Consider the following 72,089-nt stretch of genomic DNA (forward strand, 5'->3'; position numbering starts at 1 on the left):
GGCCTATCCTTAGGGAGATTCAAGCTTTAATTAGGGGTGTCAGTAATTTGCACCTTGGTTCATCTCCCCTCACATCAGCAATAAGTGCTAATTAGAAAATATTTCTGTCAGAAATTCATATAAATGTGTACAAAAACAAAAGCTTGACATTTTCTGCATTATAAACGCTAATAACGGTAATTTACCATGGTAAATAATCTGTACAGCTGCAGCCAAAGTGTCCTGACGGCATCAGAAGACAGGTTGTAATTGAAAGAGCTTTTAAGGCAAGAGCTCATCGTCACAGATTCCCAAGATGACAGGAAGGAATCGTGAGCGTCTGCAGTGATTTAATCAGCGTGTTGAGAACAGGTTATTTAGTCGCTCCTGAGAGCGTGAATTATGATTGTATTAGCATAATCTGCTGTGTAAATGAGAACGAGTCAGTCATTAAGAGTTAGTTTCTTACTTATCAGATGTGCTAATTCTTCATGCGGTGAGGGAGCTTCGATCTTAATGAGAAATGGGGACGCTCTCACACACTCAGACAGGTGCACAAAGACACACTTGCATCACGGCTTACAGAAAGTGATTACCCTGTAATGAATTTTAAAGAACACACACAAACAAACATTGTGCTGCTCGGTATTATGAAATTAAGGTTCTGTCACTATAAACACACACTTTAACTGCGGGATTTTTACAACACATAGAAGTGGGACACAGTGAAGATTAAATAGAGAAAATAATATAAATAAAGTGAATGTATGAGATGGCAGAACTGAGTGGATAAATGGGTGGTGTCGAGGGGAAGAGTGGGAGCAGCTTTGTGGTTTTAATGAGTGTGTGATTGAGTAGGTGGGAATGACAGTAGGTGTGTTGGACATCGGCTGCGGCTGGATGTAACCGATCTGTGAGAGTTGCCGCGTGCAGGCGGGGAGGAGCTGGAAACGGAGACGTAAAGTCAGACACTTTCTACTTCCCGTAGTGACCGCTCACGTGGTGTTTGCATACTTTATCATAGCTGAAGTGAAATAAATTAAATATTTGTCAAATACATAGACATTTCAGATACTTTTCTATTTAATACTTTATGTACTGCTTAATATAGCGTCTGTTTGTACAAGAATAAAGTTCAACATAACCCTAAACTATTTAAATACGTTTTTTATGAATTTTATTTTGATAAACATGACACAATATGATATCGCAACAACATGAAAGAAAGTTTTACTGTTATTAAAATACAGATTTGTGAGCATTAGTGGAACTGAATGTGTTCGAATAAACACGAAACACACGTGATAGTTGTCATGCGGTGAATCTGGCCAATCGTGTAACAGTTGTGTCGTCATCAGAGCTTGTGCAGCCGCTCTGGAGAAGCTATGCAGAATGAATCAGCTGGCTGCTCTCGAATCACTCTCGCGATACTTTGATGCCATACGTCGCAGTCACGCGGCGTCGGCGCTGTCTCAAGTTGGACAAAATTTCTAACCGGCATGCACTGCTTCAAGTCAGCCTCCGATCGGTCTGCGCAGCACTGCATTAAGTCGAACAAGCCTTGTGTGTTAGTGGGTGTTGTCAATGTAAAAGTTGGCGGAACAGTTTGGTTAAAGGCACACTATGCAAGAATTGTACCTTAATATAACAGCTTCAAAGTAATTTCGGTGGTAAACAAACTCATAGTAGGGCGAATCATCTTGGTTGTAAAGCTTAGGAGGGACGCCGCTGGAAAAACCAACAATGCAAGTTTGAGAGGAGCGCCCCCGACAAATCTCGCGAGAATCATGACATGCTTTACGGCAACGACGTCACACACATCAACCACAACATGAAGCACGAAGACACTTGCGCGCATTTCAGACGTGATACTCGACGATGGAAAAAGCAAAGAAAACGCGGTCGGAAGAGACTAGGAAAAGGAAAAGAGAATGAGCCTCTCTGCTCAATCCGTAAATAAATGCATCGATCCGCAAGTTTTGTTTGAGTTCTTTAATGGTCTAGTGGTAAATCTTTTGCCAAGCGTGTCAGAGGTTACAGGTTCTAAGTTTTTTCTCTCTCATCAAAACTGAATATGTTCATCAGTGGTTACAGTCTATATCAAGCAGGGACACGTTTTTGTGCATTTTATTTTGTGATTTCACCGGAATGAATAGAGAGTCTCCGCAACTGCGATAGATTGAAGAGCGCATCCTGAGTGAAGTCCGAGCGCGCGCCGCCGCAAGAGACACTATGTATCCATGACACTGATAGCAGCGGTCACGAGCGCTCAGCTTGAGTTCAAAAACACATTTTAGCGCTAGATCTCTTATTTAATGCAAAAAATGCACACTATGCAAGTTTTGTACCTTAATATAACAGCTTCAAAGGGGTATCAGGCTGTGAGTGCAGAGAACAGTCTTTGGCAGAGACGCTCTGCGTGAGTGGTATTTACGACAGTAACATTAAATACAAGTACTCCACAGCGACTCTAGGGGTCGCTGTTTGACAAAAACAGAATTCCTGCATAGTATGCCTTTAATAGTGGACGGAGCTGTGATTGAGTAAGTAAGTGGAAATGACTGAATGGATAAGTGAGTGGGTGGGGTCAAAGGAAAAGTGGGTGGAGCTGTATAACTGAGTAAGGTGGAAATGACTGAGTGGGTGGAGTCAAGCAAAAAATAGGTGGAACCGTGTAATTTAATGAGTGGGTGGAGCTGTGTGATTGAGGAAGTAGATGGAAATGACTGAGTGAGCGAGTGGGAGGAGGGGAGTGAATGGATGAGGTTTAATAATTTCTGAATAATTGACATTCGGTCAGCTGTTTCGTGAATGAGCCACTGTCAGTTAGAGTCTGACATATTGTGAGAGAGCTGTAAATCAGAGTGTGATTGACATGCCGACGCTCCTGCAAAGGTCATTCCCACAACACACTGTTGAAGAGAAATGACAGATGAAGCTGTTGCAAATATGGAATTTGAATATAATATTTAGAGGAAGTTCTTACAGACCGCTAAATACATAAAAGGGCTTAATGGAGACCTATTATGCCCCTTTTCACAAGAATGTATTGCAAGTCTTAGGTGTCCCAGAATGTGTCTGTGAACAGCTCAAAATACCCCACAGATCATTTATTATGCCCAAACCTTTTTTGGTGGAATCAAAAACACGCTGTTTTCGTGTGTGTATCTTTAAATGTAAATGAGCTGCTGCTCCCCGTCCTCCTTTCCAGAAGAGGGTGTGCCTTTACAGATCGTGCCTCAAATGCTCCGGAACATAAAAACATGATGAACAGTATGAAGCTGTTTCCACAGAATGCTTTTTGCATTCCACTGCACTGCTTTTCCATTATTTTTTATGTAAACGCGCAAGACGTTTTTTTTTCTTTCTCCCATTCACACGCAATGCATCTATAACATGAACTAAGACTGAACAATACTTTTGACAGTATTTATTAATCTATGATAATTTCAACATTTACATTATTAAAATAAAAAGTTGTATTCGTTAACATCAGTTAATGCACTGTGAACTAACATGAACAAACCATGAACAAATGTATTTTTATTAACTAACATTAACAGAGATTAATGAACACTGTAACAAGGGTATATTGCTCATTGTTAATTCATGTTAGTTAATACATTAACTAATGTTAACAAATGAGATGTAAAAAAAAAAAAAAAGAAAGAAAGAAATTAGATTATAAATAAATAAATTAATTAATTAAAATAGTTTTTTAATCTATTATTTTAAATTAGATTAAAACAAATAAATAAATGAAATATGTATTAATATAAATACAAATTTAATTAAATAAACAAACAATCAGATTTATAAATACACTTAAATGTATAAAACATATATAATAATGTAACAATAGAAACTAGTTTTAGATTTATAACAAATTTGTCAGATATAAACGGTGTTTGTAAAAAAAAAAAATAGATGCCTTTTAAATTTGATCATATTTGAGGGTCTAAAAGATTGAAAAGCCCTGATCTACAGGGATGAGTGCACTACTCATTTATGATTCACTTTCTGCTCTTGATCGTATGAGTAACATGACATGGCACATAAATGATGGAAGAGAAACAAGAACAATGCTTTTTGAGATAGTAAAAGAAAGCGAATGGAAATTCGCAGTGATCATAACAATAAGAATGATTAGATGATGGATGTTTTGAGTCTTGTGACATACAGCATGCTTTACAGAAGTGGGAGGAAGGCTTGATGGCTTTAATTTGATATTTATAAATGTGTGTGCTGCTGCTGTCTGTTCTATAGCAGGTAATACATTGTCTTTCTAAACAAGACGACAGTCTGTTGGGGGACATTTTAATTGCACAGAGAATGATGAATGGATGTAAATTAGAGAGAGCTTCACGCTGTGTCACAGTGAGCAGTTACTAAGTTCAGGATCTGGATGTGATGCACGTAAGAGTCAAATACGCACACGCTAGAGAAAATCACATGACTGTGGCTACACTGTAATGATCCTGTAGCGCAGACATGATGTGTCACCTCCTGTGTACATTCTTACTGACAGATTTTGCAGAGATAAGTTGTGAATCACGCGATTTCTCTTACACAGCAGGAGGAACATTCCTCTGACCACATACTACAAACAAGCACAACAAACTGTGTTTGTACATTTCACAGCAGGATTTTGCTTTCTGTTAGGTTAAGCCACAGTAAATGTTTCTAAAGCACTCTAGAAAGAACAGAAAAAAGTAACCAAACCATGATGTGCATATTTTTGACATATTTGACTAAAAAGTACCAGCGTGCATCATTGGAAAAATTTTACATTTTAGTATTTGCAAAAATGTCTTAATTTTATACTATAAACAAACTGCAGAATCTGAAGGACATTTACTCACTTACATGCTCACTCACTAACTAAATAAATTAATACTTAAATACATTTTTGATAACTGACTTAGAGGAGGCAAAAGCACTATATCTTATTATATCTCATAACATTATATAATGGTGTAAGTTTAGAAATGGCAGAATTTAAAAGAAGATTAAATATAATTAGTAAATATTATAGAGCTTCTGGCATTTTGAAGTGGTGTCCGAAACCATAGTAAACGTTATCGAGAGCACTCATTCAATCCCACAATGCACCGCAATAACGAGTGTCCAGCTGATGTACATTCAAAGGCTGTCCTAATTCACTCACTTGTTTTCATTCACTCCTTCAAGTGAACTGTATTAGTGGACTAACATAGGGAAAAGTGATTGAGGGTTTAGGGGGCAATTTCAGCCCTACATACGCTCCCAATCACCAGATAACTGATCAGCACCTCCTGAACCCAATAATCATCACAGTCACATACGCCAGCACACCTCATTTCATCTTTGTCTGGTCTCGTCGTTCTACATTGAACACTACCCACCTGTGGAACCTTACCTGTGTGATCCTTTCTCGAACTGTCCAGTCTTCTTCAGTCTTCAGTGGTCATCCTGTCTTCCTGTCATCCGGTCCTCCATTCACCTCTCCTCATCGTCTGCAACAGATAAGAACTGTCACTTATCTGCCAGTATCACCATAGTGATCTGCTATCCAGTTATTCACCTTCTATCGCCCCTTGTGTCTCTCAAACTCTGTTTGGATTTTACCTGTGTTTGCATTCTTCTTTTCCGTGACACATATAGCCTATATTTGATTTTAGAACAGTGAACTATGAAGAAATGAGTAATACGTCTCACACTTATTAATGTCTTGCTTTCCCTCACTAATACAATTTTATGTTATAACCTAACTGTGAAAGATGTACACAGCAAAAATGTTTTGATGGTCACATATTATATAGCAGGTTGGATTTGGATCCTAAAACAGTGCAACAGGATTTGTTAAAGCTGCGTTCACACTACCAACAACAAAGCGACACAATCCCATTCATTTAAATTGAGATCTGGCGATTTCTGGTGACACGAGCAACAGTGACCGTTGGCTACAGGATGCACAAAGTTGAGATGTTATGCAACTTTATGCAAATGAAGAGTGACTTTCTGGAATGACAACCAGTTGGAGTGAAGTCAGTGATCAGTCACTTCATCCTGTAGTAGAGTGTTGAGGCAAGATGGCAGAGAAGTTAATTCTAGCGGTCAGCAACTTTCCTATAATTTATGATATGTCTCGAGCCTGAAAGGTTTCGTTAACCTAGAATCTAGGTCCTAGATAGACCAAACCTGCTACATCCAGATATATTTGGAAGTGAGCGAATGTGGAAATCACACGGAACTGGTGCGGTTTGCATTTATCTACTAGCAGGTTTCTGAAGGGATTCATGTCTGCTTTTGTGCAACATTTGTGACAGTGCTGCATGAGATCAATAAAGACGTGCACCTGGAGAAGAGATTGGCTGCAACAGCAACTTTGTACTTCAGAACAACTAATTCATTAGTGAAAATGAGTAATACTAGCACTGTAGCACAGAACTTTTGAGAAACAGAGTTATAAGAAACGGAGGAATCAGCATATTCCATTTTCTTGAATTCATCCACTGAAAACTTCATTGTTCGCTGTCAGTTAGTGATGGTAAGGGACAGAGCTTGACGTCAACTCGCTATTGGAGAGATGGGAGAGCGACAAAGTACAGATGGTATCTTGTATCTATTCTGCGGAAAATTAGTATTGGAAAGAGTTTCAGAAATGTCAGTATCGGTATCAAAAAATCTAATTCATTGCACGTCAGTATTATTTCAGATGCCTTTTTTTTAAAGAATGAATTTAAAAATGTATATGTTATATATAAAATTCAACCCGCCAAAGTGGCTAGTAGGAGTGACTGCGTTATTCGCCACTGCTGAATCTACCCGTATTTGGCGGGTTGGCGGATGTTAATGTCAAGCCCTGTTTAGGGAGAGAAAAAACTACAAAATCAACCAGAAATTATTAAAATAAAAATGACGAGTGAACCAGAATGGTTAAGGGAAATGCAACGATACATAAGAGTCCAACTCTGAACTTCATAATCGATCAATCTGGATCTCTCAACATGATCATCAACTTTTAATGAAAAAAAAAAAGGAATTGGTAACTGTTAGCATATAAAAGAAACAAATGGTGCCAATTGTTTCATATGCTAACAGTTACCAACAAGAACAAATTCTTAAAAATAACTTATTTACCAAGTAAAATTATTGGTATTCCTACCCCCAATTAATTGGATAGTGTCTCTACATTCATGTTACTAAAGGCACAAGAAATCTTAAACGACCCAGACCACCCAGTCTATAAATATTTTACCCCCCTGCCTTCTGTCCATAGGTATCGATTACCAATGTGTAGAGAGGCCAGGTATAGTAAGAGTTCTAAACGAGCTCTTAACACAGTGGTCACCAACCTTTTCAAGCCTAAGATCACATCCCAAGTCCAAATGTAAACCAAGATCTACCACTTGCAGAAAATTATAAAAAAAAACAAGGCCACAATGTAGTTCTACTTTGACATTCTTTGTTGCCTGTTAGTCACTAGCAAAATATTTATTTAACTATACAAATAGTATATATAACTATACAAACTGTCAACTATAATTCAACATTTTCAACAGTAATATAACATTGTTAAGTATATATCCACAGGCTTATTACTCATATATAAACACAATAATCAGTCAATTACAGGCCTAAGCCAATAATGTACGGTTTCATTTTCCCTTTTAAAACATAGGCTATTTCAAATCAAAATGGTAAGTGCAACTAGCATACAAAATATTATAACAACAGTCATCCTTCAATTCTTCAAAAATATTTTCACACAAATTACAGACCTACTACTATTCATTACCTCAATAATCAATCAATTACAGGCCTAAAACAGTCATCTACAGCACTGATTCTCTTTCCCGTTTCCAACAACATAAAACACAGATCTCCTTTTAACAATAGCCAATAAAGGGTTTTTCCTGTCTCAAAATGAGGCGGAGTTGGTAAAATGGTAACACTAGGGGGGTCCGGGGGCATGCCCCCCCGTGAGAAAAATTTGTACATTTTAAAGATAAATTCATTAATCTGGTGCACTTTGAGTCACTCGAATCTGTTGTTAAAAATAAAAAATAATCCACCTGCCAACCACCCATATTCTTTGATTTAGATATCTGCATCTGATCATCACATTACAATTATTCAATTAAGCATGATAATATGGTAACATATCACACTGAAGTAGGCTGATTTAAAATTAACATTTATTTAAATTAAAAGTTCTTCTTTTGGCAAAATTACATTTCCTTTATAGCCTAAACAGAGGCTTTAGCCTATCCCTTTAAACTTAAATTGTCAATGTTTCATTTTTGAAAACACTCTTATCGGAATAATTTTTTGTACCTTTATAAAGGGCATTTTCCCCCTAATTTTATTTAATGTACTGGTATGCTCTAAATTTCATTTCAAATTCTTACATTTTATCAATACATTCAATTAAAATAATAAGACAAGGCTGTTACCAATCAAATTAAATAATTTACATTGAAAAATTATAACTGTATTAAATGAGATTATGAGATTGTTTTGAATATTTTTTGAATATACAAATAAGGAATGCTGAAAAGAATGATACTTTGAAACTAAACCGCCAGTAGAAGTGGCAGGCGGCCGTCTTAATGAGCGAGTCATTGAGTCATTCATTCAAACGATTCGTTCAAGCGGCTGATTGATTCAGAATGAGGCGGTTTAATAATGGGTAACGTTAATTGAATCTTTGACTCGAGCGATTAGGTCAAAACGCTGAATCATTCAGTGATGATTGATGAATAATGGATGAGTGTTGCTGTGAGATGCGCTGGTTCTGTTGTTTGGAACTATTTTCGCTGCTGAAACAGAACAAAAACAGTAATTGCGTCTAAAAATGTAAGTAACTTAATTTTAACTAGGCTATTTGTTTATTGAACTGTTATGAAATCAATATCTTGGTTTCAATCGTCAGGGCTCCAGACTAACTTTTTGCCTTGGTTGCACTGGTGCGCCTAACTTTTTTATTTAGGTGCACCAGCACAAAATTTAGGTGCACTAAAAATTTTCCTCGTCTCGCGTCGCCTTTAACGCCACAATTTCAAGGTCACCTTTTTATCACGCTCCATATACATTCATATATATTATGTAAATGCTTTTAAACAAGAATAATAATAATACATTTTTTTTGAAGCACAATTATACTGTATATAAAAATGTTAATCTTTAAAAAAAATAAAACATTTAAAGTGCTGTTTTTACATTGTTCAAGTTAGGGCAGGGTATTGACACAAATTTCACAATTCGATTCAATATTGATTATTTTGGATATCAGGTACAATACATGGCAAATTTTCTCAAGGAAAACAAATCTCTTAACTAATGCTGTAAACTGGGAGTCAGTTGTAGCCCACTATGCTTCATTAGCCTACTATAATATTGAAGGTAAAAATGACCTGATTTGTACACAAACACTTGAATTACACTTTTATTTATTTTTATAATAATAAAGTTATATGAAATATAAACATTTAAATGGTGGCTGCATAAAAACTTGCCAGATTTTTTCAAACAACATGCATTAAATATTGAAAAACATTAAAAAATTATAATGAATATGGAATATGGTGCATATATTTGGCAAAATGCTCCTCCCTAGAGTTAATTTTTCTAGCTAGCTAACGAGTTTATGGTCACTGGATATGTTTTTTCTGAGGTAAATGTGACGTTACATGACATTGTTTACAAGCGTTTTACTGACATCTATCCACGGTTGAAACACTGATTGAGCGATTCCATGTGAAAGATACGGATTTCGATAAGTTGTACCCTATCTTTTAACACACTTTCAGATGCTCGTTCATGTTTATTTCGCGCTGTAACTGGTATTATTAAGGCGGAAGAGGAGATCATGTGCGCTCGCGCTGCTGCTTCTCTGGGGCTGAGCCAGAGCGATCTCACGCCACAGCGTCAAAACACTATTTATGTTTTTGAATTTCATAAGAAAATGGACCTAATTTGAAATCTGAGACTTTGTTTCATATCAATAGTAACAAAGCACAAAGATTATTGCGATTTATTGGATGGGATGCTCGCTACATGTTCCATTCATTCATCAACTGAAAACAGCATAGCCCAACGGTTCGTAAAATGAGAATCGATTAAAATCGAGAAAACAATATTTTTTACCTAGTTCAAGTAGCCTACATTTTTAAAAGTTTCTTCGTCGTCTGTTTTCTTGCGTTTATTTAGCTGATGCTGCTGATTGCCGTAACTGATTCTCTGGTGCTCACGTCGCAATTTAGTTCTATCACACAGACAGCACGGAGCATTTTAGTCCTACAGGAATATCTGAACCACAGCCAATCAGAGGCAAAGACCAGCCCAATCTCTATCTCTGATTGGTTTAGACCACGATATGATCCAACCATGCGTGCAAGGAGAACAAAAGACTCGTTTGTTGAGAGGCAACGGATGCGATCATGCGAGAAGGTTAGGTGCACTGGTGCGACCTAGGAAAAAATTTAGTCGCACCCTTACAAATTTTGGTTGCATATGCGACCAAATTGGTCGCACTCTAGAGCCCTGATCGTGCTTGCATTCAGGAAAACAGCACTCTGGTCGTGTGTAGTCTATAACGTTATATTGTTTCTTAACTATAAATTTGACGGAGGCGGCCGCCTCATAATTGTTTATGCAGGAAAACCCCTGCAGATTTCAAACTAGCAATAGCCTACTCCCTCACCGTTGTGCCATCGTTTCGTTAGCTTGCGTATCGTTAGCTTGAAGAGCTTGATGTGAGCGTAGTGTGAAGTGGCTGAGCTGGTTAAAGCGTGAAGCCTTGTTTATACTCGACGCGTCCGCATGAGCCCAAAATGACGTCATTGTAACGGCGCGCGCACCTCTGGATCCCCTCGACACCATTTACTACACACAGTAGGCTCACACATGGTGCATTTTTAAGTAATAAATAATAATGAATACAAATATTGGTGTTTTTTCTCTGATTTTGAAAACTCTTCGCGATCGACTTAAAATGCTTCCAAGATCGACTTGTCGATCGCGATCGACGGGTTGGTGACTCCTGGTTTAGATGCAAATACACGTTTATTTAGCTCATCCTGTCCTATAGTTGTAAAGCACTGCAATTGTTCTTGAAGGGCGATAATTGAGGCTGAATCATAAGACCCTGTCAAAGGTAGTACATTTACAATTGTATTTCTGATGCATTTGATTTTCTCATTGAAGAAATTCATGAAGTCATTAGTACTAAACTGTAATGGAATAATGTGTTCAGGTGATGTCTGTTTTTTTTTTTTGTTAATCTAGCTACTGTACTAAATAAAAATCTTGGATTGTTTTGGTTATTTTCTATTAATTTGCGGAGATGCTCGGCCCTGGATGCTTTTAGAGCCTTTTTATAACGGGAAATGCTGTCTTGTCACGTGATTCTAAAGACCTCTATATATGAGTTTGTTTCCATTTACGCTATAGATTACGAGTTTCTCTCTTGATAGCGAGTAATACTGTTGTACCATGGTGCAGTTCTTTTCTCTCTAACCTTTTTTTAATCTGATCGGTGCAACAGTTTATAATGTACTACAGAAAATGTTGCAAATACTGGAAGTCTTTTCCTAGTTCATTTGTGTGCTTGGGTACACCGAGAAGCTGAGACGGATCAGGCAGGTCATTTGTGAATATCTATAGTATTTATCTATAGTATTTGGGATAATTATTCTACCTGGCCAGTAACGTGGCGCGACATGGCAAATTTCAGCAGTATGCAGTATTATAAGGAGGCGATCAGTGATATCACTTTGTGGTAGAATATATCTATATCAGTAGGATTGGTTCTATGATATAATTAAATGTAGTGTATGATTAAAACGATGAGTGGGTCTAGTGACATTTTGCTTCACCCCAAAGGAGTTTAGTAAATCTGTAAACGCAGCCCCTAAAGCATCATTTGAATTATCTACGTGAATGTTGAAATCTCAGACAATCAATGCTTTATCGACGTTGATTGATCGTATGTTCTCATATTTATTTTATTTTTGTAATATGTTTAGGTAAAGTCATAATTTTGTTATAATATAGTACAGTTTGCTATTTGCAATGGTTAAACTATTTACTATTTTTCAATTGTATTGAAACCAGTTATCATTAATTATAATATTGTATGCAACCCACAACAATTAAAAAAAGAAAAACATACAGTCCCTGTTTTTTTTTATTCTGTAAAACATGATTTTTTTCAAAGTTGTAAATAAAAGGTAATTATAGTACATTTTATGAAAAAATTGTTCATTTTTCTACTTCTACTTCAGTTTTTCTACTTTTTCGTTTTTTCTTTTTCGAAATTTCACATTCATTGTATTGCTTGCCATTTCTTCTTTTTTTTGTAATTGTTTGTGACATAAGTGAAAATTGTTTCTACACCAATTTATTTCAACATAGATTCACTGTAAAGACTACACTGTAAAGTTAGACTTACTTAAAAAAGCATGCAAACCGATTGCCTTAAAAAAACAAGTAAAGTGAAATAGGATTAGTATGTGGTACTGAAAAATAATCAGTTACTATCGTTCACTTACACAAGAGTTCTAGTAACTAAAAAAGAACTGTAGAGAGTACTTGATAATAATTGTTACCATTGTTGTGTTTTGCATGCTGAATGTTGAAGTCTGTGTGACTCAAGCATGATCAATTGCAAGATTGTCACAAATATAGAGGGATCATATAAACCCAATTAAAAGTTTATGTTTATGGCATAAGTGTTAGCAACAAAATTATAAAAGATCATTAATTGACATACAATATAGTTATGTTATACATCATTCATTCATACATACATATATATTACTTATCTTCCTTTGAAAACAACAGATTTATTGTTGCATCACTGCATCAATGGGAAGATAATTACAATTATGTCAGGTCCATTAAGTCAAGAACACACATGACAATAAATGATTAGAAAATTGTATTGAATTGCAATTCAAGTTGATAATTAAAATTTGGCGGTATGGCTCTGTTCAGGGAGTCCTCTGACCTTTCATGAGCACCATGAAATAGCAGAGAGTCAGAGGACAGCAGCAGCATTAGGGAACGCTCACAGTTTAGTACTGGGAGAGGAACTATTCCCCCATATGAACAGAGCAGCAACAATGTCAGAAAAGCAAATGCCACGTTATACACGACAAGGAGGAGCTGGGGAGGAGGTTGGTTGCAGAGAGCGAGCAGCAAGCAGTTAGGAGCGAACTGAATCTGCTTAAATAGGGCGCCCTGATTTGAGCGTAGTCGTTAGCAGCGAGGGGAGATGAACAGCAAATGCGCTGATGCAGCTCAGCTGAGCAGATCGCTGATGAGACCGTGTTGTTGGCCGATAGTGTTAGAGGCATCTTGACTAGCTGGCCTGCCAGAACTGACGCTGACGCTCAATTAGTTTGAATGAAGTTCCAAGTGCCCAACCAAAGGGAACACTAATCACCATAATGGTGACATTTCAGGAATATCAACATCGATTTATGAAGTCAGCTTATGTGATGTTCTCTCAATTTTTTCAGTTGTATTGACAATTTAACATTCAAGATGACTTTGGGAAATTAGTCAATGCAAACAGAGAAAAATAACTGCAGAAGTGGAGGAAATGAGTGAATAGTCCATTAAGAATTTTCCCGCCTCAAAAACCACACTCAAACCAATCAATTAATCTTAACTTGTGTTTTCTGAGTAAACAAAGCATATGTGAATAGTACAGATTACTAGATTTTTACAATTAATTGTCTTAACAATTAAGATATTAAGTAGAGTTAACTAAAAAGTGTTTGTTATAATCACTGTTGGATTTTACAGTGTAATGATAAGTGAAAGTTAATTGTATTTTGACCACTGAACTAGGTAATGTCACGATTTCAGATTTCTATTTCAGAAATCTGGTCAGTTTAGGGGTCTAAATAAGACAGATAGTTAGATCAGTCATTGGGACCCGTTAATACATTTATTTAACAGTTTAACTGCTTAAGTCATTTTGACTTTAAGTATTTTGGCAGTAGCTGGTTCAGGGCATCATTACATGCGTTCGTGTGTGCGAGCTCATTAAATGGTGCACGAACATGAGAATCGTGTCGTACACCTTCCTCTGAGAGCAAGCCGATCTTCTGGAGTTGAGTTGAGTTCTGATGAAGTTTTGGCAAGCAAACACATCGGACCCTGGCGAGAACGCAAAGGGTTTAAAATTAGAACATTCTCTCACGATCTCGCTCCAAAAGTGTGATGAACATTCATTTACAGCCTTTCACTGTTTTTATTCGCCAAGATCCTGCATCTTCTCACGTCTGTGTGCGTGTGTGTGTGTATGTGTTTCTCACGTCTTACTCCCCTGATGTCACGGCAAAAAAAAAGGGTGAAAAGAAAGTTGAGCCGAGAAGAGTTTATAAAACCTGTGAGTTTGTTCTGTATGTGTGAGAGAGAGGAAGAGCGAAAAAATCTATAAGTATAAAGGTGTTGATTTTGCCCATTTAAGGCAAAGTTTTATTCCGACAATGGAAACTTCTGTTGAACACACGAGATCATCGGTGTGTTTTATTAACGTTCATACAAAAGACTGTGTGTTTAATTGTTTCTTGTGGTTCAGTCTGGAAAACATTTGTGTGGCTTATTTATTTGGAATGCAATTAATTCCACCATGATTCACGGGACCGTTGAAGGAACCCTGACAGATAAATCACACATTTTTGAACACACACACACACACACGTTTACATTTTTTGTAGTTTTTGTCTCTCTGTCAGTATCTTTCTTTTAGCTAACATCTGCCAGGAAATTACTGTTTGTTGTCAGTACTCTTGTTCAATTGAACTAATTAGACATCTGTGAGGACAGCATTCAGAAAATATTAGTTTGTTTATTAAAATGTGCATGCTGGGAACAGTTTGCTGTTTGTAGTTAGCAGTCTGACCTCTATCTTCATACCTATCTGTCTGTCTGTCTGTGTTTGGAAACATACATCATCTTTTTGTTCAATGTGTTTGTGTGAGAAGTGAATGTCTGTTCAGTATCTGTAACAGAATGGTCTTGTGATTGACAGATCTAGTTTCTGGTTAGTTGGAGGATATGCAGCAAAACAACCACAGAAAAGAAGAAACCTCTTAAAGTGTGTCTCATTCTCACCTTCTGTGGTTTTGGCCTTGGAGAACCTGATACATTTTGCTGTTTATATACATCATATAAACCTCACTGATTTGAATTAGACTAAAAAATTCTCTGCAAAGTTACACCAGCTTTTTTTTATACAACAAATGTCCAAGTCTCCAGCACAGTAGTTGAAAAATTTATGAAATCATTTGTCAGAAACTGAATGAAAAAAGAGGTCAATCCACGACAGGGTTTGATATGGTTGGGTTCAGATGTGTCAGGATGGTTGAGCCGTTGATTTACGGTCTGGAATCTGCTGGTGTCCCTCCAATACTCCGGTGGGTGAACTGCTGTGTCAGGTGGGCGGCTTTGTGTTCTTTCCTGGAACTGCATGCTTCTCCATGGATTTATTTGATAATGCAGGAACTTTTAGGGACTTTCAAAGGGCTGCAATGGAGGATTTTTGCAGCAGTTGTAAAAAAAAAAATAGAGGATAATTTAGCTAAGTCTCTGTACCTCAGACATCTGACCAGTTCTGAAAAACACTGTAAAATGCATTTTAACTGGTTAACCATACACATACAAATATTTAAAAAGATATTATATATTACAAACAATAGATCTCATTTTTCTGTAAATTGATCTCAAATTACTGTAAAACTGATGTTCTTGTATAGTATAGAAAGCAGTCAGTGTCAACAAAAAAAGCAGAAAAAAACATCTGAACATGTTGTGTTTGTGTGTGGCAGGCTCACACAATGACAAAGGTACTTTTTATTTTGGTGGCATTGGCCAATTTACTGACACAATAACTAGGTTTTGATGCATGAATTAAACGTTTTGGGTGAGTTACTACATTTTGCAGCCATGCAATAGAGTTCTGATGTTCCAGCAAACAGTTGTGACCGTTGAACTTAGTTTTTTTTACCATGTATCAGTAGGTGTGGGCAATACTGCAAAATTTGGTATCGCTTTGATGCTGCCATCTTGTCGGAAGACACAGGCGTAGAGGCAGCCATCTTGTCCGAGGGCTCTGGAACGGCAGCCATCTTGTCCGAGGGCTCTGGAACGGCGGTGGCCATCTTGTCCGAGGGCTCTGGAACGGCGGTGGCCATCTTGTCCGAGGGATCTGGAACGACGCCCATCTTGTCCGAGGGCTCTGGAGCGGCGGCGGCCATCTTGGCTGAGGAGTCACGGGTTGGAGTTGATATGTGTGCTGCCCACACACACAAAATAGCCTTGGCCATGATGATCAGCGCAGTATCATCCGGAGCTGACCCAGGCATGGTGGCCATCTTGTTCGAAGACACAGGAAGGGCGGCCATGACGGGACGAGACTCTGGAAGGGCAGCCATGACGGGACGAGACTCTGGAAGGGCGGCCATGACGGGAAAAGACTCTGGTGTGGCGGATACCTCCTCCACGACACCAACAGTAAAAGCAGAGCCGCTTACCAGAAGGACATAATCCAGGAACTCACTCAGTGACCCTCGAGGACCATCACGGATGAGTTTGGATTGTATCTGGTTAAGTCCATTGCAAAAAAAAAAAAAAAAATCAATCAAAGCAAAGTCCGGGAGGTCAGTGGTGTTTGCAATGTTCAAAAAGTCTTGGATGTGGTCCTCAAGTGAGTGAGTCCCTTGGCGTAGTCGGACCAGGGTGACTGCTGAATCCATCTGTGGTCTGGTGTTCTGTAACGGTGGCTGTTTCGGAGGAAGGAGAGTGGGATCCAGATGCAGCAAATATTTATTCAAACAAACATAATAAAAGTAAATCCAGGCAAAAATGATAAATGCAGACACGGGCAAGGAAGGTAAACAAAACTGACAACAAGCGCACACATAACATCCATAGAAGGTCAACACCAGACAAAGAACATGAGGAACACTTGGGTATATATACCCTCAAGGGGACATTGGCGAACAAGACACACCTGGGAACAATCATGAACAAATCAACAAGAAAAACTACAAAGGACTACAAAACATGGCACAGAACAGGAAATAACATAAAAGTCCACACAAGACAAGGGGAACACAAGACAGTAATCATGACTATGGGAAAGCAGTGTGTCATGATATATGACACAATGCATCATTAATATGCTAAATCTGAATACATTTTCATGACCACTTAAAGATTTTGTGATTTATGCTCTCGATGCGCCTGTATTATTAAGTCGTGTGTTTGGTTACTATAGTAAAACAATTTTTTTAAAGGGCTGCCAGTGATAGGCTGTTGTACCTCAAAACAAAAGATAGAACTTTTGCACAGATTTTTCTGACAGATTTATTAACAACAATTACAGAACATTACACAATACATTTTAACTTTTAACAGTCAGTTTAAATGCATTTAATTGCACAAACTAGCCTAATTATAATAAATGTTACATGTACACTACTGTTCAAAAGTGGGGGGTCAGTAAGATTTTTTATGTTTTTGAAAGAAGTCTCTTTTGCTCCTTAAGGCTTCATTTATTTGATAAATGGAAGCGATATCAAAAATACAGTAAAAACATTAATATTGTGAATTATTAATTTAATTTAAAATAGGCTATCTGTTTTCAGTGTCACAAGATTCTTCAGAAATCATTCTAATATGCTGATTTCTGATTGTTATCAATATTGAAAACTGTTGTGCTGCTTCATATGTTTGTGGAAACCATGATACATTTTATTCAGAATTATTTGATGAACAAATTTAAAAGAAAACCATTTACATTTTCTGAACAAAATTATAAACAGCACTTTTGTTTTTGCCCCCATTTTTCATGAGCTGAACTCAAAGATCTAAGACTTTTTCTATGTACACAAAAGGCCTATTTCTCTCAAATATTGATCACAAATCTGTCTAAATCTGTGTTAGTGAGCACTTCTCCTTTGCCGAGATAATCCATCCACCTCACACGTGTGGCATCAAGATGCTGATTTGACAGCATGATTATTGCACAGGTGTGCCTTAGGCCATGTCCACACTAATACGTTTTCGTTTGAAAACGTATATTTTTCTCTCCGGTTTGGCCTTCCGTCCACACTGAGACGGCGTTTTAAGTAAATGAAAACGTAGCTTTTGGAATACGCTCTCCAAAGCGGATAAATTTGAAAACGGCGTTTTCGCGTTGTAGTGTGGACTGTGAAGCCGGAGGTATTTGAAAACGATGACGTAAGTTTAGTCATGTGATCCATGTTGTACCAATAGATATTCATGTTTACCGGTATAGTGCCTGTTATGTGCTATTCACTTTTACACTGTTGCTAAAATATGTTACTTTGCGCACACTTCATATCACAGTAGCCTACTGCAAAGATGACAGAAAATGTACTCACAGCTGTCCTGCGGCAATACAGGAGAGCAGTTGCGTTTTAGACCAACGCATGATTATTGACAGCATGATTAGACAGCATGTTGTTTACATGGAGACTGTTGTCAAAAACTTGCACTTTGAAAAGTTTTGCCGTTTTTAAAAGTTTGCGTTTTCAGGAACCCAAAACGCTGTTGTAGTGTAAATGAACGGCCAATACACATAAAATGTTTTTTATATTAATATAGTCATGTATAAATGTATGAAATGTGTTTGAGGAGTAATGGAATATAATTACAGGATGTTTATTTTCAGAAGCTATGGGAGTTTTTTCTTTATTTTTCTTATATTTATACTAAATGTTTGGGCTACTGTTTTTCATAACAAATACCATAGGTTTATAGAGAACATATAGTTATTTTTTTTACTGTGGAAGTGAAGAGCCATGCATGGTTTTACCTGGGTTACCATGGTCTACAAATGTATGATACTATGGAAGACTAAATGGTAAATTGTAATGAGCAAATACAAATTAGAAGCAAGGGCTGTCCATTCCCAACTCAATCACACTGTCTGTCAGACAAACTTAAAAATAAGTTTTTACACTTCTTACAGATGTAGTTAATTTAAACACATTTACATTTGCATCCCAACTTAAACTCAGTGCTTTATTGTCCGTTTCCATGAGACAAAATCAAACTTTTATTGTTGCCACTGTGGCAAATGTCTGGCAAAAAGTGTTTGGCAGTTAAATATTCAGGAAAAGTTTAATGTCATTTTCAAAGAGAAAATTATAATTGTACATGCATCGATATATATTTTCATAATTTTTCAGGAATGGTTGTTAAATCAAAAATAATTTAAAATGCTTGTAACACTAAACCAGTATATCAAAATCAAGCCCAGCCCTACATTTGTTCTTGTTCCAGAAGCAGTTTCACTTGAATATACTTTACAATAGGGAAGAAAAGTCTAGCACAACTTCCATTTCATGTCAACTAACAAAAATGTTTTTAATAGTTTTAGTTTTACCTAACTATAACTATAATATCCACGGTATGGTCTCATTTCAGATTCAGAGACACTATCTGCACATGACCAATACACTGAAAGGACTGTCAGAACAAAGCAGCCGTATCCGGATCAGATGCCATCTGCTGCCTTTCCAGCTCGCAAAATTAGAATAAAGAGAAATCTGAAGTTAAGATCTCCCTTGAGTAGAAACTAATTATGATCTTAACAGACGTGTTCTTACCTAAATGACTTAAAATAACACACACAAAACACAAGCGGCTAATTAGCAGGACAGGTAGATGAGAGACTGACGCCAGGGAGAGAGACCCAGAGGAACATTTATTGCTCTTTCAGAGCTTAGGAGACTAAATGGAGGCCGTCTGTTTCATTTAAGCATCAGCTTTGTCCCAGATGTTTATCCAAAAATCCCATAAGAGACAACGGACACAATTGAGTCAATTGCTGACCTGCGGTTAGAGTACAGCATTTGACGAGACATGTTGGAGTCCGTATTGAGATCTCTCAACAGTGACTGTTCCCTGCTGTGTTTTGCAATGGTCCCCGTCATGGGAATCTGCTGTGCCGCTGGACCCGGAGAGGTCTATAACATCCGCAGAGAGTCAAGTTTAACATTGCCATTCATCTCAGTAGCAGTTGCTCGGCTGGTGTCGGTTCCCCACAAGTCTGTGATTAGAAATACACCATCTTTGCTCATGTTCACTCAGTTCTGCTGCCAGGGTTTTTGAACCAATCACCTGAGTGACATGTGACTAATCTATGGAAGCTTGTTTCTGCCATGGAATAATTTTGACTCTTTTTTTTTTCTCTTGCATTTGTGAGATATAAACTGTGAATTGTGAGATATCACAAATCTCAGTGGCTTCATTGGTTCATGGTTGTCCTGCTAGGCAAAAATCGCATTCTGGTGGGGGGAATCGTCAGCACCTTTCTCCCCTCTAGCGACGGCCCTGTGCACTTTAACCCTCTGGGGACCAGAGTGTTTTTGGGGCCCTTGGGATGTTTTGACATGCACTGACATTTGTGCTTTTTTCAGTTATTTATAAACATGTTAATGGCAAAGGTGTAAATTCACTCTATATAGCACAAACTTGGCTACCATGAGATCTGAGCAACATGTATGTACATGTTTGTATTTTTAATAGAATAATGTTTATGCGTGGTTATTGAAAAAAATAAAAATGAAAGTTGCTGAAATAAGACCACAAAACACATATTGATTATTTCTTCACAAGACTTTTGAAAATTGTATCACATAGCCTAGAATATTTGCTCCAAAACTATGTGAGAATCATCCTGACTACTCATTCAGATAAGTCAATAAAGTCTTTTACATTTTTAATGACGTGTTTTGTTTGAGAAAGCTTTATGCAGGAGGCTTGATCTCTCATTAATATGTATGGCATTCCACACCTGAGAAAGACAAAGACCCTCCCATAATGGCCCTATTAGGTGCTATCAGGCCATATCATTACAGGAGCCTTGCACAAAGAATGAGGAGATTTAAAAAAGAATGGCTTTTAGATTGTTTGGATATTATAAGGAAAATACAGGGTGCATACGTCTGGACACTTCTATCACACACCCTTCACCATATAGACATGGTTTTATTTCAGTTCAAAGTTAGAGTTGGAAACATCTTGAAAAGAAAATTGTCTTTCTCCATAAATGTCTTAGTTTGATCATACATATTTCAAAGTTGAGGATTCATTATTTTGATATAGCTTGAACAAACACTATAACATCTTAGTTGATTAGTTTATTGACAAAACATACTATATATTTAACATATGAGCAGAAACTCCTAAAAAAGCTTATTTGATGTCTATTTTAGAGTAAAAACTTTATCCAAAACGAGTCAACGAAATGTTGTCTGTTATTTAGTCTGTAACAGTGCGTATCTGTGCGTTCATTCATTCATTCACACACACACACACAAACTGTGTGACACAAACATGATTCACATTTAACAGTATGCTATTTTTCCGTTTACAGACACTACGTTATTCTATATCGCGATTAGAACAAAGCACTTGCAAAAAACACTTACTTCTCAGCTGAATCTGTTCATCCTCGAAGTGAAAATAACCCAGTGGTAAATGTCCCAGGATTGTTCCACATATAGCCGCGCAAGACGACAGTAGATTAATCTGACTAAAAAATAATGTGTGTTTTCAGAGTTTATGGGCGTTAACGCGTCTCAATGTGTTGCTTCACATATTTGCGTTTGAATAGCGCGTGCTCTCCGTGGGCGTGTCACATTACCACAGATAATCAGCTGAGAGAACGATAATGAGATGGGCTGACACGTCTCTCTTTTTATATAGATGACATAAACGGAGAATAATAATTTTAGTTTTGAATCGGATCATTTAAAAGTACAAACTCAAATGATTTAAAAGATATATTGCTTATGGCTGGGTGAATAGTATTAGCTGAGTTGTGTTGAAGATTAGAGACGTGCTCCAGAAAAAAAGTTCACGGTGACCGAGAGGCAGAACGCACACCCTGTTTATTTTCTTTATTTTACAAAAGCACAATATTTTATTTCGATTGTATGTGGGCACATAAAAAAGTAGACATTTAACAGATTATTTTCTCATATTTCTTAACTCTATATGAACAGAAATGATGGTAGTACTTTAAGTCTATTTTTCTGCTATGTGAAAAAAAACGAGCAAAACGCGCCGGCGCGTTTCTGGTCCCCAGAGGGTTAACACCAGAGAACACGACTTGAGTTTCTGGTGACTTTTAGTGATTGAATGGATATGCCATGTGTACATATATATATATATATACACTCACCGGCCACTTTATTAGGTACACCTGTCCAACTGCTCGTTAACACTTAATTTCTAAGCAGCCAATCACATGGCGGCAACTCAGTGCATTTAGGCATGTAGACATGGTCAAGACAATCTCCTGCAGTTCAAACCGAGCATCAGTATGGGGAAGAAAGGTGATTTGAGTGACTTTGAACGTGGCATGATTGTTGGTGCCAGAAGGGCTGGTCTGAGTATTTCAGAAACTGCTAATCTACTGGGATTTTCACGCACAACCATCTCTAGGGTTTACAGAGAATGGTCCGAAAAATAAAAAACATCCAGTGAGCGGCAGTTCTGTGGGCGGAAATGCCTTGTTGATGCCAGAGGTCAGAGGAGAATGGCCAGACTGGTTCGAGCTGATAGAAGGGCAACAGTGACTGAAATAACCACTCGTTACAACCGAGGTATGCAGCAAAGCATTTGTGAAGCCACAACACGCACAACCTTGAGGCGGATGGGCTACAACAGCAGAAGACTCCACCGGGTACCACTCATCTCCACTACAAATAGGAAAAAGAGGCTACAATTTGCAAGAGCTCACCAAAATTGAACAGTTGAAGACTGGAAAAATGTTGCCTGGTCTGATGAGTCTCGATTTCTGTTGAGACATTCAGATGTTAGAGTCAGAATTTGGCGTAAACAGAATGAGAACATGGAACCATCATGCCTTGTTACCACTGTGCAGGCTGGTGGTGGTGGTGTAATGGTGTGGGGGATGTTTTCCTGGCACACTTTAGGCCCCTTAGTGCCAATTGGGCATCGTTTAAATGCCACGGCCTACCTGAGCATTGTTTCTGACCATGTCCATCCCTTTATGGCCAACATGTACCCATCCTCTGATGGCTACTTCCACCATGTCACAAAGCTCTAATCATTTCAAATTGGTTTCTTGAACATGACAATGAGTTCACTGTACTAAAATGGCCTCCACAGTCACCAGATCTCAACCCAATAGAGCATCTTTGGGATGTGGTGGAACGGGAGATTCGCATCATGGATGTGCAGCCGACAAATCTGCGGCAACTGTGTGATGCCATCATGTCAATATGGACCAAACTCCCTGAGGAATGCTTCCAGCACCTTGTTGAATCTATGCCACGAAGAATTGAGGCAGTTCTGAAGGCAAAAGGGGGTCCAACCCGTTACTAGCATGGGGTACCTAATAAAGTGGCCGGTGAGTGTATATATTTAAATATATATATATATATATTTTTTTTTTAAATGATGTATTCTTAATGTAAACCTTATTTTTGTAGAGCCTTGTAACATGCATATACTGTATATTGGCATGTGTCTATAAGAAAGCACATGTTGGAACAAACAGGTGAGAGAAAAATGTACAGCTATTAAAATAAATGAACACAAATCAATATTCAGATGTTCATCCTTCAGTGTTTCCTCTGATATCGTCGAGCAGATTAATGAAATTAACGATTTAATCAAATTAGCCTGCTAAAATGCAGCTAATAAATGGCAAGAATAATAGTGCAGTGGGGAAAAAACTGGACGTCTTTAAATATAACATGATTACAATGTACACAGGAATAAACAGGGTTACCAACTTGGAAATAAACAGCAGGAATATGTATGTGCATTTAAACATGGTCAATTAATGAATCATGAATAAATATAGGACACATGTCCTATATGTATATAGTTAAAAAACTATATTAATCTTGCTCAAAAACAAATAAAATAACACTTAATGTCTACATTTGCTCTCCTAATTCATAGCAAATCATGCTGGGAAAAGTGATTATGTCCAATTTACTTTGTTTCTTAAAGATTAGTAATGAGTAATAAATGTAGTTCCTGAAACAGATCAGTGTAATTTCTCCATTCCCATTTATTTTGATAAAAATTGAAAAAAAAATGATAAGTATATCTAACAAATATAATGCATTAGTCAAATACTTATTTCTTTTCATGAAATAAGCAAATCATAGATACACATTTTAGACAAAATAAACTGTTGGATTTTTAGGAATTCCAACAGAAACTAACTAAAGAGATTTTATGACGGTAGTATAGCTTTTTATTTATAACTTTCCATTTTTAAAATTTTTATTTGATATTTACAAAGCTACTGAATTATCTTTTAGATTGTAAAGATGATTGTGGCATTCTGTAGGTTGAGTATGCTTGTTCACATGATGATGCAATATTAATAAAGCAGGATGGAGTTAGGCTGTTTTTTTACAGTATGAGTATATGGGTATTTTAAAAATCACTTGTTGGAATATTTTGTTCATTTTTGTATGTTCACATTTAGAATTATTACAGTATAGGCAGGTCTACATCATGTTATAAATTAGATTTTGGTCTCTAATGTCTCTTCTCTCGGCACTATAGTCAGAGATAGAGGATGGGCATACAGAACAAACTCAGCAGAGCAAAACTACAACCTATTGAGACAAATTTTCCCAAAACAACAAAGGAAATTGGGCGTGTCTGGAGAACAAAGGGATACGTGGCAGAGATCAAGCAGACCGGTCGCTAATAAACACTGGAAGCTTCACTAAGTTCAGAATCAATAATGATTCACTCCTGAGGATCTGAACCCAGAGACACTGATGCTCTGAATGCATTAAATGCTGATTTTCAGCTGTCATTCTGACAGCGCATTTATCCAGAATTACTGTCTGTCTGTCTACATCAATATGTCTATGTGTGTACTTGTCTGGCTGTCTGTGTACATGTCTATCTGTCTGTCTGTCTGTCTGTCTGATATTCTTGTTAAGCCTCCTCACATTTGAATTGCAGATACTGTATCGGTAGTTCAGTTCGAAAGTCTCAAACAAGTCAGATTTTCCCTGTTAACTAATTGGGGGAGCTTTTAAGACGATCTGACGGATAAACAGACGGAGACGAGGAGGACATGAAAAGAAAAGAGAACATGCAGCAGAGCAGGAAATAAAGCAGGAGTGTGTGTGTGTGTGCGGGACAAATGAAGGTGAATGTTTATGAAGTGAGTTTATTCAGATTATCTTTAAAGAACACTGAATCCCTGAGACGAATCTACTGGCCTGAATCGCTTGTTTATTTAGTGTTTTCGAGGTCATTGATATGATTTCCTCTCTAATGCTGCTGTCTCTATCAAATCAGGTAATTTCTGCACCTGCTGGTAAACACAATATAAATATACAGATATAATATCTGTTTTACCGAAGGTTCACACGACTGATTAACCAACAGTGACACTGGACTTTAGGCACTTTCACATATACAGCATTTGCCTGTCTAAAGATCATGTGTAAATTGGACACTTGGTTGAAATGCTGGCGAACCAGCTCTGGCAGTTTGCTGTTTTAAAGAGTAGCAGTGCGGAGTTTGCACAGACGAAGCTCTCCGATCTGCGGCGTTTCTATTTTTGACGTCTTCTATAAGAACTGTAGCTGCTTTATTTTCCTTATTCACTTATATTATACCTGTGAACAGACTGCATTGGGTTTTACAATGCTTCTGAGTTCCATCAAGGCAGCTTGTTTCTGCTCTCTGGCTGACTAATTTAAATCTTTTGTTTCTGGGTCATTCCTCTGCGACAGAACCTTTTGAACTGTGAAACTTTTTAAAAATGAGTATGCTTGTGTTGTATTTTAAGCAAGTAAGGGTTTTAGCCGACTTTTAGGAATCTGCTCTGGTCAAACTCAAAACACACACTTTATCTTTGATTTACACAATGACAAGTTAAAATGCCAATGATGTTCATAAAGAGCTCAGTGAGGGATTGACAGTTAACTTACATGATGACTTCAACTTGAAGTTCATTTTCATATTATTAATCATCTTTTGAAATATTGACATTATCAGAATTGTGTCACTTAATCAAACAGGATATAAAAGTTGTAGGGAGACACAAACCAAAAAACACCACAAAACATTTCAGGAATTCACCAAATCTGTTGATGTTTGTGTTTGTGTGCGGTTTTCCCTCCAAAATGACATCATTTTCTGGAGGATGTATATTTTTTAGCATAGCTGGATACTGGAAATGACATCAGATAGTTTTTGGGTGCTTTCAAACTAGAACTTTTGGAAATATCAAAGTACTGATAGCAAAACACTGAAGTTAAAACAAAAATACTTTACTTTTGAAGGCCTCTCCTCCTGAGTGGTTATCTTATCCAGCTGCTGCTAGTACTCATGGTACTTACACTGATGGCACAACTTGCTGAGCTTCGGAGCCAAATAACACAATGCGAAATGAGACTCATTGTGTGAAAACAGCCTCATTGGCATTTTATTGATGCAAGTGGTGGATTTATGTATAAAACACTTAAATCTGCGGCTTGTGTGAATAACACATGGTTGTTAAAAAAAAAAACAGGTTACATATGTGTAAATGAGAAAGATATTTTTCAATAGTAAATATTTACTGTAATTTACTGGAAGCTTGTTTCCAATATATAATATATAATAATATATATATATATTATAGAAACTATATAAATTGTATCTATTTTAGACAAACTTTTCTAAGAATTCTCACAATTCTAAGTTTTTTCTGACAGAAAGAAGCCTACATAATATAATTTTGTTTTTGTTTCATTTAAAAGGCAATAAAACACAGACATGGATTGTTTGTTGTACGAGTGCCATCAAATGATTAGCGCGTTTCCAGAAGAAGAGAAATACAGTGACATGACATGAGTGACCCTGTTTAAGGGCAGCATCTCCTGTCATTTGCTGTTCAAAAGCACTTCACTTTGATTTGAGTTTTGATGGCCTAAAGAGACACGTGCTGTCATTTTAAAGATTTTTGTTTAAATCTCGAGCTGTTCTGAAACCACAAATAAATTTCAGAAAATACAGCAATACAGCATAACACTGTATGCATTACACATGTATGTTAAAAATGAATACTCTATAAAAATAAATATCTACTCGCATACATAACAATTTATATGATACATTCATATGAACTTATATACAATATTATAATATGACATTATTATTATTATATACATTATGTAAAAAAAAAAAGAAGATTCCTTACCTTCTTTTCACGTTTATTTCAGCCAAACTTCATGTACTGTATAGTTTTGAGATGGCACACTATGACTGATGGGGAAATTTCCCTGTGAACTTCATGTGAGGTCATATGTCAATGTACACTGGTTCTCAGTACTGTGTACTGAAAGTAAGTGTGGGAGGGGCAGATACAACGTATTTATGGAGGAGGCGGGGACTACAGACTTTTACGGGCTTACAGAAAGGGCTTTTGAATATTATTTTTTGGGCTCTTGTCTTTAAATTTGACATTTTGTGGAAGGAGTTGAAAGCTCATTATAATGACCTATAAAACTCTTCAGAGAGAGTGAAGTATGAAAATGTTTTCTTCAGATCCAGTTTCTGCCCTGATTAGTGAAGTTTAATTGAGAGAAAATTGTGAATGAAAGGAAACGCATCCTCTGTGAATTAAATGAGTTTCTGATGATCCTGCATGATCGTTTAACACTCATTTATTTGTAACGTAAGTGATTTCAGAAAGTTTTCATCATTTCAATTTGTTTTTATACTGAGAGTCTGTCTGTCGGTATGCTGCAGAACTGTCTCTGGGGGGCGCGTGCGACAGACAGGGAGTGAATTCACTTGTCTATTTTTAGACGTGTTTAAACTCCATGCTTATTATTTTGTGCGTATAGTCTTGATTTGAATTGCATTACAACCAAGCGCACCTCAAGTCACACAACTGAGCTCACTTGAGCTTTATTTACATGACTTCAACATCTTCAAACCTTCAGTGATATGACTGCAGCTCATCTGATGTACGACACACACACAGATGCACACACTGTCTGCGTGGTTGTTTAGTTATTGAGTCACAGCTCTGGAAGTTAATGGTGTGCTTGAGTCAAATTCTGCTGGAAACAGGAAAAGCTCTGGAGACGCTGAATATATTACACTCTCAAAATAGAGCATTAATAAGAAAATAACATTCACACACTGCACACAAACACACACTCACACACACAGTGAGCTGCTGAAGGCCAAACGGAGACATGTTACAGCCTCTTGCGTTGTCATTCAATACGGATCAGGTTTGATGTTTGTTCCCAGAACGATTTGTCTTTCAAATCACAGTCTCTCAGCTCATGTCCTATCTGTCTGTCTGTAATGTTTTCAGTGTGTGTTTTTAGCAATACTTTTTTGTTGGTTTATTTGATGATGTAATCTTGCAGTTCTTATCAGTAACAGAGACAGACGATAAGCTCAGTTCATTGTGTAAGAACTACAATTCCCATAATGCTCTTGGGGTCACAGCACTGTGTGTGTGTGTGTGTGTGTGTGCGCGCGCTCGTGTTTGAGTGTGTGCGCGTGTTTGTGTGTGCACGTGTGTATGTGTGTGTGTTTATGTCAGGGTCTGTGAATGTGTGTCATTACTAGTTGAACAGCACACACTAGTGGCACATCTGTGAATCTCTCACACAGCCTCTTCATTCTCTTGTTTCATCTGCTCTTTCACACGCTCTGCTCTTTAATTCATCTTTTTCCTCTTTTTATGTAGACCATTATTTCCATTTTTGGCCATATTTCCTCCAGCTGTCTCTCTCTCTGCCTTTGTTTCTGTGGTAGATTTATGAATATTGCTCTTTTCTCATCCCCTGCTGTCTGGCCCACTTAAACACAGCGAGAGATCACCAAATTAATTCACTTACAATGAGTTGTGTGTGTGTGTGTGTGTGTGTGTGTATGTATTGCCATAGTGGAGCTCTACTACATTTACATTTGCATGACCTAAAAATGCCCTTCTACTGATTTTACCCCATTCATCCATGAAGATAGATAGATAGATAGATAGATAGATAGATAGATAGATAGATAGATAGATAGATAGATAGATAGATAGATAGATAGATAGATAGATAGATAGATAGATAGATAGATAGATAGATAGATAGATAGATAGATAGATAGAACAACAGACAGATAGATAGATAGTGTGAAATCTCAGCAGTGATTGATGCTTTAACGTATCAGCATTCGTACGTGTCAACTTTGAGTCCCGTGAGATCGTCCCACAAGCTTACTGTCACTTGCTGTCAATATTATCTCAAATAAACAACCAACATACTCCAAACACACTCTACTAAATTTAGACACAGTGAGACAGCAGCCATGAGCCAAACTCGCACACACTAACACTGAAAACTCTTAAAATGTAGTTAAATTAAAGAGACATCCGAGTAATGTGTAAATGTATAACGCGTCTCCTGTGAATAACGACACTGTGCTTATGTCTGAATTAATACAGAACATCTTAATTAACTTAGAGCTTTTCAACAGTCAAGAAGCATCATGGCAGGGACCAGACAGCCGTACGACACTCAGACAGCTGTTTCTACAGACAGACATGAAGAGAGAGAGAGAGAGACAGTTTCAAATAATTCAGTGATAGAAACTGTTTCCTGTTGGTTCGTTTGTGCTCTGCTTCTTTGAGAAACAGTGAGCTCTGCTCTCACAGCGTTCTGACAGAATGGTGTCAAACCTGTACGTGCGTGTGTGTGTGTGTGTGTGTGCATGCGCGGGCAGGTACACACATGCGCGCACAGCGGGGAACAGTTTGTGCGGCTGCATGCTCAAACTCTTCAGCATAGAGCTGTTAATTAGCAGCAGAGCCAAAATTAGCACACAAAAGTGAAGTGTTTGAGGACAGAAATGATTCTCCATCAAAGAGTTTCCGCTCAGCACAGAGATCTGAAGAAGAAGAAGAAGAAAGAAAAAAACAGCCGGTGATTCTGCAACTGTTTGGTTGTTGTGAAATAAAATATCTTTACCTCTCTATGTGCTGCATTACACAAAAAGTGAGTGGTTACAAAAACTAACCAAATGATGATATATTTTTGGTCAAAGACAAATCTGAAAGACTTCTTCACATGACACAGCACTTATTACACTTCTCAAAACTTCTTGTCAAATAAGAAGCGTACTGAGGCAGTACTATGCTACAATGATGTTTTAGATGGTAATATAATAGTAATTGAATAATAGTAGTTAAAGAAGAAAATGAACATTGCACAAAATGAACAAGAAAATGTAACATTCCCTACTACTATATCTATAAAATTGTGTTAAAATGTCCTGACCATTCACTGACCTTTAATGCACATGTCTATCTGCACAGATGTCAAATATGTCTGGTTTCAAATCCCAGATTTCAAATAGATATCACTTTATTTGTCTAAATTTTTTTAAATAAAACTCATCTTACAGTAGTAAATTGTGGTGTGCCACAAGGCTCAGTATTAGTTCCTTTGCTCTTCTCCGTCCTTCCTCATGCTCACTTTGGATGATATCATTAGTCTGTATGGCATTATTTTTCATTGCATCATTGTATTTTGAGAAAAAAAAAATGTGTATACAAAAAAAGTGTATATTTCATAAATGTGTAAAAATTATATAATATACTTATTTATAATGCTCATATATTATGTTCATACATGTTGGTACATGTTGGAATGCAGGTTAATTTCATGTTAATCAGTTCATTGATAAATGAATGCAGGAAAGTCTGTTTTAAAGGCTGTTTCTGTCTTCCCCATCGTCTCTGTCTTGAACATGTGACCACATTTTTAACAACAACAAAAAAAAAACTTATCTGTAGTGTCGTTTTTGGCGGCCTGTTTTAATTTTAGTTTTAGTCTAGTCTTTGTGTCAAGCTGTCATTTTAGTTTTTATTAGTTTTAGTCACGTTCTTACTCTTTTTAGTCTAGTCTAGTTTTAGTCGACGAAAACTGATGACATTTTTGTCTAGTTTTAGTCGACGAAAGACATAGTCTAGTTTTAGTCAATGCAAATTGTATTTTAGTCTCTTTTTAGTAATGCAATTCTATTTAACCCAGTCAATATATTATAAGTACCTAGTAGTATAGACGAAACCAAAATTTTCTTTTAGCCAAACCCATTTCAAACAATCTTATCTTCTTATAGTTATCTTCTTATATTATTGTTACCTTATAGACTCAAGAATACATCCATTCCAGACACGGAAGACGGTCTGATTTGAATTTACAACATATTTATTTTACCAACCAAACATGTTAGAAGTAGCCTACACACATGATGAAATGAAAGTTTTTCCAAATGTCATTTCTTCTTTTTCTCCCAAAGACGAATCCCTTTCTCTGTGTCAGACTTAACTTTGTTTGTTGTCGTTTATGCTAACGCCTGTTTCACACATACTCCGTTTGCAGTGCGTATGTGGTGCGTATTTTTCCCCGCACCCATGTTAATAGGTTAGAGCCTATGGTTGGAGCACTCACACCGCACGCGGATGCGGTCCGGCAATGCGCTCCAGGAGCGTGCGTGCATAACAGCAGAGCAGAGATCTACACAGTAACTCAACAACACAACATAATGGATGTAGGCTAAAAATATTGATTTGAAATAAAAAATAGAGAATAAATGTTGTGATTGTGGTACAGCCGTAGATCAGTTGCGCACTGCAAACGCAGCAAACGTGAAAGCACAATAGCGCGTGCTGCTCCTGCATACACACCACAACACGCACCGCATACGCACTACACACGGAGTATGTGTGAAACAGCCGTAACTCACGCAGCTGCATCTTCTAAATAATGCTGCGGTGGGCTCGAGGATGTGAAGTCGCCTGCGTCTGCGCAGTGCGATCTGATGCAGCCCCTGAAGTGGCACAGGAAACAGAAATGCTGCATAATAATAATAATGCAAGAAAACGAGACGAAATGACGTTAACATTTCGTCTTGTCTCGTTTTGGTCAACGAAAATGAAGAGACATTTTAGCATAGTTTTTATTTTGTAAACCACATTTAGTCTCGTTTTTATTTGTCAACAATATTGCATTACACATTTAATTATAGTCATCGTCACATGACCAGCATTTACGTTGTGTCTCGTCTCGTTTTCGTCACGTGATAAAGGTTCGTTGACGACGATATTTAGTCATAATTTTCGTTGACGAAATCAACACTACTTATCTGATCGTAGTCCTGGTAACCCAAAGACCCTTTTTGCACTGTTGGGGGGATGGGGCCACAGGTCCCAGAGTGAGCTTTAAAGATTATTTGTTAACCATAACAAATAAGTGTGTCTGATTGGTCTCAGTTGTTACAAGTGTGACCTAACTGAATTGTTTATTTGTATAGTTGGGTATTATTTGTAAAGTCTTTTTTTTTTTGTTATCTGTAAACAATCTAATGGACATTGTGCATGATGCTGTATTGTAGTTGTATTTGTGTTGTGTACATTTGTGTTTTGACATTTTCAATTAATTTTTAATTTTGTATTAGTTCAACATCAAGTGTGGCAATACCAATTCAATTCAGACTCACACTTATGTAGGGAGCCAAATATTTAATTCAGAATTTTGCCTGATATATATTAGGGCTGTAGTCAACCAAAGAAATCCTTAGTCGACCAAAGTCTTGTCCTGCGCAACGATTAGTCGACAAAAAACAAAAACAAAAAAAAAAACGCGATGTTTTGATTGAACATTTTTTAACAATTGTCATAGAGCATTTATAAAACAACAACGAAAAAACATCAAAAATACATAAAACTATAATAATACAATTCTTTGAAAATTAAGTGATTTTTTTTAACTGCAAAAAGTAAGGAGCACTGTCCTAGGTCTATAGTAACAGTCACAATCGCGCACCTGACCACACCACACGCTACAAAAAATATAACTGCTATCTGCCACATAATGAAACATCCTAACAAAAGCTCTCGTTTATACAGGCTGTATATTTTTCTTTACTTTCAAAGCTATGGGTTAACTTTTGTCCAGCCGATCTAGGCGTTTTAAAACAAACACACAAAAAACCCAGAGAGCCTAAAAAAACAATCCTAATAATAGGCTGTATTGTAGGACCGCATATAGGTTTATTTTCGTTTTGTTAAATTATTTAGGCTATTTTCAAATACGTCAAGTGTACAAATAAAAACAAAAACATATCAAGAAAACACAATCTATTGAGTCAGCATGATAAAGCCGTTAAAGGGACTGCTCACGTCTTTTGCGCGCTCAAGTTCGATTTCAAATGTGGTGTGCGCGCTCATGATGGAAGCAACGCGGTCGCGGTGCGACGCGCTCTTTTTTTTCCAAGTGCGTCCACGCCACATCGAGATAAAAACATATAGTGTATAAAAACCGAAACAAGTAGCGTTCTAACTGAATGAATACAGCTAAACTAGCTATATCCCTTACTGAGCACGAAGCAGCAGCGCAGCCGGCCACAGGTGCGAACCGAGTGTTCTATGTGTGTGCGCTAAACTGTGGCGCTGTTACAAAATAGCCTAAATTAAAGCATTTAAAGTTGGGGATAAACCATAGGCTAATTATATTTAGAATACAGTAATATATAACTGCTTATAAAAGGAATAAAAATCAAGGAGTAAATCATTGAAAATTTCTTTCTATTGGTAAAAAAAAAAAAAAAAAAAAATGCAACTGGTCGACCAATAAGAATGTCAGTCGACCAAGACGGCATCGACCGATTAGTCGACTAAACGACTAAAGTTGACAGCCCTAATATATATATATATATATATATATATATATATATATATATATATATATATATATATATATATATATGTGTGTGTATTTTTTTTTTCTTCTAAAGGCAGAATAATACAGCAGGATATCTGTCCTTCTTCAGTAAGACGTGTATATTTACTCATTTCAAAGATTGAGGCCACTGACGTGACTGCAGGTCCTCCATATCTGAGGTGGAATTACTTTAGACAGGAGTCCGTCAGCACAGCGGTTTTAACTCTAAATCACTTAATTAATTATGCACACTAATTAATGAGGTTGGGGTTGCTAAAGTCTTTGTTGGCCATACTAATGAAAGGACTGTTTAGAACTGTAAATAATACAGAGGGAAGAGACTTTGATCTGAAGAGTAAACATATCCGTCTGCATAATTAGCAGTGAAGCTAAATAAAACACTAAGCTCCAGGGACTCACATGAAAAAAAAAAACAGAGTGTAGACTAGAAAGGACTGTGTTTAATGGTTTTTTATCAGATTTTTCTTGGAGACTAATTGCTCAGGTCTGACAGTGTGTGGAGCTCCCAAAGCTAATCAGTCAATCAATCATTCAGTCAATAATCAGCTGTCACGTGGCTAGACAGTCTACTGTAATGATGTACACAAAGACCCTATTTACACCTGATCACACGTGACAGATTTCCATTTTACATATGAAATGGACCCCAGTCAGGCTAGACAGCACATTTAATATGATACGAATTAAAATTAAGCTGTGAAGGATGGACGTTAAAGTCTGTATAAACAGTGGCAGAAAACTCATTGGCAGAATAAGTTTATGAAACAGCAAACCAGCAAGTCTAAAATCAACAAAAATGGTGTGTAATTAATGATTGCTTTGAAAGACATACCTAAAGTTGGTCTCTTTTTAATGAAGTCACTCAGCAGATTATTGCACTTCAAAAAATGATAGTGTCAAAAACATTTGGACTCTACATTTACTAGAAAATCAAAGCCTAGTCTAACCAAGTTGTGTTCCAAATTTTAAGTTGATATTGCAAAAATTGAGTCCACTAAAAGGTTTAAAGTACCATTTCCATTATGCAATGTCCAATTTAAAAGCAGAATTTTGAGTGTTAAAGCTGTGGCGCTAATGCAGTGTTAAACGGGTTTGCCAACCGCCATTAAACCCCAAGGAAGAAGAAGAAGAGTGTTAAAGCTTTCGAATGATGCCTAATTTATGTTGAAAAAAGGCCATAAAGAAGTGTGTTACCATGTTACTGTTACTGGAACACTGACAGTTAACAGGCTGAACTGTAAGAACGATTATCTTACTAAAGTGATTAAAATCAAACCAATCGATTTTTGTGAGTGTGATATGTGTAATACATGTGTTTTTGAATAAAATAATGCATTTTGTGATACAGACTGAACTTTTGTTCACAAAATTAGGCGTTCTTTAAAAGAGATATAAACTCAGAATGCAGAGAAAAAAAGTGAGATGTTTACTCAAAATTATGAGATAGAAACTGGGAATTGTGAGAAATAAAATGAGAACTGAGAGATAACTCGCTGATACATTTTTTTCCCTTTTTTAATTTCGTGGTGGAAATTGACTAAAAACTTTTACCTCAGTGGATACTTTATCATAAGAGGTAACACATGTTTTTGGACCCTGTTTACACAAGCATTTAGTGCTGAACACTTGCCACTGGACCGCAACACATACAGGACCAAAGCTATGTCAAGGCATATAATAAAGTCAGCACAATATAAACAGAAATATAAATTCATACAGAAATACTAAGGGAGCAAATAGTATGACTTCTTCTAAAATGTTACATGTTTCTGTTGTTTTTGTCTTCCAGGTGAAATTCTGAGGAGTTTTATTCTTTCATTCCTCTGGCCGGAGACAGCTCAGATGACGAGGGTTTCATGAACGGTAAGACTGAAATCCAAATGCATCTAAAACTGGAAATTGTGTACCATGGGCATAGCTTGGGGAAAATAAATATTTTCAACGCATTCAAAATAAATAGAGATTAACTACACTTTAAATACTTAAAGCTGCAGTCGGCAAGTCTGGCAGATTTAGTGGACTTAGACAAAATTTTGAATGTTTACAACTCTCATGGCCCTCCCCCACTATCAACGAATACCCTCCCACCGAGTTCATGCTCGTCAGTGCGTGTGCACCAGATTTTCAGTGAACGCACCTGTCTCATCAGCATCCATCAACACCATGGATTATTTGGAGGTATGCTGTCCTGGCTAATCTACCGATATATTGCAATTGCTAACGTCATTTATACTCTAAATGAGCTTACTTGATTTTCCGCCATCACTCTTCGTTACTGCGCGAACTTCCGCGAACTTCAGGCGTGTGCATGTGATTGTAACGTGCGCGAGGGGTGGCGTGTGCTCGATCTGTGATTGACAGTCAGATCTCACACCCCCCTGCGCTGATTGGACCCAATGATCCGGGAGCTGTGGATTTTTGCAAAACAAATAACACGCTCCAGGTGGAGTTAGAAGCTCAGGTTTTTTTCTAAAACCACTTTATTTATGTTGTTCTGTCGGATTATAGTGTCGATTTCACTGAATATGATCAAAAAAATGTTGCCAACGGCAGCTTTAAACTGTAAAAAAAGTTTATTCTTATTTATTCTTAAAGTTATTCTTTAAATGTTCAAAATGTTCAGTTTTGCAAAAATGATTAATTTTAGTATGAACATTCAATTTGATCATTCTTCAAACATTATGGGAACATTATTTTCGAATGTTCTCTGAACATTCTGAAAGAATTAGTAACATCTAAAGTGCCACTATTATGCTTTTTTGAATATTACCTTTCATGCAGTAAAATAGCTGTTTGTGAATGTATAAGATCTGCAAAGTTATAAAGATCAAAGTGCACAACAAATAAAATCGATTCTGAACTGCTGAAATGAGTCATCAGCAATTCCAGTATCACTTCTTGTTACATACTGTACCTACATAACAATGTAACAAATGTGCATAATGCCCGCCTATGGTTATTATGGTTATGGCACAAAAAGTATTCTCGTCGCTTGATAAACTTAAGATTGAGCCACTGTAGTCACTCGGACTATTTTAACGATGTCTTTCATAACTTTTGGGCCGGTCAGTTTCGATCCCTTAAGAAGCCTATGGAGGAGTGATCCAGCTCTCAGATTTAATAAAAAAATCTCTTAATTTGTGTTCCGAAGATAAACGAAAGTCTTACGGGGTTGGAACAACATGAGGGTGAGTAATTACTGACAGAATTTGCATTTTTGGGTGAACTAACCCTTTAATACTAGGGCTGAACGATTAATTGCATTTGCGATAAAATCGCGATATGATAAAATGTGATTTTCTAATCGCAAAGTCTGCTATTAGACATGCCCTTGATATGCGCGAGTAAATCACGCGATATGATCAAACGAGATTTTCTAACCACAAAGGCTGCACTCTGGTCACGTAACACGGGAGCGTAACAAGAGTTAACTTGGCAACTGTACATTGACAATGGCCTCAGGCTCGACAGAACCAGACACTGAAGGAATGTTAGTGCCATAGAGGAACAGTACATCAGTGGTGGGGGGACTATTTTGGCTTTAAAAAAGAAGATGTTGCCCAGCGTCAGGTATAGAGGGAATGCATTAACGTCACTTTCCCGCCGGAACACGTCCCCCTCAGCCGGACTGAGTGGCAAAAGAGCTGCTGCGTGACTGGAGTTAATAGGGGAAACTGCAAAAACAAACTATTATCAGTTTAAACTAAAAGTTGGACTCGATATAGTGTTCCTTACAACTTATCAAAGATCCAGTGATCCATGGATATTGACATGCAGCCAGGAATCGTGTTTCCTGACATTTATATGTGCCTGATTTCGACGCCGGGGAAATAAATTAAGAAAATTTGCCTGTAAACGTTTTATATAAATACAATATAGATAGGTCTAAATCCGAGTGATCACTTACATTAATGTTTTACTGTATATCATCATATCGTCCAGCCCTAAAACTTGTATAGTTTTTTGTCAGTGTTTATTTAAAAACATCCAATTATGCAGAATATAGTCTGTTCTGTAGCTTTTTGCAGTCTGTAAAAATATACAGTACCTCAGATTTCTGGTCAAATCTAGTTGTACAGTCAATCGCAAAGCTCTTTCCCATTTTAGATGTGTTTTGTGCGTTTTTCACGGCATTCACGCTGAAAACAAATGCTGCCGCTCAGTCTTTTTGCCACTTGTGGGCGTGACCGCATTCACTCCGGCCGACGGTGACGTCATGCCCATACCCTCTATTGTGCAAAACCTGCCTTGTTACAGTTGCTACTTCACGGGGCAACACTACCAACCTGTACCAGCACCTAAAAACACGCCACAAAGCACTGTATGATAGGTGTAAAGCTAAAAAAAACAAGCAGTGTGCAAAATAATCCAAGTACTCGGCAAGGATCAGTGACCGAAATGTTTGAAAGTGTTACGCCATATGAACGCACTTCAAAACGGCACGCGGAAATCACCCAAGCAGTAGCCCAATGCTGTGCGAAAGACATGATGCCCGTCAATACGGTGACCAAAACTGGGTTCAATAATTTGGTAACTACACTGGATAAGAGGTACAGCATGCCCTCCCACACATATTTTAGCCAGATCGCCATACCGGAGCTACACAGACAATGTAGGCAGAGAGTAGCGGCGGAGCTGAAAACTATTCAGTTTTTCGCGGCTACAACAGACATGTGGTCGAGCCGTACAGCGGAGCCTTTTCAAAGTCTTACGGTCCATTATATTACTGAAGACCTCCACCTCAAAGCTTGCAGCCTTCAAACGGCCTACTTCCCAGAAGACCACACAGGGGAAAACATTGCTGCTGACCTGAGAGATGGGCTTGAATGCTGGGGTCTCAATGAAGACAACCTTGTCTGCAAAACGACGGACAACGCGTCGAATATGGTAAAGGCAGCACAGCTGAACGAGTGGACTAGGCTCCAGTGTTTCGGATACACATCTTACCATTGGTAAGTTATTTGTGTGTATGTGTGTGTGAGAGAGAGAGAGAGAGAGAGAGAGAGAGAGAGAGAGAGAGAGAGAGAGAGAGAGAGAGAGAGAGAGAGAGAGAGAGAGAGAGAGAGACTGTGTGTGTGAGACTGTGTGTGTGAGAGAGAGACTGTGTGTGTGTGTGTGTGAGTGAGTGTAATGGTTGAACATTGTATCACACAACTGCAATTGTATGAGTTACACTATTTTTATTTAATTTTCCTCCAGAAAATGCAATCAAAGATGGTAGACTATCAAGAGCGATAGGGCTGTGCAAGAAGTTGGTGGAGCACTTCTCCCACAGTTGGAGGAAAAAGGCAGCGCTCACTGAGGCACAGAAGGAGCTTAAACTTCCTGAGCACTCCCTCATTACTGAGTGCCCAACAAGATGGGGGTCCAAAGAGAAAATTATTGCCAGAGTGCTGGAACAGGCAAAAGCCATATCGCATGTATTATCAGGTGCATGCTCCCTCATCCCAACCTGGCAGGATACTGAAGTGTTGGAGTCCATTCATAAGGCACTGCATCCTCTCTCTGAATTTACAGATGCTCTTTCTGGAGAGGAGTATGTGAGCATCTCCTACCTCAAGCCAGTTCTCCACTTTCTGGCAACATCAGTCTTGGCTGAAGATGCTGAGGACACTGATCTGACTAGATCAATTAAAACCAAGGTCCTGGCATACCTCAACGACAAGTATAGTGACCTCAACACCCAGGAGCTTTTGGATGTTGCGTCGTTCATGGACCCTAGGTTCAAAACGCAATACATCAGAGCAGACAACCTTCCTGCCATTAAGGACTGACTGAAGACAGAAATGCTGGAATCAGCAAGACGTACACACCATGTTAATAATCCTTGAAAATTATACTTCCACAAACACATAATATTTATATATAAGCAGCAAACTGCAAAACGAATGTCTCTTTTCCCATCTGACAGGAGAAGAGGCCTTGCACTGAAACAATTCAAAATCCTCCAAGTGCACAGCCCTCTGGGGGAAAGGGAAAGAAGTCTTCAGCTTCTCTTCAGCTTTGCCTCTGCCACTTTAAGGGTGCTTTCACACCTGGATCGATTGGAGACGTTGTTCCGAAACAAAGGGGCGTTTCCCTTTTGGCCCGGTTCGTTTGGTCGTATGTGAACACAACAATCGCACTCTGAATCGGAACAAAACAACCGAGCCGAGACCGCCTAGAAGAGGTGGTCTCGGCTCGATTTCATGCGAACCCTGGAGCGGTTCGTTTGTAGTGAGAACACAACCAACACACGAACCGGAACAAATCAATGTGTTGCCTGGCAAACAGACGCCAATAGATCGCTTGTCAACATGGAGCTTCGGCAGCGTATTTTGCTGATTTGTTGCGGTATGTTGTTGTGGTTAAGGTGGTCTCGTACCTTATGTAGCTAACTTAACTTACTGCTGTCGGAGTTTTTCGCCTTTGCGCGGCACTGCTCGACGGACCGTTCATAATCCCTCTCTTTCATTTTATAGCTGATCTTCTTGTACACTTCGGTGTTCTTGTGTGTAGTGTCCAACATCCGGGAAATGTGTTCTTCCGACCAAATATCTATGAGGCATTTCACCTCTTCGTAGCACCAAGTCAACCCGCGATTCATTTTGTGTTAGGCTACTGTTGTCATGGCGATGTCCCACAATGGAATATGCGCGACCTGCACGCATGAGGTAGTGACGTAATGGCGTAAGGAAAGCCCTGGAAGGGTGCGCGATTTGGAGCGCTTTACAACAGTGTGGTGTGAACAGAGTGACGTATTAAATTGATTCGGAACAAAGTATTCTGTTTCGGATCTGTTCCGGAACAAAACAAATCGATCCAGGTGTGAAAGCACCCGAAGATGTCCTTGAGGCAGAGTTGAATAGTTACCTGTTGACCCCTGTCATTGATGAAGATGATGATCCCTTGGCCTGGTAGAAGGTGCACAACATTCACTTTCCACAACTGTGCAAGATAGCCCGCAAATATCTTTGTGTGCCAGCCACAATTGCCCCCTCAGAGCGTCTGTTCAGCACTGGCTGGTCTTCCTAGCAAAAAAACCTATGAGCTAGGATCATTATGGCTGGCAGTGCCATACTCATTGTGCACTTTAGTTTGTGTGGTGTGTTGCTGTTACTGACTGCAGACAATCAAGATGTTCAGCCAGTTTTAATTTAAAACGATACTCGGTTACTAACGTAACCTCGGTTCTCTCTAGAGAGGGAACGAGTATTGCGTAAGTTTAGCTTACGCTACGGGAAAGATTCATCTTCTCGAGATATTGAAGCCAAAAAATTATCCTTAATTTTGTATTCATTGTCAACGCAGTGCAGCAGCTAGCAGACCTAGAGCAGGCCATCTCGCGTGCTCATTGGCTGCCCTGCTGGCATCTGCTGCAGCCTACCAGTGAGCCCCGCGTGACGTCACGCCCAATGAAGGGCGCTCACGCCTTCATAGCGTCACAGCCCGCCAGAATGGGCGTGGCTTAGCGTATAAAAGAAGGGGCTGTAGGCTGACTTCCCTGGTTTTTCGACGACTGAAGCGAAGTCGCTCGTGGCGCGAGCACGGCCGGTTACGCAATACTCGTTCCCTCTCTAGAAGAACCGAGGTTACGTTAGTAACCGAGTATCGTTCTCTTACGAGAGGTTCTCTCGTATTGCGTAAGTTTAGCTTACGCTACGGGAACACTTTGTCAACACCGTGCGCGCCAAGCATCCACCATTCAGGGGAACCCTGTAAGGTGGAGAATAAGGTGGCCAGCCACGCGGGCCATCACTTGTACATACGCACACATAGGGAATACAGAGCAGCGCGCCGGTCTGTATAGGCACATGGCACATACCCTACTTAGTGCAGCTCAACCAGGAGAGCTGAGTCATGTGAGAGTGATCTGAGCAGGAGGTCTGGGCAGAATACACCTCTCTTTTAAACTGACAACAGTTTAGCCTGCAAGGCAGGAACTTCTAGGTTATAAAACCTGACAGAGGTAGACGGGGAGCTCCAGCCCGCCGCTACACATATGTCATGGATAGAAATTCCACTGGACCATGCCCACGAAGAGGCCACACCTCTCGTGGAATGAGCCCTGATGCCCAGAGGGCATTGCAGACCTTTTGACGCGTAAGCGGCTGCTATAGCGTCCACTATCCATCTGGACAGGCTCTGTTTCGAGGAGGCGAGACCTTTGGTGCGCCCACCGAACGAAACAAACAGCTGTTCCGAACGCCTGAATAAGGCGGAGCGCGTAATGTAAAACCTCAGCACTCTGACAGGGCAGAGGAGGTTCACATCACTTTCGCTGTCAGATGCTGGCAGAGCTGACAACGAGATAACTTGCGCTCTGAACGGAGTGCCCATCACTTTAGGAACGTAGCCATGTCTAGGTCTGAGGATGACTTTAGAGTCATACGGCCCGAACTCAAGACATGATGCGCTGACAGACAGCGCATGCAGGTCCCCCACACGTTTTACTGACGACAGTGCAGTCAGAAAGACGGTTTTCAGTGATAGATATTTCAACCCCACGGAGTTTAGTGGTTCGAAGCGAAAAGCTTTCAGGGCCTCTAGGACCAGTGAAAGATCCCACATGGGAACCGACGGGGGGCGCGGCGGGTTCATCCTCCTAGCTCCTCTAAGGAAGCGGATGACCAACTCATGTCTTCCTAATGACTGGCCGTGCGTCGATTCTGCGAACGCTGCCACGGCGGCCACGTATACTTTGAGTGTGGATGGGGACCTTCCCTTATCCAACAGCTCTTGTAGGAAGGAGAGCAGATGCGCCACCCCGCATGTCCGCGGGTTCAAACCTCTGTCGGTGCACCATCCAGAGAACACCGACCATTTAGACGCGTAGAGCCTTCTCGTGGAAGGGGCTCTAGACTGCGCGATCGTGTTCATTACTCCTTCTGGCAGGGCAACGAGTACCCGTTGATCAACCATGCGTGCAGAGACCAGCGCTCTGGATGGGGATGCCAGATCGTGCCGCGAGCCTGAGAGAGGAGATCTGCCCTCACCGGAATCGGCCACGGAGCTGAATGTGACAACCGTGCTAGCTCCGGGAACCAAATCTGATTCTCCCAACGCGGGGCAATGAGGAGCACCGAGTGGCGCGTTTCCCTGATTCTCTTGATCACCTGTGGTAACAGAGAGACCGGAGGGAAAGCATATAGCCGGAGGCTGGGCCAAACCTGGGCCAGCGCGTCCTCGTCCTTCGAGAAGAACGTCGGGCATTGAGCGTTGTCTTTTGACGCAAATAGGTCGACTTCCGCCCTGCCGAATAGGCGCCACAGTTTCTGGACCGTTTGGGGGCCCAGGGACCATTCCCCTGGGGGAACGTTGTCCCTGGACAGTTTGTCTGGGCCGTCGTTCAAATGGCCAGGCACATGCGCCGCCCTCAGCGAGCGCAGGTGCATCTGAGACCAAATAAGGAGGCGTTCCGTCAGATTGCAGAGATTTCCGGATCTGACACCGCCCTGACGGTTTACATAGGATACCACAGACAGGTTGTCCGAGCGGACAAGAACATGTTGGTCCTGTATGAACGGGAGGAAGCGCTTCAGCGCATTCTCGACCGCTATCATCTCCAGACAGTTTATGTGAAAACACCTCTCTTGGTCTGACCACTGGCCGAAGACCGGTCTGCCCTCGAACAGCGCGCCCCAACCTCAGTTGGACGCGTCTGTCGAAATTACTTTCCGATAAGAGATGGTTCCCATCATCACTCCCAGCTGGTACCAGTCGGCCACTAACCAGGGCTGTATGCAGGTCTGAGTCACTCTGATTTTCTGACCGCCAGAAACCCAAGCTCGGCGGGACGGGCGAGCATTCAACCAGCGTTGGAGCGGGCGCATGCGCAGTAGGCCCAGCTGGAGCACCGCTGCAGCTGATGCCATACAGCCCAGCATCCTTTAAAATGTTTTCAAAGGGAGAAAGCTGTCCTTCTGGAAAGACGCGGCTAGGTGGCGAACACGGAGCGCACGCTGTGCCGATAGACGAACCGACATGGTCACCGAGTCCAGTTCTATTCCTAAAAAGGAAATTGACTGGCTGGGTAGTAATGAGCTCTTGGTCCACTTGACCGTGAGACCCAAGCTTTCCAGGTGACTGAGAAGCACTGTTCTGTGAGATAGCAGCTCTGTCTCTGACTGTGCCAAAATCAGCCAATCGTTCAGATAGTTCATTATTCGCAGCCCCTGACTTCTCAGGGGGGCGAGCGCCGCGTCCATGCACTTCGTAAATGTACGGGGTGCTAGAGACAGGCCGAACGGCAGGACGGTGTATTGATATACCTGACCGTTGAAGGCGAATCTCAAAAATTGCCTGTGACGGGGTATTATCTGAATCTGAAAATAGGCATCCTTCAGATCTAGAGAAATAAACCAGTCCCTCGGGCGAATGTGCGCGAGGATTTTCCCGGTCGTAAGCATTTTGAACGGTCTTTTCACAAGCACTTTGTTCAAATGTCTCAGATCTAGGATAGGTCTGAAGGCTCCGTCCTTCTTGGGTACGAGAAAATAACGGCTGTAAAAGCCTGACTCGCTCAGAGAAGGCAGCACCTTTTCTATAGCCCCTTTGCACAGCAGCTTTGCTATTTCTGCGTGAAGTAGGTGTGCTACTTCCGCATTCACTATCGTCGCGGTCCGGGCTCGAAAGCGCGGAGGACGGCGAATGAATTGAAGTGTATAGCCCTGCTTATTGTGCTCAGAACCCATTCTGAAATCCCTGGGATAGTTTCCCACGCAGCTATGTGAGCCGCTAGGGGGCGATTGGCCTCCGGGTTCAGATCGCCGCCATTTGCGGGCTTGTGAAACTGAGCCGGAGCCGAAAGCGCTGCGCGCGCGCTCTCGGTTCTGGGCAATGGCTGCTCGCTGAAAGCCGAGACCGTCTGATTTATGTGAGGTGTCCCAATCATAAGGGATGGGGAGCATTTTATTCTCACTTTTTGACGCGCAAGCAGCGCTTTGGGTGGAAAAGCTTTCTGTAAGCGTGAGCGCGTGTGCACGGGCACGAGACTTACAAGTGTATTTGACGCCCCGATCATAACGGATGGGGAGCGTCTTATCAATGCCCTGCGTTTTGTGATAACATTTAAACGCGCGGGCGGCGCCCGGGGGGAGGTGTGTGTCAGTAAGCGTGAACGCTCTCCGGCGGGCACGAGACTTACATTCATAACCTGTTTTATTGACCGTGTAACAGAGCGGGCAGATAGTGGGCACAGACCTGTGGACACATTCCTTATATTCAACACTCGAGCGGCTTTTCTGCGCTTTATGAGAGTGTGCTCTGTGAGTGACACGAGATTTGATGTGCTTGTGTGTAGGGGTGAACACTGGGGTGTGGGCACTTTCACAACACTTAAAACACCAACGGCGTGAGCCGGACCAGACATTATACTCTTTTGAGATTTTCTCTGGATCGCCGTGAAAACGGCGTATGTGTGCAGGCGAGAGGGCAAATGAGCCGGCTCGTTGGCTGCTAAATGGACCACTGCAGTAGCCTGATTGAAGGGGACTGACAGGGAAATAAACTTGAATACGGCGGCTCGCTGAGGAGAGCCGCATACATTTTTTCTGCTGCGGGAGCCGGAATCGAACACGGGTCTCCGGGGCAAAAGCTTAAGGTTTAGCCCCTGATCCACAGGGGAAACAACATAAGCTTTAGTTGGCGCGAGCAGATAAAAGAGAGAGCGTCATCACAGTTTTCGTGTGCGTGTCGGCATTGTCTGCAGGCGTGCGTGTTATAACAGGCTCTCTACTGCAGTATAGACATTACCAGCCGCTCGAACTAGGAGGAGCTGGATAATGTTTGAGAAAAAGAGGGGGTTTGTCAGGCCTCGGCGGGACAAAAAAACCACACTCTCTCCTTCTTTCGCCTTTGACGCATGCGCTCGGGTGCGCGCGCTCGCTCTCTGTACGTAAGAAAGCTGGTCGCGAGCTCAGAGAGGAGAGCTGCATAATTTTTTTCTGCTGCGAGAGCCGGGAATCGAACACAGGTCTCTGGCGCGAAAGCTTAGGGTTTAGCCACTGAGCCACAGGGGAAACATCGTAAGCTTTAGTTGGCGCGAGCAGATAAGAGAGAGCGTCATCACAGTTTTTGTGTGCGTATCGGCATTGTCTGCAGGCGTGCGTGTTATAACAGGCTCTCTAGTGCAGTATAGACATTACCAGCCGCTCGAACTAGGAGGAGCTGGATAATGTTTGAGAAAAAGAGGGGGTTTGTCAGGCCTCGGCGGGACAAAAAACCACACTCTCTCTTTCCTTCGCCGGTGACGCATGCGCTCGGGGGCGCGCGCTCGCTTTCTGTACGTAAGAAAGCTGGTCGCGAGCTCAGAGAGGAGAGCTGCATAAATTTCTTCTGCGGCGAGAGCCGGGATCGAACACGGGTCTCTGGCGCGAAAGCTTTGAGTTTAGCCACTGAGCCATGGGGGAAACTACGAAAGCTTAAGTAGCGCGAGCAGATAAGAGCGCGCGCGGCAGCTTCCTTGTAACGTAAAGGAAGATAGCCGCGGTTAGAACAGCAGTCCATAGCGTGTCCCTCGACCTCATCCTCAGACGCGACGGCAGTGAGGTTCGTGAGGGAGGCGGGGAAGGTGAAAAAGCGAGGCTCGAGGGAGGCTTTCCGGCGAGCGCGTCGCTGTGGCTACAGGCTCCGGCTGCCTTTGGGAACGGCGCTTATCACTGCGCGGTCCCACAAAGGGCGGAGTGACTGCTTCTATGGGGGGCGCGGTAGCTTCCTTGTAACGTAAAGGAAGCTAGCCGCGGTTAGAACAGCAGTCCCTTGTGGCGTGTCCCTCAACCTCATCCTCAGACGCGACGGCAGTGAGGCTTGTGAGCGGCAGCTGCGCGTCGGTGAAGAGAGGCGGGGAAGGCGAGAGCGAGGCTCGAGGGAGGTTCTCCGGCGAGCGCGTCGCAGTGGCCACAGGTTCCGGCTGTCTCCGGGGCCCTACACGAGCCGCAGGAAATGCGAGGCATCTTTAAAAAGACACTCGCGCTCTTTTAGGAGTAAGCTAGAAGAGAATACAACAGAGTAAAAAGGATACGTCGCCGGATAGCGTAGCTCGCACGGATGGCTGAAGGTGGCGAAGACGGCCGGCTTCCTCAGCGCTGTCCTAAGCTGGCTGTTCACTGTTCGACGGCGGCGGTGGCTTCTCTCTGATCCAGCGATGCGGAGAGCTCGCTGAAGAGTCGAAAAATCAGGGAAGTCAGCCTAGAGCCCCTTCTTTTATACGCTAAGCCACGCCCATTCTGGCGGGCTGTGACGCTATGAAGGCGCGAGCGCCCTTCATTGGGCGTGACGTCACGCGGGGCTCACTGGTAGGCTGCAGCAGATGCCAGCAGGGCAGCCAATGAGCACGCGAGATGGCCTGCTCTAGGTCTGCTAGCTGCTGCACTGCGTTGACAATGAATACAAAATTAAGGATAATTTTTTGGCTTCAATATCTCGAGAAGATGAATCTTTCCCGTAGCGTAAGCTAAACTTACGCAATACGAGAGAACCTCTCGTAAGAGAAGCGTGTATATATATATATATTAGGGGTGTAACGGTTCACAAAATTCACGGTTCGGTTCGATACGATACACTTGTGTGACGGTTCGGTACGTTTTCGATACAGCAAAAAGAAAGAAATGCCAGACAAATTTCCTTGATTTAATTGTTTTAATTATATTTTTATTAAAACTAACATCATAAAGTATGATATTTTTTTACTTTGAGCAATGATGGAGCTATACTTGACTTTTCTTAGGAGCATATAAAACAAAACAGCTCCTTGGACAAAATGAAATGCATACCTGCCAACTTTTGAGTTTTGCTCGGCGTGAGATTTGTTGACGGGGGGGGGGGGGTAGAGACGAGTGAGATTTGTTGACGGGGGGGGGGGGGGGGTAGAGACGAGTGAGATTTGTTCTCGCTCGCGCAAGGTCTCTCGCTCGCTCTACGCGGTTTGGAGCACAATCTCTGTCTCGCATGCACGTTCGCTCTAGATAACGGGAGATTTTTAACGAATTTGCGGTATAACTAGTCGATCACGAGTGGCTCAACAGGTAGATATATAGATAAACTCATCTTCCAGGCATTTGACCGCCCGGGTTGACACTTCAGCGTGAGAAATCGGGAGTGTGGCGTGTGAGCGTGTGAAACCAATCAAATGCGGGTGTCTCACGGCCAATGCGTGAGAGTTGGCAGCTATGGAAATGTAATATTGTAGTAGTTCTGAACTAAAGGTTTATTTTAGTTCAGATTAACATTTGAGGGCAGCAATTGTATTCATAATGTCAAAATAAAACCGACGTAATGTTACTTGAAAGCATTATAGCCTTTCCTGTCAAACTTCCATGGTTACAGTTAGTAGTGTTACTACAGTAAATCCATGGTGAATGTTGCTGATCTGTGGACACTGAATAGTTAATTCATGACACAATGTTTCTTCCCGGTTTCCACGTCAGCGCTGTTTGATCCGTTAATAACGGAGAAATGTGAATGTTTCTCACTGGATCTCGCAGCGATGTTATTACTTCAGTGGCGAATTCAATTTTTTTCTTTACCTGATTTCGCTGTGTAGTAACAGTGCTGCTTGATTCAGATCAGCTCGCGCTGCATCTGTCCAAACTGATAAACGGTCCGTCAACCACACAATAACGAGTAGCTCAGTTTCGTTCCACTTACATTGTGACCAGATGCTCTCCTCCCATGTGTTTGTTAATAGAAATGATTAAATTGATTAGAGCTTGCCGCCGACAAATTGCCTTTTGATCTGTGACACGTCATTTCCGATCTGCTATAAATAGCCTATTCCTATTCCTGTCGAGACACGTTATTTCCGATTGACCCGGGGGTTCCCATTTGTTTCCAACGTGCAGGTGATTTGACTGCGGCTGTACGCCAGCAGTTGCGTGCTCCTGAAATGGCTATCTCTTTCGGTAAGCTGTTACTGCAGTAAGTTCTGGGAACTGTGTTTGGGCATTAATCTGACGAGTGGGTTTGTTTTTTTTTAGCTTGTTTCAGGCATATGTAAACCAGTTAATGCGATGCTGCAGGATCAAAAACGAGACCGCGATCTAGAATTGTTACGGTTCAGAGTGTTTGACTGATTCTATCGGTGGGTAAGTTTCTATTATAGGAAGTTACGGGTACTGTGTGTTTAGACATTGATTGAGGAAGTTGGTATGATTTCTAGCTTGTTTCAGGCATATGTAAACCAGTTTATGCGACGCTGCAGGATCAAAACGAGACCGCGATCTAGAAGTGTTACGGTTCAGAGTGTTTGACTGATTCTATCGTCGGGTAAGTCTTTTCCCGATTGGGTTGAGAGCATTGGGCATTTGTGCGGGCGTTTAACTATTGTGTTTCCCTTAAAGGTATTGTAGGTAGGATTTAAAAAAAAAAACTTTTTGCCAAATTTGTTTAAACTTTCTATATATATCAATGCATAATTAAAATGTAAGTACTCTGGAAAAGAAAGTGTAAAAATCGAGTGTCTGTAGTCCTCTCAGGGCTGTAATAAACACAGCTACTTATCTCCATTCACTTCCACCCCCTCCATTCTGGGCTCCTTCCAAAACCACGCCCCCAAAACACATGAACGCGCGATTCCGACAGCTCACAGCTGGAGGACGCGCTTACCAGCGCCGAGCGGAGAGGAGCAGTGCATGTAGTGACATCATGTCAGACTCACATGTAATAAAATACCTAACTTTATCATTATGAATATAAACAACTAACATGGCTGTTAGTACTCACTATCAAGCTAGCATATCGATACTGGTAAAGTTTAAAATATATTGAGTTTGATTCGTTAACGAGCTAGTAACATAAAGCAAAGCTAAAAACAGGTTGCATTGATACACGTTTTCCCATTACAATCAGTTACACTGTGATGAAGGTGAATTTCGTGTAAGATTCATAACATATACGCCGTGTTTTGCATGTAATTGTGTCTCTTACTAGTCTCTTACCCTCCTCGAGTCAAACGAGTGCGCGCATGTGGGCAGCGCATGTAGCAGCGGGGGTGTTGCCATGGTTGCGAGAGAGTGACAGTCGCCTAAAGCCTTGTTTATACTCGACGCGTCCGCAAGAGCGCGAAGGTGCGCGCGGCAAAAATGACGTAATTGCGGTGTGGGCGGTCGTGCGCGTTGGGTGCGCAAGACCCCATTTCGCCTGGCGGTGTGCACGGCACTTTTTGTTACATCGCGCGCGGCGCCGCATCCGAAGATGAACGACTTCGAGCCGAATCTGGCCGAACTGGTACGTCTGTACCAGGATGTTTATGATCCTTCTATACACAGAGACATTTGCATTGATGGGCGACCATAAAAGCCTCTCATTTTGTGAATAGGAACACATTTGCATCAAACACACAGTTTGCACTCTAAAGTAACTGCTTATATTTACAAAATAAGCCTACAATAGCAGAAGTAAGCCCTGCTGATGAAATTAAGGTTTAAACACTCTTCAATAAGGCTTCAGTTGTTTAACTAGTTTACATGCAGTGAAAGTACAATAAACCTACTGCATTTATTACTCTTTTTATATGAATCAGCAATTAATAAACTACTAATAAACGGCAAACTACTTCTTCACTGCTGATTCCTGGTGGTTTAGAGGAGAATTACTCCGAGTCGCCCCCTGTCGTTTCACAGAATAGCACAACGGCGAGCGCGTCGAGTATAAACGCCTCGTCCGTTTGGAGAGGTGCGCGCGCAGTCAGCGGAGACTCGCGCTCGTGCGGACGCGTCGAGTATAAACAAGGCTTAAGCCAATCCTTTGTTTCGTCCCGGAAGGAAATAATGAGCTGTGTTTAGTGCAGATTAAACGGTCTAGAGTCACTCGATTTTTATACTCTTTTTATCAGAGTACTTACATTTTAATTATGCATTGATATATATAGAAAGTTTAAACAAATTTGGGAAAAAGTTTTTTAGACCAAAAACGACCTACCCTACCTTTAAGGTGTTCGAGATCTTTCCCCTCTGCCTCTTTGTCAGTATTTCATGCAAGGCAGACTGATCTCATGAAATGGCGTATGTATGACACGCCAATTCGTATTTTCATTTTTGGCGTGCTATCAACACGCATAATCGCTTTTCAGCGTGTTTATCAACGCCTTTGACTTAACGTTATATTACTGTATTATGTATATATAAATATATGACCTACCCCAACCCAGTCCCTAAACCTACCCGTCACTGGGGTTAATACCATTTATGAGTCTTCTCCTACCATCCTAGGAAAAGAAATATCGCTCCACAGATGTAGATATAGATTTTGCTTCGTTTCGCTCGGACATTTAACGGCGTACACATACACGCGGAATCACTCGGACATTTAATGGCGTAGACATACACGCAAAAGATTTCGGCGTGGACATACACGCGGATACCTCAAAATGCGTATAGATAACACGCCACTTGAATTGAAAGTGGCGTGTATGTTTACGCAAAGTCATGATGTCATGTTGTGCAAGGAATCACCGTTGTCCTACAACCTACGTTTTGTTAGTTTTTGTTTGTTTTATTTAGTTTGATGTATAAGTATGGTTCGTTATATGTGAGCTGACGGATGGTGCTATCAATTTGTTTTGTTTTTTTGTTGTTTTGTTTTGAGATTATTTGTTAGTAGGAGTTATAGTCTTCAGTCAAGTGTTTTCTTTTGGTTTATGACTATTATTATTATTGTCCTTTTGCTGTGTTTATTTTGATTTGATTTAGTCTGTATTTATTCTCCCATTTTGATATTGTGTGTGTGTGTGTGTGTGTGTGTGCGCGTGTGTGCGTGTGTGTGTGTGTGTGTGCGTGAGCAATTACAAATTTATTTTGCTGGATGCTGAGGGCTTCAGCCAGGAATCCTCCCTTGTTTCCTCTGCGTGCTGGTGGTGGTTTGAACACTGGGTGCTGTGTGCAGTGAGACGCACGGATTTGGTGTGTGAGTGATAAGAATATACTCTAAAGTGTGTGGTTGTATTCCTGGTCCTTTAGCCCTCAGCCAAAAGCTTTTGAAGGTAATGTTCTATTGCGTTAATTTTGTAGTTACTGACTTTTGGATGACTGTATTTCTTCTCTGAGAAAATAACACTTATTTTATGGTCAGATGCTGTGGCGTGTCTTGCCTGGTACGCTCTGTTTGTTTTAATGTGATTTTTAGTAATAAAGAACTCTTTTGTATGATATTCATGTCTCTGTTCCTTATTGGTGCAACCAACTTGCGTGCCTTAAGATAAAGAGTTTCAATCATTCTTTGTGTGATGTCAGAGTGGCATAGTCGGTTTTCTTAAAGCTGCATTTATTCTATTCTAAGTAGTTGGGCCTTAGTGTCACGAACTTTGCGGTTTCCTCTTGCCACAATTACATTTGCCATTTGATGTTGGGCAATGTGCAATGTTGTGGTCACACCAGTGTCTTTTACATTATGAGCGCGCTTGCCACGCGCGACACGCCTACATTTGAAATAACGAAATTTTGGTCTGCAGGAAAAATGGTCAAATGAACCAAATATATATATATTGTATATATCATTACACCCTTAAATATATATATATACTGTATATATATATATATATACATATATATACACAGTATATATATATATATTAAGGGTTTTATATATATATATATATATATATATATATATATATATATACACAGTATATATAACACCACATCCATCAGCCTATTGTATTTATTTCTCAGGCAAGTTGCAGGTTGAAATATGAAATTGCTGGCAGCAACTCTATATATAATTTCCAGACATAAGCACAATAGATAATGGGTCACTGTTCTTATTGTAATCCAATCACTCCAATTGTCAAGCACTGATACAACATTCGAGTAGTCTGTCAGGATGGGGCTAATCTGTACAAAAGGAGCATAATCTGCTTCTTTCTTTTTTTACTAACCAAGATTGCTTCAACTCATGTCAGTCCGTGCCAGGGAGCTCCACCCTACTTCAGCTCCCAGTCGATGAACTGGGGAGGGCAACAGATTCATCTGCCAGGCTCAGCCAGAGCCAGATGTTTATAGCTTTGCTTATTTCCCCCGCTAAAGAGGATGGGGAAGGTGAGACAAGAAACTGGGTCACCAGGGAGCTCCACCCTACTTCAACACCCAGATTCCATCTTTCAAGTTCAACCTAGGGATGATTAGCCCCTATATAGAATGGGATAAATTAGGCCTCCCGGGACCATAACCATATCTCAACTCCTTGAACAAAACTAGGAATGGCAACCTCTTAGCCAACTATGGTATCATAGCCTTGCTTAAAAACAGCAAAACTAGAGAAGGCGACAGCAAAAGTAGTTTAATTTATCCTAGTTCCATCTGGCAGCTTTAGTATTTCTTTTCTACCAAAGAGCATAATCATGCTAAGGTGCCTGCCAGGGAACAACACCCCCAATGGACTAGTCAAAGGGAGGGCTAGACGTATTTTCCCGAATGGCTATCAGATATATCTGTGGCTATGTGCTATTTGGCGACTGCCTCAGGAGATAGACCCTCGACCTGCTCTTTTAAGTAAGTAGGTCTGGTATGCCTGCAGCACTGGCAATGTGTGCAGGGCACCAATGGCCTTACCTGCCACCACATATGATTTGCCAACCAGCCTAGATGTTATCTGGCATGGCTTGGATGGCAGAACGGGAGCCTTCAAAGCTGAAGATGTCCCCGGGGAGAGATAGCTAGCCAAATTCTTTTTATTCCGAGGCATTCGTTCATAACCCCGCTCACACATCCCCTCTATATTCACATAACTTGAATTCGAAGGGAATATGCAAGCAGAGTACGGATGATGTCCACCTCAATGTGCATGTCCGGGAGAAATGGAAGGCTCACTGGAGCTGGAGACTTATCACCCAGCAGATATCTCTCCTCTAATTGACCATGGGTGACTTTGTGCTTCGGGCAGGACCATTCAAAAGCTCCAATAGCTCATCATATGCGTGGAACTTTCAGACTTGGCTGTGCTTTCTGAAACTGACTCTACTTCTAGTTCTTCCAAACCAGAAGCGAACAAACTGCTCTCATCTAACCTGGAAGAAGATGTTACGTGAGCTTCCGGGCCAGTACGATCCACAGGATTGCAATCGCTGTGCTGCCTCAGCAGATGCAGTACCGGAACCACAAGGCTCAGAGGCTTGACTCCCCTCACTCATAAAGAGAGCCAAGCGGGAGCAGAGCTTTCTCACAGAGAATGTATCACAGTGAGCTCATCCAGACCCCTCAAGTGCTGAATGCACATGCTCTGCCCGTAAGCAAAAAACAGAACTCCTGTCCATCTTCAGCAGTAATAAAGCATGGACACAGGGGAACACATCTCTTGAACTGATTATTCACCACATAATTTGACACAAGACAAACTGCTTTTTTCCTGACTGTAATGAACTAACTCCTGACACAAGACACAAGAGTTCACTGCCACAATCACACTGCTTTGTTACACAGCACACACACATGCAGCTTCCTGAAGACAAAGAAGCTGATGACGCAATCAATCAAAGCATCAAATGATGAAGCAATTAAAATGTGACACGTGGGCTGGTTTCGAGTCCAATTTGCTTATGCCCTTCCCTCGCTAACTTCCTTCTGTCTCATTCACTCGAATGTACATCATTGCTTACGTTGCAGGAGTGCCTACTACTGGCTGAACCTTTGCTGCGTTTAAATGGAACACTCTAAGTCTTTGATCACTTGGATTATTTCCATTTTTTCCCTTATGAATTTGTTTTATGGACCATTCTATATGCCCTGTATGCATGTTTGTGCTGTTGGAGAAAATATAAAGAATTACACAAACGAAAATGATAACAATACAGTAGGCCTAAACCATAACAGTCATCTTAAGGTAACTGAATGTATTGAAACAAGTATTATGCGGTTAAATGTCAAAATAACTCCAATATCATATACTACATACACATGTGCCGGTATTCGATAATGCGATAAATCGCGGTAATGAATATGCACGATATATCGCAGGGACTTCAAAATACCGTGAAAAATTCAAAACCAGTCGATCTACGAACGCCGATCCAAGCCTGCTGTTCGCGCTCACCTTATCACAACTTATAGCTCGTTCACATTCTCACCAGCGCACTTGGATCGGCGTTCGTAGATCGACTGGTAAAGGCTGTATTTCAAAGATCGCTTCTGCCTGTATACGCGAAGTTGACTGTATGTTTAAAATATCTTCTTATTAAACTGTCTGTACACTTACAAAGTTCTCAATGCTTCGGTTTGAAGGTAGGGACCCTCATTATGCTACCATGTTAGTGTGGGTCTATTTTCAGCCTTGTTAGTGGTATTAACAAGCGATTTTTATTTGTCATTACACTATGCCCAATATACTAGCGTTATACTAGCTTTATAGGCTAAACTGTTTTTAGAGATAAAACTATTTACATTCGATAATCATGAAAACAAATCTCAGATAACGGTTGACTAGGTAACAATGTGTAATTAGACCAAAGGTTCATTTTGCGCCGGAGTTCTCCTTTAAGCAATAATACAAACAGTCATTGTACCATGTAAACATTGTAACATGTTGTCACTAAACAATAAAATTATTTTTAGTTACCAAATATTTTGACAATCACAATTACACATTGTGATGCAAGTTTTTTTTTTTAGATGCCCCCAATCCATCTGTTTCTCTTGTGCAATTAAAATATCGTGATAATACCGTATACCGTGATAAAAGCTCAATCAATTAATCGCAGCATGAAAATTTGATACCGGCACATGCCTACTACAGTATAGGGCTGGGCGATATGACCTGAACATTTTACCTCAATTACGATTAATGAATGATTATTTTGTTAGTTTTTTTAACCTAGTTATCATAGTTCACTGACAAGGTTTGTATTGTATATGCTCGACTATAAAGGTGGGATAATTTTTCCTAATAAAAGAGTGCATTTCTTATCTTTGTGATTTTAAAATAATTGATGGAAACATACCTTGACAATGGCTTGAGAAAGCCCGAACCTTGAACTGGAACTTGAACTCGAAACGCCTTGTGCACAGCTACATGTCATGGTGCTGCCCCCAGTGCTATTGCTCCGACATAACAGCTCACTTTCAACAGTTATTTTATCTATGTGTCGTTACATTTCTTACAGATTTCTGCTCGTTCTAAACCAGATACAGATAAATTAGCACAGTGAGAGTGCATTTATTTGAATGCATTAATGAGAGAGCTATTGCGTGTGTGAATTAGTCATACCATCTCTCTATTAATTGTGAAGCTGTGGGTTGTAGTTACTTCAAAATTAGAAAAGTCAAATTGGGGGGGGGGGGGTTGGGGCTTGGCAGGTCGCGGAAATGGGGGTGTGTCATTAATAATATTATTATCAGTGTTTATGTTGTTATTAATAATTGCTCAGACTTGCAGAAGAAAACATGACACGTCACTGACAATTCAACCAAATACAAAGTATTTATTCAATTTCCGCATGATGTGTGTGAGTGTGTGTGTGAGTGAGAGAGAAAGAGAGAGAGAGAGAGAGTCAAGTTGTCAAAAAAGTTGTGAATTTGTTGTAACATTAAAACAGGAGATCATGACTTTGTACTCAAAGTGATGCTCGAAGCTCCAGTGGTTTCCTCTGTGGGTAAACAAAACTTTCGGAAGATGTTTTAGCAGGATCACATGAACAATTCCAGGATATTCTTTTTTTGTCATTGGTTGTTGCGTTAAATCTTACCCAGATACAATAGTGCTATTTTCTGATTGGCTATTGTGTAGCCCCTTTCTTTTTTTTGATTGGGCAGGCTCGACTAAGAACTCCAGGGGAGACGCGCTTGATTCCTGCAGGTTCCATAGTGAGAGCGGTGCGGCCAGATAAATTTTGGGCGCTGCAGGCATATTAAATATATTATAAATATTTTTTCCACGTGAGAAATACAATGTGTGGCGGGAGTGCGTGACAAAAGACCGAAATGAGTGACTGTCACTCTCAATGCGTGACACTTGAGAGCCCTGTTATGATACACATCTGATCAGGGCCGGTTCTAGACATTTGGAGGCCCTAGGCAATATTCATGTTGGAGGCCCCCCACCCCCAATAAAAAACTCTTGAAACAAATATGTTTCCTAACCTTTTAATTTATACAACATTTAATTTTAAATGTTTTTACTTACACAGTATAAGTTTGGACACATTACTATTTTTAATGTTTTTGAAAGAAGTCTCTTATGCTCATCAAGCCTGGATTTATTTGATCAAAAATACAGAAAAAGAATATATAGTGAAATATTATTAATATATAAAATTAATATAATATATAAAATAATGGTTTTCCTATTTTACTATACTTTAAAATATATTTCTGTGATGCAAAGCTGAATTTTGTGTTTTCTTCAGAAAACTTTATAATATTCTGATTTATTATCAAATGTTAATATTTATTTTATAACCTGTGATACTTTTTTTCAGGATTTTTTTTTATTACAAAATGTTAAAGTACAAAAGTTTATTACAAAACAATTAAAGTTGTTTTTTTAAAAAAAGTCTTCTCTATCACTTTTTATATATTTAACACATCCTTGCTGAATATTCCTGTTTTTTTTTTTTGTATTTTTTTTTGTATTTTTGATCAAATAAATGCAGGCTTGTAGAGCATAATAAAAAACTTCTTTCAAAAACATTGAAAGTAATTGGTCCAGACTTTTTACCAGTAGGCTATGTACATATTAATCAAACTTCATCTAAGGTAATCTCTTTTTTGTTTAATGAAGATGTTATTGTAATTTTGCTGTTTTATTCAATTTATTCACAGTTCCAGAATACCACTTCAGTGATATATGCTTTTATCATTATTTTCATAGCTGGTATGGGCAGGATTTTCCCCTCCCATTTAATCAATATTGACTGCAGATATTGTCATATTATTAATATAAGTAGGCCTAATATGATATAATGCATTGCATTGCTATCTTAAATATGCTATATACACAAATCAAGTGGAAGAGAAAAGACACGATCGCTACTGATTAGAAAAAAAATTATAAACTGATATTATTGGCGTAAGCAGGCTGATGTCAGACAGGGTATAATCTAATCATCAGCAGAATTTAGAAGAAAGGCCCGAGATCCTTTATTTGAAACATTTAAAATGTTGTAGTGTGTTGGCTTTTTAACTTTGAATACAAACGTCTTTTCTTTTACTTTTGTAGCGTTTTTAGTCAGCTCGCGACGCGATGTTATTCTTTGTAGGCTACGCGCAAATTCAAAGCGTCGCGTCTGGGCACGTTGGTTAATGACGCTCGCGCTCTTTTAAACTCGTAATAAAGCGGTGAATGATTTTTCCAGAGATGACGCTGATCTACAGTACAAGTTTATATTTAGAATACATTGCAATCACTCCAAAATAGATGATGACAACACACACACCTGCATTACGAGCTGTGCTTTTTTGCGTGCCTATTTAGGCTTTTGCTTCGCAGCACCTGATGGGCTGGCGTTAATGTGACGTAATGTAACTGTCTATGGTTAAGATAAACATCGTCACTATTTAGTTAATTAATAAATATTGAAATAAATTGTAGATAGGACATTTGTCTTTTTTTTTTGTTTTTTTCTCTGTCTGGGCCCCATCCCGCCAATCGGGCCCTAGGCACGTGCCTAGTTTGCCTTTGCGTTAATCCGGCTCTGCATCTGATGGTCTAAAATCGCTTGAATGTTCGAACTGCCAAGCTTTAAAACAGACAACGTTTAGAGAAAACGCAAGAGAAAGTGATCTGGGTGCAGGGCTCGCGCATTGTCAGACATGACGCGGCTCGGCTCTCTATGTCACAGAAAACAGCTTGCGAGCAGTGAAGTGAGATGTTTTCCATATTCCATGTTTTCCATGCTGTAAAATTGCTTGAATGTTCATTTCTGCTAAATGATTAAATGTAAATGTTAAATGTAAGCGAAAGTGATCTCGCTTCGGGGCTCGCGCGCTGTCGGTGTGTGTGTTGACTCTGTGTTTGAGTTCACCTCCATGTTTCTTCCATGCTGCTGACTGGACAGGGTGGAGTCACGTGACTATACACGTGGTAGTATGTTTTTAAGGGAAAGTATTAACAGGATTAAAAAAACAAAATAACCGACATGGGAAAATTATGCTGGTTAGAGGTTCTGCATTTCGGTTTCGATTAATTTTCGATTAATAGTCCAGCCCTACTACAGTATATGTGTAATATAATTATTTACAGCACAGTAACAGGTTTATAGATACAATAAAAACATACTTAAAACAATTTTGGCCATGTTGAGAACTGACATTGATCCAGCCACTAAACCCAGCAACTAGGTAGCACAAAAACTACCCCCAAAAAGTACCCAATAGGCTCAGGCCAACATTTCTAGAGTGTAGTCAACAGATGTGATTTATATTAGGTCATTTAAAATGTGAAGATGCCTTACCCTGTGAGATACAGTAGCTCGCCAGCGTCTCTTCAACAGGGGGCATCCTCCCATATCCCTGCTCGCGTAATCCCTCCACATTCGCATAGTTCTAGAATGGCTAGAATGTATAAACTCGAGCTGAACATGGTTTCTTCCATGACTTCTCAAGTTTGGCATGGAGCTCTGGAATAAACGGGCTCATGGAGAGAGACAATTATTGTCTGACAGGAACCGTTTGTCGAATCTGCCCCAAGCGACTTCCAGTTTCTAACAGTTTCTTCTTTTTTAAGTTGAAAAAGAGTCTAAAGAGGAAAGTTGACAGCAAAAATAGGGCATAGAAAGAAGAATGGAAAGACAACTATGCATTCATCCTACCTAGTTTTGTGAATGCAAAGCCGGTGTGTCTTATCTGCAATGAAGCGATCCACAGACTCTTTTGAATTTCTTTCAGAACTTTTCAAATTAAAAGCTCTCAATTCATTTCAAAATAAAACTTTGCTGCAAAAACGTTCTCATACTTTTATTTTGAAGGCAAAATCACTAAAGACGATGTGATTTTGAGTAACTGTTGCTGTCATGACAGATCCATTTCAGAACCAGCCGCTATCAAAATAATCTGGCTGCGGGCGCGGTTTATTACAGATATTATTGCTGGCGGGCCAGTTTTGGCCCGCAGGCCGCCTGTTGCCGGCCCCTGTTGTATACTGTATGTGTTTCAATGTGCATTTGAATCGAATGGATGATGATGGAAAAATGGAGAAATTGAGAGATAAATAACTGTAAAGAGATGAAACAAAGAGCTTCTAGATCTGATAGATGGACAACGTTTGTCTATTCTCAACGTGTCTGTCTGTTTGTCTGCAGGTGTGGTCTGGCTCGGAGCGTGTCGAGTGCCTTTGGTACAGGGATCCAGATGGAACCTGCATGAAACTGCGGGTGGCAGCAAGTGTAAGTCCACCAACTAACCTAACCTTATCACAAACACACTCATTCACGTCTGACATACAAATGAGAAAAAATCTGCTAAAACTTGCAATAAAGCATCATTTCACTTAGGTTTATAATCAAGATCAATGCTTCTTGTCTTGGGAGTAAGAACAGCATCTTGTGTATTCGAGCGTTGTTTCGGTAAATGTGGTAATGACACTGAATTAAACTTATAGATATAGAGTCATTTCAGAGGGTTGAGAGTCAGTTTGATGCTCCCCGATGCTGTTTCATGTTCAAACCTGCTGTTACAGGCATTGTTTCATAAATGATGGATGACAACAATGATTCAACACGCATGGCAACATTAGAACTGATCAGAATTAAAATAATCATCTGTTTTAATTCACCTCCAGCATCAAATAGAGATAAATGCAGTGTTGTTTATATTTTGTATCCATGCACATCATTACAGCAAAAAAGTCATGATGCTATAATGTTAGCATATACAGATAACAGTTAAAAATTCAGCACTCACCATAAACATGTCAATCACAGTGTTATTTATACACTTTTAAAGCATTTATAAATATTTAATATTTTGAATTTTAAAAATTTCTGTATAGCTTTCATTTATTTTTCTTTCCTAATTTTTGTTATTTTATTACTTCAACTTTCACTTTTTTATTTTCTGTTAATTTCAGTTTCGATCTTTTCATTTCAGTTAGCACACTGAGGCATTTGAACTAAACATATTAGCTCTAGATTTCTTTTTGGATCATGTTGTTTAAAATAATCCCAAAAGTATGAAAATATTATTTTATTGTGTTTATTTACTACCCATAAAATGCATACTATGAAATTAGCCATACCATTACAAAATAGTAATGTGTTTAATCTAAAAATGTCTCAAATGTTTTCCACCAAAGAATGGAACAAACAAAATGAATAGTCTGAGATGTGACTCTCTTGTTATAATGTAAATACAGCAGGCTCAAACATTATTTTAATACACAAGTCATACTTAAAATGTGTAAGTGTGTATGTATTACATTGCGGAAATTTAGTGAAGTGGCATTTATTTTAAAGATAAACAGCACAAGAACATAATTCAGCCAAAGTATTTTACAAAATAAAATACAGATGAAACTCGAAAAATTTGAATATCGTGCAAAATGTCATTTATTTCAGTAATTCAACTTAAAAGGTGAAACTAATATTATTATATAGACTCATTACATGCAAAGTGAGATATTTCAAGCCTTTATTTGTTATAATTTTGATGATAATGGCTTACAGCTATGAAAACCTTTTCACAATATTCTAATTATGAATTTGGGGTTTTCATAAGCTGTAAGCCATAATCATCAAAATTATAACAAATAAAGGCTTGAAATATCTCACATTGCATGTAATGAGTCTATATCATATATTAGTTTCACCTTTTAAGTTGAATTGCTGAAATAAATGAACTTTTGCAAGATATTCAAATTTTTCGAGTTTCACCTGTATAAAGGAATAGTTACGACCAGGCATAACATTATGACCACTGACAGGTGAAGTGAATAACACTGATTATCTCTTCATCACGGCACCTGTTGGGTGGGATATATTAGGCAGCAAGTGAACATTTTGTCCTCAAAGTTGATGTGTTTGAAGCAGGAAAAATGGGCAAGCATAAGGATTTGAGCGAGTTTGACGGGGCCAAATTGTGATGGCTAGACGACTGGGTCAGAGCATCTCCAAAACTGCAGCTCTTGTGGGGTGTTCCCGCTCTGCAGTGGTCAATATCTAAAAGTGGTCCTAGGAAGGAACAGTGGTGAACCGGCGACAGGGTCATGGACGGCCAAGGCTCATTGATGCATGTGGGGAGCGAAGGCTGGCCCGTGTGGTCCGATCCAACAGACGATCTACTGTAGCTCAAATCAATGCTGGTTCTGATAGAAAGGTGTCAGAATACACAGCGAAGGCAGTGTGATGCTTTGGGCAATGTTCTGCTGGGAAACATTTGGTCCTGCCATCTATGTGGATGTTACTTTGACACGTACCACCTACATAAGCATTGTTGCAGACCATGTGCACCCTTTCATGGAAACGGTATTCCCTGGTGGCTGTGGCCTCTTTCAGCAGGATAATGCGCCCTGCCACAAAGCAAAAATGGTTCAGAGCACAACAACGAGTTTGAGGTGTTAAATTGGCCTCCAAATTCCCCAGATCTTAATCCAATTGAGCATCTGTGGGATGTGCTGAACAAACAAGTCTGATCCCATGGAGGTCCACCCTCGCAACTTACAGGACTTAAAGGATCTGCTGCGAACATCTTGGTGCCAGATACCACAGCACACCTTCAGGAATCTAGTGGAGTCCATGCCTCGATGGGTCAGGGCTGTTTTGGCAGCAAAAGGGGTCCAACACAATTTTAGGAAGGTGGTCATAATGTTTTGCCTGATCGGTGTATATTGTTCATAATGAATCTTGAGACCAGCAGGTTAAAAATAATTTAATAAAGAGAAAATTTAAAGTTAGCTCTGAGAAATCATTTGAGCACATCTGCATCTAATTGGGATGAAATTCAGGCTTTTTTTTTCCGCTTTTTTTTTTTTAAATTATTTTGATTTACAAGATTAACAATGAAAGTAAAAACAATATTAACAGAAGGGAGGAAATCCAATATATGCTACATAGTGTGCACAGCTGTTTACTTACATAGTGCATATTCTTAAATACCAATGAACATATACATACAGGTCCTTCTCAAAAAATTTGCATATTGTGATAAAGTTCATTATTTTCCATAATGTAATGATAAAAATTAAACGTTCATTTATTTTAGATTCATTGCACACCAACTGAAATATTTCAGGTCTTTTATTGTTTTAAAACTGATGATTTGGGCATACAGCTCATGAAAACCCAAAATTCATGTCTCAAAAAATTAGCATATTTCATCCGACCAATAAAAGAAGTGTTTTTAATACAAAAAAAAAAGTCAACCTTCAAATAATTATGTTCAGTTATACACTCAATAGTCAATACTTGGTCGGGAATCCTTTTGCAGAAATGACTGCTTCAATGGCATGGAGGCAATCAGCCTGTGGCACTGCTGAGGTGTTATGGAGGCCCAGGATGCTTCGATAGCGGCCTTAAGCTCATCCAGAGTGTTGGGTCTTGTGTCTCTCAACTTTCTCTTCACAATATTTCACAGATTCTCTATGGGGTTCAGGTCAGGAGAGTTGGCAGGCCAATTGAGCACAGTAATACCATGGTCAGTAAACCATTTACCAGTGGTTTTGGCTCTGTGAGCAGGTGCCAGGTCGTGCTGAAAAATGAAATCTTCATCTCCATAAAGCTTTTCAGCAGATGGAAGCATGAAGTGCTCCAAAATCTCCTGATAGCTAGCTGCATTGACCCTGCCCTTGATAAAACACAGTGCACCAACACCAGCAGCTGACATGGCACCCCAGACCATCACTGACTGTGGGTACTTGACACTGGACTTCAGGCATTTGGGCATTTCCTTCTCCCCAGTCTTCCTCCAGACTCTGGCACCTTGATTTCCGAATGACATGCAAAACTGAGCAACAGTCCAGTGCTGCTTCTCTGTAGCCCAGGTCAGGCGCTTCTGCCGCTGTTTCTGGTTCAAAAGTGGCTTGACCTGGGGAATGCGGCACCTGTAGCCCATGTCCTGCACACGCCTGTGCACGGTGGCTCTGGATGTTTCTACTCCAGACTCAGTCCACTGCTTCCGCAGGTCCCCCAAGGTCTGGAATCGGTCCTTCTCCACAATCTTCCTCAGGGTCCGGTCACCTCTTCTCGTTGTGCAGCGTTTTTTGCCACACTTTTTCCTTCCCACAGACTTCCCACTGAGGTGCCTTGATACAGCACTCTGGGAACAGCCTATTTGTTCAGAAATTTCTTTCTGTCTTACCCTCTTGCTTGAGGGTGTCAATGATGGCCTTCTGGACAGCAGTCAGGTCGCAGTCTCAACCCATGATTGCGGTTTTGAGTAATGAAACAGGCTGGGAGTTTTTAAAAGCCTCAGGAATCTTTTGCAGGTGTTTAGAGTTAATTAGTTGATTCAGATGATTAGGTTAATAGCTCGTTTAGAGACCCTTTTCATGATATGCTAATTTTTTGAGACAGGAATTTTGGGTTTTCATGAGCTGAATGCCAAAATCATCAGTATTAAAACAATAAAAGACCTGAAATATTTCAGTTGGTGTGCAATGAATCTAAAATATATGAAAGTTTAATTTTTATCATTACATTATGGAAAATAATGAACTTTATCACAATATGCTAATTTTTTGAGAAGGACCTGTACATACCTTTAAATATATGTACTGACCCCCCAATTAAAACGAGAGGGGAAAAAAAAAACAGAACAACAAAGCCAAACAGGTGAGGTTGACCATTCCTATAACAATTACTGTTTACATAGTTGAGATGTCTTTGCGTTCTTCATTTATCAACCACTTAGAGTCCATTTTGAAAGTACTTTTTTCATCTTAAGTATTTCCGTAACCAGGATTTCTTCAATAATTCCAATCCATTGTTTACACTTCAAAGAAGTATATCTTTTAGCCAGTTATTTTTTGCAAAAAGGATATTACATAAATATTGATCACTTTTAGAAACTATGCCTTTAATATTTCCCATAAGTAAAAACAAAGAGGTTCTAGGTATTTTATATTCAAACACTTCAGACATAACTACCTACACATCATCCCAAAAAGACTGAATTTTCTCACAACTCCAAAAAATATGTGTGTGATCCGCTTCTAACTGTCCACACTGTCTCCAGCGAGCCTGCTGCCTGGAAACTTGTTTGTTTCTGATCTTGGGTGTTATAAAGAAGCGGATAAGGCACTTCCAGCAAAACTACCTCCATATTTGTGAACTGGTAGTCTATTGAACACATGTCATACCAATCCGTTTCTGGTATTTCAGTCTTTAGAAATTCAGGCATTTTTAAGTTTCACTTGAGTGTCTAAATACTTTTGGGAGTCAATGTATACAACAATGTGGCCAAATGAAATAAACTATTGAGAGTAAGTGATTTAAGAGAGTTTGTTTTCTAGTCTTCAAGCCCAGAGGAGCAGAAGATCAGTGTTTTCAGTAACTGAGATTCAACATATAAATTATTATTTATATGTTGTATAAATTATGATAATTAATACACGTAAATGTACGTTGGTTGCCAGTCGTTCAGTCGTGTCCATATAAACAGATGCTACATTGCTAGGCTATCGTAAACAATCGCTATTATTGATAGTCGATCCGGATATCATGTCTTAAATGCATGCCAATTCACCAAAGCAATGAAATCATAAGTTGCTTTTATTTTAAGAATGAACATACATGTTTATCAAACATACACACACACACACACACATGTTGGGACTCGCCATAGATGTAATGGTTTTTATACTGTAAATTGTATATTTACCCATCATAGAAAACTTTCTGTATTTTTATATTTTCAAAAAACATTATTTAGTATGTTTATCCATTTCCCTTGTGTAGGCTATATGATCTCAGGTTTTACTATCCTTCTTTATGGGGACATTTGTAATATAATGTAAACCTGCACACACACACGCACACATTTTTCATATTGAGCTAATGATATTTGCTCTTTCATGACCCTCAACTCCAGCACAGGCCTTTCACATTAAATATAACGCCATTAATAATGTTATAGAGCTAATGAGCTTTGCTCTTTTGCCTTATCTCTCACATAGAAATGTATGCATTTTTATATTTTCATTAATAGTACATATTACTTTCATTTTTATTTAATTTTAAAGATCATTCAGGTATATTCAGCTCTTCCGTCTGTAGAATGAAAGACAGGCCATTTTTAGTGAACAAAGAGCTCAACGTTACAGGTTTTTTTTTTTTTTTTACAATCGCTACACATTTCTCAATACTAAGGTCACTTTTTCAAAACTGTTCACACAGTTCTTCTTACCAACTTTCAACTTGGCACAGCAGTTAAAATGCACAAAATCTACCAAACCACTTACATGTCTCAAATCAACTCATTCTTCCAGAACATTTGCAAAGGTTGTCAACCAACAAACACACTTTGTGACTCATAATACAACAACCTAAAAAATACCTAACAACAGATAGCAGTGTTTTCTTTTGTAAAAATGATTTACAATACAAGAATAACACTGTCTACTGTTCAGAATTCACTGCAATATATGTTACATGGTCCATGTTTACATTAGGTTATGCCCTTTTCTTTAAAGGTTGTGCCCTTTTGTATAGATGGTAACAAAATTGAAAGATTGCAGTTTTTTAAATCGCTAGGACACATTTCTCAACACTTGGGTCACTTTTTCAAAACTTTTCACACATCACAACATCAGTCATGGCCTAAACTGTGTATCATTTATCATTGCTTTGGCACAAAATGCAGTCAATGAATACATCTTTAAAATTACATGAATACATTTTTCACTTAGACACAAACACCACCAAAACTCTCTTACAGGCCAATTTGCGTGTTTACTCTTTTCAAAAACTATTAAACTTAAGTTAAAACACTACCGTAATACAAAAATGAATAAGACATAAATTTGCTACATTTCAACAGTAATACCATATTGATATATATTCTTAACCTAAAAAAATAAAATACTATCAAAACAATTCGATGTGGCTGAACACCTACACAACACATGTCACATGACAAAGTGTGTTTGTTGGTAGTGTACCTTTGCTAGTGTTCTGGAAGAATGAGTTGATTTGAGACATCTAAGTGTTTTGGTAGATTTTGTGCATTTTAGCTGTGTGAAGAGTTTTTATAAAGTGACCTAAGTATTGAGAAATGTGTCCTTGTGATTGTAAAAAAAACCCTGTAATGCCATTCATTGAGATGGTGTTGTAGTGCAGCTGTCATCATGAGCTCCACCAGCAGATGTCAGTGTAACACCACAAAATACACTCTGTATATACCACTCATGCCATGTGCTCTATGTGCATTTTTATGTTGGGAAGATCCAGTCAGATGAACTAGATTTCTAAAGCAAAATGTTACAGAATACTGAGATGATAACTGGTAAAACAACATGACAACAACAATCTAGCATACAACCCCAATGCTTTGGATATAGTTTCAGTGTACATTGTACAGCAGGGGTGCCCAGTCCTGTTCCTGGATAAAACATAAATAGATAAAATTATAAAAATCATGCTTACAAATTGTTGAAAGTAGTTTTTTTATGACTAAGCCGTTTTCTGTCTGTTTTATGATATAAGTATAAAATCTGATTTTTAAATATATTTTTAAAAAGAAATAAAGAAAATTTTAGATTAGAACTGTTTTTTTTTTTTTTTTTAAAGGCATATTTCAATGGCCCAATTATAAATGCAATACAAAACATGTTTACGTTGTAATACCAGTGTAATACCCATGTCATTATACAAATTTACACACACACACACACACACACACACACACCAGGACATTATATGTGCGACATCAGTAAGGAACACAAAGCTACAAATGAACACTCTATCACTTTCTCAAAATCAACTACCGGTATTCACCCCAACCTATTTTCACAGACTTACAGAAGATGCATGTTTCAAAAGTTACAAGGTGACAAAGGTGACTTTATTAGAGGTATTAGAGGAAAACCAGTTGTGTTCATTAAAAGAACATTTCAACCAAATGTAATGATACTGTCATCATTTATTCACCATAATGTTGTTTCAAAGACTTTCTTCCTCCCGTGGAAACACAACCACAGATATTTATCAGAATGTTCACACTGCTCTTTTCCACAGACTGAAAGTGAATGAACAACATTTGTCAAGCAAGATTTTCAAGGCAAGATTATCAAACAAATAATGCTGTAAAATTGTCTTCTACATAATGACTATATGTAGCACATGATCCTTATGGACTAGAGTCATTTAGTAGTCTTAGTGTTATGTAACTGTATGAGAATTAGCTGCTTGGGCAAACAGAGTCCTGCAGGTGAGTAAATGATGACAGAATTTCACATTTGGGTGAACAATTTCTGTTTATTGGGTGTTCTACAGCACCACTAGTCTCCAGCAGGTGGCAGTATGATCACTGATAGTATGTTGCTCTACTTCTATTTGTCCGTCATCTCACTGCATTTATCTGGTGTGTGTCATTTGATTTTCTTATTCCTGGACAGAGATTTAAGAAGGCTAGTCTTTCTCCAGTCATCATCCTCACTTGTGTAAATTCATGGAAAACCGAGCACGAGATTGAGCCGTGTGCGTGTGCCGTTCCTGTGCCATCTGTGAAGTCTGTCAGATGCTGTAATATCAGTCCTTTCCTAATGTTCTCCAAATTCAGTCTCTCCTCCTCTTCATAACGCCGTCTGTCTCTCTCGTTGAACTGGGTTTTCTCTCTTTTATTATTATTTTAGACTCAGTTTTGTTGTGGGGTTATATTTTGTCTGATCATTGTCACTGATGCAATCGCGTGCAAACATTGCTCCTGTGGAGTAGATGTGTGTTTCTGCACGTCTCATTGGGTTTGAGGTTCTAGTGTGCTGTTTATCTCCACACACACACACACACACATTATGCAGTAGGTTTGGGGCTGAAGTCTTTCCATGAACAATAATAACTACATTTTTCTGAAGAAAATGTGAAATGTGCTTGCAAAACACGTTCATGATGGTTCACATCTTCATGGTGGTTTCTAGGTGTTTTCTTCCTGTCTGATGTGAAAAAGCGTCTCTGTGATGCGCTGGTGTTTACTTGATCAAATCACTATTAGCAATAGTAATACTGATGCTTGACTTTGTAAACACCTCAAAAATTAATAATAATAATAATATGTTATTATCTTTGGCTTTTTGGCACCTATTGGCTCAGAACATGTATACATATACTGATGACACACAAACATGGGCAGCAAGCAAGCACTAGCTTTATCATACTGTGTTTTTCAGTATCAGACGTGAGAATCAGTGTTTCATTGTGGCATCAGAATAGAGTTGATTAGGTGGCACTCTCAGGAGAGAGGAGCATAATGGCATACAAACAGCAGATAAAACAGGGGGACAGAACACACACACACACACACACACTCTCTCTCACACACACACACACACACACACACACACAGTAAAAGACACAACTGCTAACTTGTCTAAATCAGGGCATATCGTAGACTTGTATTGATTTGATATAAAGCTAATTATAATGGCAATAGACTGGCCATGCTAAAAATACAAGCCTTACATTTTTGCTTTTAAACCCTCTGGCACAATTGCCTTTTTCATTTCCATTGCAACTTTTCTGTTCTTTTCACAAACTGAGACACAAGCCAATATTATTCTCTGTGGCAATCAACAGCATGTCACAGAAGTTGTACATAGAGAAATTGTAATATGTTCAGAAAGAGATGATAGATAGATAGATAGATAGATAGATAGATAGATAGATAGATAGATAGATAGATAGATAGATAGATAGATAGATAGATAGATAGATAGATAGATAGATAGATAGATAGATAGATAGATAGATGAACTCATTGGCACGCTGTTCTCTCAGGTGTTAGTGCTCATGAACATCATTCTCTCTGCCACCGTGGTGATAACAGCATCAAGCGTCCCTTCACAGTTCGTAAACCTTCACCTTCAGTAGCTGACCTTTCCATAAATCCTGTCCTGTGCTCCAAACGCATGCAAATAACACAAGGCCTGTGTTTTTCTCAGTGACATTTTTATGGTGATCGGTTCATTCGTCTGGCATCAATGTGCTGAGACAGAGATTCTAATGGATTCTAATGGATTTCTGGAGCAGAACAGAGTCGACCGGGCCCCTCCACGAATGGCAGATCAGGAGAGAGAACAGGCATTTTCCTGCTGGCTGAGCACAATTAAAAATAGAACAGACAGACAGACAGACAGACAGATAGATAGATAGATAGATAGATAGATAGATAGATAGATAGATAGATAGATAGATAGATAGATAGATAGATAGATAGATAGATAGATAGATAGATAGACAGACAGATAGACAGATAAAATAGATGGTAGATGGTAGTACTCCTTGCTGTGAGGTTGCTGCTTCAGAACATGCTCCTAATTCAGTACACAGAACATGCTAATGGTCAGCAATGCTGACATTTTTAACTGTCTGCATGTGTTTTGTAGTCGACAGAAATGTTGTCTGAGGAGCCCATATGTTGCTCACCACACACAGTTCTGCCTAAGAGGTAGTCATGACCCAAGCAATCATGGAAAAATCTTATCAAAAACTTTAAGATTACTTGAAAAGTACAGGCAGGTGCCAGTTGCTAAGCTCTGCAGGACAGTGGATCTCAAGGACCAGATTTGCCGATCCCTGGCGTAAACTCTGAACCCAACATGTCTCACTATGGTCAAAGCAATTTCTAATTTGCGAAACACAGCCTTAATCTTCACAATGTGGGATGTTAGTGTGATTGATCTTTAGTCATCCGTAGTCTCTCTTTGTTTCTAGAACCAGATGAGGTTTTCCAGAGCGCCATAGTGTCAATGCCCATGTTGCTCACACGTCACATCTTAGTCATGTCAAGGGAAATGTCCAGATCTTCAGCAGATCCACACTCTCAATTCCAGGTCCTTTTTACAGTCCTCATTAGCCACTTTTCCACTGTCATGCCAGTGCGAGCCAGGGCTAACATTGTGCCGTGCGGGGCCAATAGCCTCGGACTTCGAGCCACAAGGCCAAAATCAAGCTGCTTTTCCAGTATCCCCGCAGCAGTACCCTAAAACCCACCCGTAACCCTATAACTCTGCCCTGAAACCCATGCCTCCATAGAGCAACATCACACAACCCCACCATTTCACCAGCATGGGGCTAGCTGACTGAAAACTACACCGCAAAATGAACCTGACTCTCAGACTCTAGCATCGATATTTTACCAATGATTTACGATAAAAACAAATTTCCATTGACAGTAATTTATTAATTTGTGTCAGGAGTGCACATCAATCATGCTGAATCAAATAGAACACACATACATACTTGTGCAGTCATTCTTGCTTCCATTTATTTGTGTTTACAGCAGTGCGCAACACAACTTCGTGAAGGCTTTTAATTTCAAAGGCTTACACATTTAGAAAAATATTGATAAAATGTCATGTGTTTATGTTAGTGCTGTCAAACGATTAAAATATTTAATCGCGATTAATCGCATGAATGTCATAGTTAACTCGCGATTAATCACAATTAATCGCACATTTTTATCTATTCTAAATGTCTCTTGATTTCTTTTTGTCCCATTATTTTTTCTCATTTTAATGCTCTTATCAACATGGAAAAGTGGATCGGCTTGATTTGTGCAAATGTTTTTTATTGAAAACAACACTGGCAAATACTGTGTTCAATTTCACACTAACATTCTCACTTGGAGCAAATAATCTCTCACACAATGTAACTCTGTCCATCAATAAAAGGGTGAAAGAAATACTGACGAGGTCCTGATATTGACGAGGGGGCGGAGAATTCATGTGTGTGAATCAGCTGTGTGTGTGTGTGTGTGTGCTTGGCCATCAAGTGGTATTTCAGACTGGACATGCTGCGATGATGATAGCTGTGATAGCTCAGTTCACAACGACAAAACACACAGATCAATTTGGTCTTGTCAATGGAACCATTTGGCAACTTTTTAAAAGTAAACTTTCCATTCCAAATCTTATTGGCATCCATTTCGGTGTCTCGCACTCGTCATCCACTCAAAACGTAACGTTAACCAACTATTTGGCCGGCTCGCAAGCCTAAACAAGTGTGTGCGGCGTGCCTGTTGTTTTGTTTCCGGTCTAGCTAGATCCGCTTGCGCTTTGGTCGATGAAGCAACAAAACGTCCTCGCGCGGCGCAAGCCATTGAAATGAATGGGGTTCGCCGCGCATGCCGCGTCCTGTTGCAAAAGCATGTGAAAAAAAATACAAAGTTTGCCAGGCCAAAAAGACCGTTAATCGCACGATAAAAAAATTGACGCCGTTAAAATGGGTTTGCGTTAACGCCGTTAATAACGCGTTTAACTGACAGCCCTAGT

This window comes from Rhinichthys klamathensis, unplaced genomic scaffold (genome assembly GCF_029890125.1).
Source record: "Rhinichthys klamathensis goyatoka isolate OS25496 unplaced genomic scaffold, OSU_Roscu_1.1 h1tg000042l_1, whole genome shotgun sequence".
In the NCBI taxonomy this organism is placed as follows: domain Eukaryota; kingdom Metazoa; phylum Chordata; class Actinopteri; order Cypriniformes; family Leuciscidae; genus Rhinichthys; species Rhinichthys klamathensis.